Source organism: Haliotis asinina, chromosome 6 (assembly GCF_037392515.1).
Source record: "Haliotis asinina isolate JCU_RB_2024 chromosome 6, JCU_Hal_asi_v2, whole genome shotgun sequence".
Lineage (NCBI taxonomy): Eukaryota > Metazoa > Mollusca > Gastropoda > Lepetellida > Haliotidae > Haliotis > Haliotis asinina.
The window spans coordinates 20,055,188-20,127,276 of NC_090285.1; the positions used below are offsets into that span (position 1 = coordinate 20,055,188).

General features: G+C 39.7%; 5 protein-coding genes across 6 annotated transcripts; all 5 read right to left on the bottom strand.

The window, feature by feature from the left end:
- Window positions 1-5,985: 5,985 nt before the first annotated feature.
- LOC137286124 (uncharacterized) lies at window positions 5,986-15,276 on the bottom strand. Its single transcript, XM_067817787.1, has 12 exons — window positions 14,951-15,276; window positions 13,726-13,885; window positions 12,932-13,102; window positions 12,722-12,813; window positions 12,222-12,448; window positions 11,680-11,933; window positions 10,318-10,540; window positions 9,919-10,008; window positions 9,392-9,603; window positions 7,313-7,513; window positions 6,903-7,077; window positions 5,986-6,210 (listed from the first exon to the last, which is right to left on the bottom strand). Exons 1-12 carry the CDS (start codon window positions 15,259-15,261, stop codon window positions 6,095-6,097), a joined length of 2,232 nt encoding a protein of 743 aa, XP_067673888.1. The 5' UTR covers window positions 15,262-15,276; the 3' UTR covers window positions 5,986-6,094.
- A 1,297-nt stretch (window positions 15,277-16,573) lies between these two features.
- Window positions 16,574-23,565, bottom strand: LOC137286126 (uncharacterized). Its single transcript, XM_067817789.1, has 12 exons — window positions 23,137-23,565; window positions 22,730-22,889; window positions 22,024-22,194; window positions 21,716-21,807; window positions 21,320-21,546; window positions 20,885-21,141; window positions 19,198-19,420; window positions 18,558-18,647; window positions 17,983-18,194; window positions 17,677-17,877; window positions 17,285-17,459; window positions 16,574-16,802 (listed from the first exon to the last, which is right to left on the bottom strand). The coding sequence occupies exons 1-12, from the start codon at window positions 23,445-23,447 to the stop codon at window positions 16,687-16,689; spliced, it is 2,235 nt and encodes a 744-aa protein (XP_067673890.1). The 5' UTR covers window positions 23,448-23,565; the 3' UTR covers window positions 16,574-16,686.
- Window positions 23,566-28,354: 4,789 nt separating this feature from the next.
- LOC137286130 (uncharacterized) lies at window positions 28,355-57,895 on the bottom strand. Of its 2 annotated transcripts, none has more exons than XM_067817793.1 (12): window positions 57,571-57,881; window positions 55,171-55,330; window positions 53,921-54,091; window positions 53,598-53,689; window positions 53,075-53,301; window positions 52,366-52,619; window positions 51,839-52,061; window positions 51,594-51,683; window positions 50,803-51,014; window positions 50,418-50,618; window positions 49,995-50,169; window positions 28,355-28,470 (listed from the first exon to the last, which is right to left on the bottom strand). In XM_067817793.1, exons 1-12 carry the CDS (start codon window positions 57,879-57,881, stop codon window positions 28,355-28,357), a joined length of 2,232 nt encoding a protein of 743 aa, XP_067673894.1. The 2 variants fall into 2 exon arrangements, with proteins under 2 accessions (XP_067673894.1, XP_067673893.1); XM_067817792.1 differs by lacking the exon at window positions 28,355-28,470 and adding an exon at window positions 49,145-49,273 and having other exon boundaries at window positions 57,571-57,895.
- LOC137286623 (uncharacterized) lies at window positions 29,477-37,484 on the bottom strand. Its single transcript, XM_067818572.1, has 11 exons — window positions 35,956-37,484; window positions 35,482-35,641; window positions 34,351-34,521; window positions 33,190-33,281; window positions 32,796-33,022; window positions 32,308-32,561; window positions 31,379-31,601; window positions 30,966-31,055; window positions 30,568-30,779; window positions 30,203-30,403; window positions 29,477-29,638 (listed from the first exon to the last, which is right to left on the bottom strand). Exons 1-11 carry the CDS (start codon window positions 36,264-36,266, stop codon window positions 29,477-29,479), a joined length of 2,103 nt encoding a protein of 700 aa, XP_067674673.1. The 5' UTR covers window positions 36,267-37,484.
- On the bottom strand, window positions 38,198-47,688 carry LOC137286810 (uncharacterized). The gene is made up of 12 exons (XM_067818812.1): window positions 47,267-47,688; window positions 46,682-46,841; window positions 44,309-44,479; window positions 44,023-44,114; window positions 43,627-43,853; window positions 43,037-43,290; window positions 41,327-41,549; window positions 40,910-40,999; window positions 40,029-40,240; window positions 39,645-39,845; window positions 39,367-39,541; window positions 38,198-38,858 (listed from the first exon to the last, which is right to left on the bottom strand). The coding sequence occupies exons 1-12, from the start codon at window positions 47,575-47,577 to the stop codon at window positions 38,743-38,745; spliced, it is 2,232 nt and encodes a 743-aa protein (XP_067674913.1). The 5' UTR covers window positions 47,578-47,688; the 3' UTR covers window positions 38,198-38,742.
- Window positions 57,896-72,089: the final 14,194 nt, after the last annotated feature.

Sequence of the window (72,089 nt, forward strand, 5' to 3'; positions counted from 1 at the left end):
ACTAATGTCTTAAAGAACAGGGCTTCGTTCTCCAAAGCGATCGTAAGCTGTAGGTGATTGTAACTCCATACTCACATAGACCAACGACTGTTGAAGATGTTGAAGTAGGCCCAGGGTGCTGCTGTACAAAACAGCCACTGTGCTTAGAATACCTTAAGTCTATGTTAAAGTATGGGAGTTCCGGTCATCTCAGCCCTAAGGATGCTTTGTACAACGGCATCTTGGTCTTTAACTTGTGATAACCCGATCTGGTTTGTCATAGTCTGAAGAATGTTTACTTCAGGTGTTCGTGTGGGTATAGTTGACGCCGGGATCCCTGACAATGTTGATGACTTTACTGAAGTGTGTGTGTCCTAGAGGTCATTCCCACTGGAGTTTTTGTACTTAGCCCTAATTCCTATCTCGAAATGCCTGTCTACTTGAGATCAACAAACAGGATCTGACAGAGCCACGTAGCATTACGACAGGATGAAAGGACCAATGACACAAGAGTCATCATTTGCGTAAAATGGCAGTTGTCCGACAGCTTATAACAGTAATGTTTCCGAGTGCATGGCGAGATTACTGTCATGTAGCTTCAGCTGATAATGAGAGCAACAATTTAAACATTTCTCTTTGTAAACACCACATACATGCTTACCTACAGTGAAAAGCACACAACATCCAGAGGCAATGATTATAAACACGAAACACTACAAGTCAGTGGACTGTAATACACAATATGAAATGTTGACTGTTCGAGTATGTCATAATTTGCTTGAGTACTCATTGATGCCCAGCTTGACACGAGTGAGTAGAACTCTTGTCCACAGTATTGACAACTCAACGGATGTCCATTATGCAGTTATATAGTTTTAACACGTTGTTCCGAAACCAGTCGTTTCTGTGAACAACGGACTTACAGTTATGCAGAGAAAGGGATCGGAATGGAGGAGAGCCGGTCCTGAAAAAGTCACAGATAAGATTGAATTCCTTACAAGTGAGACAGACGATATTTGGGCAGAAGGTTTCGGTCACACGTTTCAGATCTGATTGCGTGGTTTCACAATATTCTTTTCTTAATCTGTCTAGAGAAACATAAATCCTGTCGGTAAAATCAATACATGATCCAGTTACCAGTACAACAAATTTTATGAGCAATCAGTGCGGGAGATGATACCTGTTGGCCTACAAGTAATAATGCTACCAACAAATGACCCTCATTCCAGGGACACCTGTCACAGAAAGACTCTTTAACGCTGCTCACCGTATCAACCACTAGTTTGTCATATGCAAACTGAATTATTCACAAGATGTCTACATACAGCTGAAGTTGAAAAATGCGTCACCGTTCCGCTCGTGCATCATAGCGAACTGTCGTTCAATTGCCTGTCGCAGTTCAGGTATTCACGTAGATTTACTCTTGGCGTAGTGTCTGTGTCGCTATTATGGGTACATTATCATCATTCATTTCTTATAAAGTCAACAATGTATCATGTATTGTGAGAAACAGGCGTCAACTTTCGTTTAATCTATAACAACAACTTAACTTATTCATATAATTAACGGCAATACATTTGAAATAAAGTGTTTGCTTTATTGAAAGAGATTTCTCGTTTTTCATAATTCTTCCACAGACATGGATACAGAAACATCCGATTCTTTCATGTTACCATACTTCATCTGTTTCTGATTATCACAGCGTTATGAAGTATTTGATTCGCGTTAATTTGCTTGTATTTGCTGGGCACTGTAGAACAGTTTAATATCGTACTAAATATTTCCATCCCACCATCTTGTAAATCTTGAACGCTGGAATTTGTCTGCCTCTTCTCGTTGGGCTGTTGACCTCCAGCAGAAAGCGTCATCTGTCCTGGAAATCAAACTGGGTCAAATTACGACTGGTAAGTATTCACTCTTTTGAAATAGTAACATTCATTTTTCACAGTCTCATTCTCCCACAGTCTCGACGTCAATGAGTCTTTGAAATAGGAACATGTTTCATGATACATTCTAATAATGCAATGTTGGCCTTGATTTGTGACATTTGAGGAAGTGTGACGTGGCACTAGGATGTTACATTAGCTGACAATGCCTCCATTCAAACAGTAGGACGAAAACGTGTAAATACTGATGTCTTGACAAGGCTATCCAGAGGCGACAATGTATGATCAACAATGACCAAGTAACTGAGTAGCACTGGTAGTTATGGACCCATTCCGAATTTTTGACTATGGCGAAAATGCATTCCCTTGAAAAAGACCGGGACAGAACAGAACTCAATAAACCACATACCCTCTTCAAATGGCCAACCTTTGTTGTCAACCCAAACTGCCATGGGCAGGGATCATGACTCGGTAGAAACAGGCGAGGTGTGGAGTTGGTTGGGTGGAATTAATCCGCTGAAAGTATACTTGTATAACCTTCATAGAGTATACCATTCAACAGTAGGTACATACTAATGGTAACAAGAGTTTGTACATACTTTGTTATTTAGATATATAAGGCATTTGCTAAAACATGAGTCCCAACAAAGGAGTATATATATAAACCTCACATGAAATGTCAATATTTTGAACAAATAGTTCACTGGTAAGAAGGTAAAACATTGAAAATGAGTTCGCGGAGTAAACGAACCTCATCTCCATCAATATTCCCGATGTTGCTGACAGTGGCCATACCATGAAGATCTTGTCCTACATCTATTGTTGTCGGGTCCTCTAGAAAGTAGTAACTACATCTAGCAAAATAAAGTAAGAAAAATTTGACTATCACAGAAAGTCAAGCAATACATCATCTTGAAAGCTGAAAACCAGGTATGTATGTCAGCTTTGTAGGCCAATATTAAACAAGTTTTATGGAAAACAACTTCTCATATTTCGTGAGTGCAACATGTCCATACACATTATCATTTGCTCGTGCCTCCGTGTCAAAAGTGCACGAATCTGTATCCATAAAGTTTGTTAAATATTGTACATCCGAACATCGTAAATACCACTCTAAGAACCTTGGCACATCTTTCGATATCACATGTATCGAAAATACAAAACTCACGCGTATCCTAGCTTAATCCTCTTCGGAAGCAGACTATGGAGCCGGCAGTCTATCAGCAACATATGTCATATTTGGGATTTCACTTTCTTAGTAATTCTACAACCTTTTTTGGTTGAGTCCCATCCGGGATTCTAACCCGCACCCTCAGAGTCAGGCACCTAATCGCCCAAATATGACATATGTTGCATACTTCCTAAATGGCATAGTGCAATCATACCTTTCGTCCGTGGGAGCCGTGCCAATTTACACTTATCAGAGGATCCCACAAAGTATGCAGTCTAGGCTACCAGTTGTCCGGCTTCCATTTTTGTGGAAGTCGCGTTGGCTGGGCTGGCTAGGTGGCTGACTTTGTGTGCTGGCGATTAGGTGGCTGACTATGTTACTGAAGAAAATATCTAAATAATTACCAAAACGTAGTGATTTGCCATCAACGTTGACTGATTTGTACAAACGATCTTTGCGCATTTATCTCAGAATACAAAATTATAAAATCGGGTCAGGATATGTTAATATTGGTATCAGTTCATTGAACTTCCTAAATGGCCAAATAATAGTACAGTGTAATGGTCTAATTCTAATTCTTAAGAACATTACAGGCATGTGAGTATTAAAAAAGTTTATACTTTTCCACATCAACCACTTACCTGATTCCTGTCCCACCACGGGTCCCTGACAGTTTTGATGACAAAACTAAAACAGCTCACTCCCATCTCCAAAGATGCCATGCCCACTGTAGTTGTTGAATTTAGCCCTGACCTCTACCGCAGTTGCCTCCGCTATTTGAAAGACCAAAAGAGTACAGAAACAGTCAAGAAACGTTTCATTTAGAGAACATAATCATAACTTGTCCGATTCCAGATATAAATAAATGAAACTTGTTAGATTCATGTGTGTGTGTGGGCGCGCCCGCGCGCGCGTGTGTGTGTGTGTGTGTGTGTGTGTGTGTGTGAGAGAGAGAGAGACAATGTGGGAGTATTTTTACATATCTCTCTCTGTGCACACGCGCGCACACACAATCCAACACCTGAATGTTTTATCTATTTCTGATGGCGAATGAAACCAGGTAAAATTAGTCATCTAAATCTTATTGTCACGTCATTGTTAGCCCACCATTTTGCATAATATAATGTTACACGCTGACTTTGGTCAAACATGTCACAAAAATATTAGTACGGTTGTATTTTCACGCAAATATGTTGGTAGAAATGTCCTGGACAGCACCTGTTCCAATGGCGTCATTAGAGGCAGACGCAGACTCGACCTATATCTTACACCGTCTGATAGTGACATGATATTTATCCCACATTGTCAGAACTCCATTCCGTGTACTTTTGATATTTTTTGAGGCATTATTAAGGGGAGTCCCAATATGTTGCTCTATACTGAGAATGATTGCTTTTTGACACTGAAATAAAAGACTGTGTGAGTCAATGGTTCCACAGTGATGGGTTCAACAGTGCACATATACTGTACCCTGAGAGTTGTTGGTTCCCTCTCAATGTAATGCTATTACCTAAAATCTATCTAGAACCAACTACAGAAACCAGTATTCTGTTAAGGACGGTCATATTGTAACATGGCGTGATTACAGAATGAGAGCAACCCAAATCCAAACGTCACAGATAAGACTGAATTCCTTAACCAACAGATTTTTTTTGTATTTGGACAGAAGGTTTTGATCGTTGGTTTATGTTTGACAACATGGTTTCAAAGTAATCTTCTCTGTTATTTTCCATGGAAACACATGCCATACGATAGTATCGATAAATATTAAAACTTACCAATACAGCACATCTAAGAAGACCGGCACTGTAGGAGAAACTGCTTTTGGCCTCTTTACCACTTTTCATTAACGTCAAAAAGGTCTGCTTTCAAGAGCATATGCCACAGAAAGACTCTTGTAATTCATATGCCCAATTTCCACTCCACAGCATATCACAGCCAATTTGTTTATCCCCGTGTGAAAAGGGACTCCGCCCGCGCGTTCGTGTGTCCGTGCACATTTTTTTCTATTCCGGAGCAAAATCTTCAAACTGTTGACTATATTTCATCAAACATGGCACATAGGTAGTCTACTGGTGGTAGTTTTGGATTTCTAAATAAAGCATTGTTTGTGTTTCCATGGCAACAAGTTTGACTTAGTCAGAAACTGGTGGTAGTACTCTTTTCTGGAGCAGGACTCTAAAACCGCTCATTGTTTCTTCACCAATCATGACATGTCGATAGATCTGGCGGTGTAGTGGTGCCATTTGGCAGTTTTGGAATTCCGAATAAAATAATTTAAAAAAAAAAACCCGTATGTTTCCATGGCAACGAATTTGACAGCCTAAAATTGCTTGAGGTGCTCTAAAAGCGTTCACTGATTCTTCACTAAACTCTATATATCTATAGGTCTGTAGTGCATTGGTGCCTTTTGGTAGTTTTGGAATTCTGAATAAAGTATAGTTTTTTCCATGTTGCCTCAAAGGTTTTGACACAAATTGGTGGAAGTATTCTTTTCCGAGGCAAAACTGTAAAATCGCGCTCTAGTTCTACACCAAACTTGGCACATAAAATCATTATTTGTAGGCATATTCATAAGAGTATATATTTTGGCTTTATGGGGGATATTGATGAGTATGTCTTCTTGTTGACTTTGTGATGCTTCAAATTCAAAATTTCCTTGCCAGTTCTTTCAAGAACGGAGAGGCATTTTCTCTCAAATTCCCGCTGTTTCTACATATCCTGATATTTTTGTGTGGAAATGGTCTTGACCTAAGTGATCCAGATCAGATCCTGATCAGGTCACTAGTTCGCACAAAGTTCATACATCATATATTATCTCAGTTGGTCCTCATACCGTTTGGATTCTGTCTGCAACTTGGGTAGTGATTTATCCTTTCACATATAAATACACTGTTTACTGATACGTATAACTAGCGTCACTGGATTTACGACAAATCATTTCCAATATTGAAGGGGCTTTTTTTTTATTACAAGCCTTGACTTACACATCATACAGAATCAGGTGGTGTCTATCACTTTTGCGTTATATGTAAACACACAAGGCAATGTAAAACATTCAATATCGTCCTAAAAATTTTGACCCCACGATGTTGAAGTTAGTGTGGAGAACGTTGGACCTTGTCTGCTTCTTCTGGTTTGGCTGTTGACCTCCAACATAAAGCGTCATCTGTCCTGCAAATCAAACTTTGTCAAGTTAACACAGATAAGTATACCTTCATTTAAAAGATAACATACATCATTGAAATGGGTACCTAGGATTATCCCTGGTGGGTCTGTGATCCATTTCAATAATACTGTGTAGGATAAACAATTTCACATTTGGAAGGTTGTGCCCTTGAACGTCACTATCATGTCAAGCAATAGGGAATATGCCTGTCTTGATCAGACAATCCAGTGACAGGTTATGAGCAAAAAGACAGTGACTAATTTGGTCCTTTCCATTCAGCAGTCGAGTCATCGAGGAGCATTGGTTGTTATCGATTTATTAAGTTGAACCCATCCATAACCTTCGTACAAATGTGAACATGGCTATGACGCTTTTAAACGTACTATTCATTCAACACGGAGAGAAATTACTTAGTAAACTACTTACCCTCCTGACCCGTGAAGGTCCCGGGGTAGAATAGGCCTTCAGCAACCCACGCTTGCCATAAAAGGTGACTATGCTTGTCGTAAGAGGCGACTAACGGGATCGGGTGGTCAGACTAGCTGACTTGGTTGACACATGTCATCGATGTTCATGTTATTGATCACTGGATTGTCTGGTCCAGACTCGATTATTTACAGACCGTCGCCATATAGCTGGAATATTGCTAAGTGCGACGTAAAACTAAACTCACTCACTCGCTCACTCACTCACTTACCCTCCTCCACTGCCCAGCCTGTGCTATCCACCCATATTGCCATACTTTGAACAGAAACGGTGAAATTAACGTTCATCTCTCTATTGGCAGGGATTGTGACTCGGTCGAACCAGGCCAGTTGTAACTTGGGAGTGGGTTGGGTAGCATTCATCCACTGGATGTAGACTTGTATTACCTGGATGAAATATACTGTTCAGCAGCAGATACATACTAATGGTAACTAATTCTTATATTAATATATACAGCAATTTCTGAAACATGAGTCTATGTGGCCCACCAACCAACTCCAACCAACGAAAAAATGTTGAAATGAACCTCACATGAAAGGAAAATCAGTTGAATAATTAGTTCACTGGTAAGACTCAATGAACCAGGGATGCATCGAAAGTGAGTTCGAGGAGTAAACAAACCTCATCTCCATCAATATTCCCGGTGTTGAAGACGGTGGCCATACCATGAAGATCTTGTCCCGCGGTAATTGTTATTGGGCTCTCCAGAAAGACGTAACTAAACTGAGTGTAGGACAACCCATAGCCGTAAGGGTACAGAGGATCTCCTTTGAAGTAGCGATACGTCTTCCCTTCCATTGAATAGTCGGTGATGTTGAAGATCTAGGAAAACGGTTGAAACACATTCTTACTACTGTTAAGGTCTAGCAAAATAAGGTAAGAAGTAATCTAACAGCCATAAAAAGTAAGTCAAGTCAAGCAATTCGTGTTCTTGAACGTTGAAAACCACCCATACAGATTACTAACGACTGTTTGTCAGATATGATTTATGTTACAACGAATTGTTTCAAAACGTATTTAAGGTGCAAAAGCATTTTTAAACGTGAAAACGGTATCTGATAGACACGAATACAGTAGTCTCTTGCACGCCATAAAATCGCACCAAATCATGGTCGAATAGATTCAAATGTCACATTTTCTCATGGTAGCTGCGCAATAATACAGAACACAACGCTATGAATGAGTGACGTCACTTGGCTTCCTAATCACTAATGACCCTCTACCAAAACGTTTCTAAAACATCCTTGCATCCTGAAGGCAATAGTGATAATGCAACTAGAAAGGATCACAGAAAATTGATTAACACTCATCATTTGCAGGTTGTTGTCATCAGAAAATTGTTTTGAATATCTCTGCACATAAGGAATCTGTACTTGTGTAATAGTTTACCCCAAGTTATCATATGTACCGGAGTGAGTGAGTGAGTTAAGTTTATCCAGCCATATGACGGCGGTCTGTAAATAATCGAGCATGGATCAGACAATCCAGTGACCAACAACATGAGCATCGATCTTCGCCATTGGGAGCCGATGACAGGTGTCAACCAGGTAAGCGTGCCTGACCACCCGATCCCATTAGCCGTTTTTGCCAAGCATGGGTTGCTGAAGGCCTATTCTACCCCAGGACCTTCACGGGTCATCCTATGTACCGGAGCCAGAATTACTGAGTGTGTGTAATTAGGTGTTTGAATGTGACATTGCTGAGATTACTTTCACTATCAAGGGGGGGACATCTTTTCGCTGGGATGCAACCCGGTCATTTTCCCGAGCCAGAAACTACCGTTTGAAATGTTAAGGACTTTACGCAGTTGTCAGTGTGAAATGGGAGTTGATTACATCGTGTATGCTATGTAGACATGGACTTACCATGTGTCGGGAAAATATCTATAGGGGCCGTCCATAATTTATCACCGGAGGGGGGGGAGGTGTTTTTGTACATAGCATGCCTATGAGGAGCAAACCTCATCGCCCCCCCCCTCCCCTAGTGATAAATTATGAACGGTCCCTAAAAGCAATGACTTTTATGTAAATTGTGAATATTCCTTGTACATGTTCGATTAAACAGAAAGGACGTGTGTCGATATCATTTGATAACATTGATAACATAATTGTTTACACAGATATCACTGATTGTTCGAGCCATTTAGAATTCATGACTAGAATCAAACGTTTAAATAAAGGAAATAGCTAGGTTCATGCTATATTTATTCCGTGTGTTTCATTGTTTAAAGACCTGTTTAGACTTTCAGTAGTGAAAATAACACATGTGAAGGGGGTTTGGGGCACGAGGAACATGTTGCTGTTTAGGTGAAGTAACTTATCAATGAATCAGGAAATATGTATGTCATAATTTGACCTTAACTCATCACCATGGAACAGCCAATCATGAGATGAGAAATCTATCTCACACATAGTGTGATACCAGATTTCGGTGTTCTCACCCACGGGTGTGTAAGAAATATAGCGGGTCACTATTAAAGAAACTTAAGAAACAACTGTTTTTATTTCTTGAATGCCACGCTTCAGTACTTATTTTGGTTTTCTCATGCCAACGTGACAACGATGCAAGTATCTGTATCGAATTGTACTCAGTAGCAGAAAGAAGCTATATCCATTACGTTTGTTACATATTGCACATCCCAGCATTTAAAATGCCAGTCAAAGAGACTTTGCACGTCATCCGGTACACCCATATCCTAACCTGATCCTCTGAGGCGGGCCATGTAGCCGGTAGTCTACCAGCAGGATTCGAACCTGGACCTTCGTTAATCATCACACGCCTCAGTGCCTCCCCTGTTGCCTGTGCTGGGAAGAAACATTCCATGATCGCGGCGATGTCGGCGCTTTGATCTGCCCAGGTCATGTTTAGGGCTCCGGCGTTGAACAGTAGGAGAATTACGGGGGTCCCATTTCCTGCAGACACCACAACAATAGCCATGTCAAACATACATAGACGCATAAAAGATATGAAAACTGCTCATATGGTACGACCTGCCTTTCTTTAGTAGGTCAAAGTCGTAATAACAGCATCAGTCGTGGAGGACGCATAGGGCATTCGTGAGAACAAATGCATCACAGAAATAACTTTTACGTTACTTTTTGCATTTGTTCAAGATCAGTATGTTAGGACCTAGAAAATATGTTATGCAGACTGTACTTACAGACAAACTATGTGATGTGAGAAAGTTTTAATCTCAAGGAATATGAAGGATAACATTAGATGCCTACTGTTTGCAGCCACGTCTTGAAGCAGCTGCAGTTGATAGCCGGGGAGACTGATGTTGTAGCGATCTCTGCTCTCGGATTCAATCGTCCGCCCTGAAGTAAGCAAGCGAACCAGTGCACGAGTAAATATTTGCAAACTAACTACCATTACAGTAATCGAGTCAGACTTTGGTGGTAGGTGACGGAAACTTTTCAGGTTTGTCTGTTGTTTAACACCACATTCAGCAATATTCCAGATATATTATCTGTAAATAATCGAGTCTGGAAGACAATTCAGTGATCAGCAGCAAGATCATCGATCTACACAAGTGGGAAACGGTGACATGTATCAGCCAGATCGACATTTCGGGTCAGTGTCTCAGTAACAGTAGCTCTGTTGAACGTCATGATGGTCCGACCTACCTGTTCCAAGACATACAAATATAACTTCTGTCATGGCAACGGCCGTCTTGATGGACACGGCATCATACTGTTTACAGGCAGTGTCGTTGCATCCGGATGCGTAGTTGACAGACTGGGCCAGTTTATGAAGTCCTTGCAGAGGTGTTTGTACAAATTTGGGGACTGTATTAGGCGCATAATTTCCAAACAAAAGATATGAATTATTTGCCATCGGCCCAACAACCTGAAAAAATATGTCACAGCCGGAATCAAACAAAAGACAGGTTGCAAAAGGTGTTTGCAGAAAGTTTAAATATCTTTTTCATAATTTCTTTTCATTCACATCGAGAGCTTTCCTAGCCATTAAATATTAATGTAAAATGTATGTTGTTTACTGTTTACATTTAACACAATGGCTGCTAAATCATCATTTGTACAAAAAACATTCAAATATAACTTCGAGAGAGAGAAATAATACTGAAATGTCAGATGAGCATAGTCCCCACGCAACAGATGGAAATAACTGGCTATGGGTCCAACAATCTGGGAAGACAAAAGTAACAGTCGAAGCTTTTTAGAAGGATTATAAAATGAAGAAAGTTTTTCCCTCTTTTGCCAACCGCATTTTCTTTCAAGGCGGTTGTAAATATAATTAGCCATTGTGATCCATCATGTCAGATCCATCATGTCAGATCCATCATGTCAGATCCATCATGTCATCACGTTGATGATCAGATATGATATACTTCCATAGTACTACAGTCAGTGTCTATTTTACCGTCAGATGATTCATAATTAATGTGCATCATAGGACGTTTCAAATCATATCTCGACTGATATGACTCACAAAACATTACATCTTAAACACATAATTTCGGACCGATTTTAGTTCAAATATTTACTGAGCAATACTTCAGACACATATCAAGGAACTAGTTACCTATAATTTCCCAGCACTAGTTGATAGTAAAATCTCGAGTACACAAGTGTCATGATGTATGCTGTATTAGTGCAACAGTATTGCTTATTTGAAAAGGCCCTACATATTTACACTGTAACACGAAATTCGAATGTCTGTATTAAATGCACACTCATTGGTGTTAGCAAAGACATTGAAAGCACTGTCATTGAGTGGGGGCAGAATAGTTGATTATTTTGTTGTTTTGGCAGCATAAGTAGTAGACAAACTTTGTCCCTAACACATTAAATAGACTCTCGTAGTCGCATTTCTGCCCGAATATAGCAAGTTATAACAGACCAACAATGGTTGTGTGTGGGAATAAGGGGAAAATATGTAATTTGTATCTTATCATTGACAAACGGAATAAAGTATATGTTCATGTGCTTATCAGCAAAATATTATTGTACTTTTGCTATACTCACAGCAATCCTGTCAAACGTGTCTTGCTTCAATGGTAATACCGGGCCTTCGTTCTTCAACAATACGAAGGTCTTCATGGCTGCGTCGATCGCAAGCATCTGGTGAGCCTCGCTTTCGATGACAGAGAGGTCAAGTTTTGAATAGGGGTTCATTTCCGGGGGATCAAACTCGCCTAACCTCATGCGGGTATAGAACAAGGGTTTAACCATGTCTCTGACCTTTCCCTCTGTAAGCTTGCCTTGACTTATTGCATCAACTGGAAGGTAATTAAATGTGTGATGCACAATATGATAGTGAGACAGCTAGGCGAAGTAGTTCTTTCAAGAGCAAAGATAAGAGTTCGCTGCGCATTTGATACTTGTGGAAAGAAAAACAAACGATGCTAATTAGTCCTATTTGTGCTACCAAACAGCGTTAAATAAATACTATATTAGTATGTGTTTTATTATTTGTAATATGTAATGCAATCCTAGTACAATGCCATCTTAGTACGATATACGACACGATATATCATAATATAAACATTTATGTCAAATGCCATTACCAATTGAAAAGTATGCAAGGTTGTCCTCCGGCCCTGCTAATTCTAAGTTGCATCCAGCGTTTACACAGTCAGCAGCGACGTCCACATAGTTATCGGCGTAGTGGTGACCACGCTGAACGTTCTCAATTGCGTTCTCGTCGCTGACGACGTAACCTGTGAAACCCCATTCCTCTCGCAGGATGTCGTTGAGGAGTTGTTTACTGGCACACGTCGGCACGCCATTCATGCTGTATGATTAACTTTGAATATATAATTTACATACGTTTTACATACGTTGAATGAAGCCGGGAGATTATTCTCTTCTTCTGTACTATCATCGGTTTTAATTTCATAATTATGTTCTGGGTGTTTTTTCTTTCATAATACGAATTTAAGCTGGTATTTGCTTTTGTTTCCTTTCTTATCATATCATATTTCATCTTAAGTGGCCACTGTATTGTCCTTAAATAATTTTAGCTTAGCATGATAATGTTTAATCCTTAATTTATTGCGTAATTTACCTGTTGTAGCTACACATGATGCTGTATGTTCCAGCATTGACACAGGCTCTGAACGCCGGAAGGAAGGTCGTTCGAAGGTCACGCTCGCTTACCTGAGTGTGCAATAAACTACAATATATTGGGTGCAAAACGAATTTAGAGCCTGAATTTCATTCTTGAATTTGACATACACTGTCAGTTTGGTCAGATGCTACGTGATGGTGGCTTTACCTTGGCATCAAACTTTAGTCTGCTGATGGGTATATCTTCTGGTCCGTCATAAGCTGTAAAGTGTTTACATCCGGCGTTTGCGCGCACATAGCGCGTGTCGTTGCCCTGTAGTCCTTGGATGAAGCTAGTTGCTAGAATACTGGTCAGGAAAGGATCTTCACCGTATGTTTCCTATAAATGAATGAATAAAAAGGAAGTCCGCTGAAAATATTAAAATCAGGTATCCATTAAGAAAGTATATATATTGATTCATAATAGACATCAGACTCAAACTAAATTCTCGAAAGTGTACAAAATCCTGTCCGCATTCTGTGCATTGATTATTGAACTGGCTAACTGGCGAAGTAATAGTACAGAAGTTGCAAAGATCTAATTGAGGTTAAACGTGTGTATTGCATTTCTCCAGTCTTTGAAAAGATATTTAGGTTTGACTTCAGAAATGATACAGGCACCTTATTCGTTCTATTTGAATACATCGTTAATTACACTGATTTCCAGATATGTACAAGTCAGTGTAATATAGGGCGGTGGGGTAGTCTAGTGGTTCGTCACGTCGGAGACCCGGGTTCGATTCCCCACATGGGTACAATGTGTGAACCCCTTTTTCTGGTGTCTCCCGCCGTGATATTGCTGGAATATTGCTAAGAGTGGCGTAAAACTAAATACAATCTATCACTATCTTTGTAATAAAATTATAAAGCAGTTCTTATAAAAAATATCCACATATGAGCTTTTCGACAAACGTTCACACTTTCTACGTTAACCGTTGATACTTTTCCGTGTCTACTACTCACTTGGATTCTGCCCCACCTGGGGTCCCTGACAATGTTGATAACAGGACTGAAACAGCTTACGCCCTTGTGTGTTCCATACACGCCATCTCCACTGAAGTTATTGAATTTAGCCCTGACTTCTACTCCAGTTGCCTCTGCTATTTGGAAAACCAGAAGAGGGCTGAAACAACGAAGACATTGTGTACATCCCAAAATAAATAAATAAAATAAATAAAAGTGGGTTGTGGGGGATGATGTATGAGTCAATGTGAGTGTATTTGTGCACATGTGTTTGCGTGTGATGTCATATGTTGCACAGCATCCGTTCCGTTGAGTGCACAATAGGACACTTGTCCAATGCCTTTTTGATGGTGATTGAAGTCAGGTAAAAGTAGCCATCAAACTTGTGAGTTAATATCTGTTTTCTGGGTTCGAAATTTCCAGTCCTTCACTATCAATTGTGTTGAAAGACTCACTGGTTATAAGTTGGCACCAAATCGTGTGTGCTTCGTGTAATCATAGCTTTCGGCCGTACACAAAGTACGCAGTCTAGACTACCAGTTGTCCGACTTTCATTTTTGTGGAAGTCGCGGTTAGGCGGCTGACTTTGTGTGCTGGCGATTAGGTGCCAGACTCTGAGGGGCGGGTTCGAATCCCGGATGGGACTCAACCAAAAGAATACTAGAATTTGTACTTTACTGAGAAAGTGAAATCCCAAATATGACATATGTTGCATTTGACCACTTTCTAAATGGCATCGTGTAATCCACACACTGAAGTACATGGAGGTGTATTATTGCATTATAATCCCTTTTGATATAACAGCAGAATATAAGTAACGATTAGCATTGCATGTGCAACTTAGAATGAAAAGACGACTGTCTATACACCTAAAGTATTCCTTTATGGCTACAGTCTCTGCAGCATATGCCATTGGTACCAAGAACATTGTCTCTTCCCTTCGTCCCCCCCTCCCCCCCCCACACACACACCCTTAGCCACCCACATGCACACGCACATACACACATACTATCAGTCAACTGCCTTGAGGACAATTTGTCATTACTGACGGAACGACACCACATGGAAAGTATTTGTAGAGGTGTTTAAAGCTCTTTGCACACATTGCCTTGAAAATATTCATTTTACTGCAAAGACAAGTGTAAGATATTTGTTAGTAAGTGCAGCTACCAAGTATTTCTGATCACTTGCTTTACACACATTGCCTTAAAAACATTAGACATACCTAAACGAAGCAGCAAGACCTAGAGCTTGGGGAAATCCTGTAGCATTGCCTGCCTCCGCGTCACCTCTCAGACATTCTGTGTTCCAAGAGTATGGCTTGATACCCAGTCGGGGGATAGCAGGTGTCCCATCTTTAGCCGCTCCACCCCTCGCCATCTGATACTGGATCTCTTCTAGGGAGAGACGACCGACCAGATCATCCACTCGGTCACTCCAAGAGAGTGAGGTGTTTCTGAAGGGGAAGTCTGTTAGCCCCTGGGATAGCGCAATGCACAAGGTACAAAGGAGGACATTCACCGCACCTGCTGCCATGGCGTCAGTAGCGACTGATTTAAGGTATGTAAACGCAGACTCGTCCTATATCTTCAACTGTCTGATAGTGATCGGGGAATTTGCTTGTGCAACATAATACTTATCATAGATCGTCTGACACTGACATGGAGTTCAGTGTACATGCAAATTTAAATCTTAATGTCACAGACAGGACACAGGTTCATTCCGTGTACTGTGCGGTGGGGTAGAATTGTGGCTTACGGGTTCGCTCGTCACGCTAAAGGCATGGGTTTAGTTCCCTACATTAGCACAATGTGTGCGAAACCCATGTCTGTTGACCCCTGCCATGATATTGCTGGAATGTTGCTAAAAGCGGTTAAAAACCAAATTCACTCACTATCATCCATTCCGTGTACTCTAAAGATCGGAAATATGACATTGTAATGAAAGGTTGTTTGAGTGCAATGTTCCACAATGATGAGCTATCCATCAGTAGATATTATTGTATCCAGGCTCTGGTTGGTTCACTGTTAATGTAATTAACAGTTAAAACTATCTAGTATTCAGTACTAGTATTAAGGACGGGCATATTGTCCGGTAACGATGAAAAAGGATCAAAATAGGGCAACCCCAAATCAAAAGTCTCAGGTAAGATTAACTGCTTTAGGGTTTTTACGACAGCTTGCTTTCAAAGTAATCTCTGAAGTTATTCACGGAAGCATATGTTATATGCCACGCTCTAAAAATCGATAAACGTTCCAATTCTGAACACATGTACATATAGGGAAACTGACTGTGTGAGAGACATGGCTTTTGGCCTCTTTACCACTTATCAATTCCGACAAAAAGACCTAATTCCAGGGGTATTTGCCACAGAGAGACTCTGGTAATGTAACCCTATCTATTACACACTCCACCGCATATCGGAATAACTTTGTAACATTTGGATGCTTCAAATTCCAAAGGCAAAAATCCCGTGTCAATTCTGGATTAGAATAAGGACCACCAACGGTGAACTTGACGAATGAGGTTATAAAATGGGTTGAAAACGTGAATCTTCACCGTGAAGACTTATCATCCACAAAATACTTTCACTGGAATTGAATGACGCGGCTTTGACCAAAAACCAACTCGTGGATCCTACATTACCATAATTCCCGCTGATATTCTTGTATGGAATTGGCCTTGATCAGTTCATTTGTTCCCACAAATAAATATGTTATTTATATTTGGTGACGGTTGATCCTCATGTTAAGAATCTATCTACAGATTTGTTAATCATCGTTCCGTTCGTACGTAAATAATCTTTACGGTTTCATATCATTACAGTTATTGGATATAAAACAAATCGTTTTCCATATTTAAGGGTCTATTTTCACATGTTTCGACATGCTTATCCTACAAAAAAGGTCATCCTTATCTTCGTTGAGTTATATGTAACTGCGCATAGCAATATACAGTATTTTAATATCGTCCCAAAAATTTCGATCCCACGATCTTGTAGCTAGTACGAAGCACGTTGGAATTTGTCTGCCTCTTCTGGTTTGGCTGTTGTCCTCCAACATAAAGCACCATCTGTCCTGCAAATCAAATTGTGTCAAAGTAACGCAGATAAGTATACGTTCGTTTAAAAAATAACATCCAACAGTGAAATGGGTACCAAAGATTATCTCAACTGAGTCTCTAATCCATTTCAAGAATACATGTAGCATAAAGGCTGCGACATTTGGAAGGTCGACACGCGTCACTGGAATAGTCATTACACCTGAAAGGATTTGATACATATGTTGATTTAAACTGGTTGATTGGTTGAGAGAGGCCTGGAACGCCACTTTCATGTAAAGCATAGGGCATAAGACCAGACAATCCGGTGACAGGTTATCAGCAACAAGGACAGTGACTTATTTGCCCCTTTCCATCCAGTCATCGAGTCATCGAGGAGCATTGATATCGACCTATTCCAACCTATCCATAACCTTCGTAAAAATGTGAACATGGATTTGACGCTTTTAAACGTATTATTCAGTCACCACAGTGACAAAGTACTTAGTAAACTACTTACCCTCCTCAATTTTCCAGCCTTTGTTGTCCACCCACACAGCCATACTTTCAGCAGAAACAGTGAAATTAACGTTCATGTCTCCATTGGCAGGGATTGTGACTCGGTCGAACCAGGCCAGTTGTAACTTGGGAGTGGGTTGTGTGGCATTCATCCACTGTAGGTAGACTTGTATAACCTGGATAAAATATACTATTCTGCAGCAGATACATACTAATGGTAACTGATTCTTATTTTCATACATACAGCGTTGGCTCAAACATGAGTCTATGTGGCCCTCCAACCAACTCCAACCAACGAAAGAATGCTCATATGAACCTCACATGAAGGGACCACCAGTTTAATAACTAGTTCACTGGTAATACACTGAAAGTGAGTTCGAGGAGTAAACAAACCTCATCTCCATCAATATTCCCGATGTTGCTGACGGTGGTCATGCCATGAAGATCTTGTCCTGCCGTGATTGTTATTGGGCTCTCCAGAAAGACATAACTAAACTGAGTGTAGGACAACCCGTAGCCGTAAGGATACAGAGGATCTCCTTTGAAGTAGCGATACGTCTTCCCTTCCATTGAATAGTCGGTGATGTTGAAAATCTAGGAAAACAAATTAAACGCATTCTTACTACCGTTAAATAAGACTTGCAAAGCTGACATGTTTAGCCAGAGAGGTCTATACTCCATGGGCCACTTTACAATTACCTGATCTTCTGAGGCGGGCCATGTCACCGGAAGTCTGCCAGCAGGATTCGATCCTGGACCGTCGTTAATCATCACACGTCTCAATGCATCCCCAACTGCCTGAGCTGGGAAGAAACATTCCAAAATGGCGGCGATGTCGGAGCTTTGATCAGCCCATGTTATGTTTAGGGCTCCAGCGTTAAAGAGCAGGAGAACCACTGGGGTCCCATTTCCTGTGGACAGAAAAAACAGTGCTCATCTTGAATTGACGGTTTATGTGAAATACTTGTTACGAGATACTTGCAAGAGATGAAGTCAGCTGATCAGGCAATATTAACTGCGTGTTTGTAGGTTGTAATTGTACCATAAAACATCAAACATCAAACACCAACCCTTTGCTCCTTAAGGTCATAAAAACAAGAATTAAATTACTCTGGTAGTAGTCTATCAACATTACCATGTAAGGCTACACCTTCAAACATTATATCCTTCATGAAACTAGAACCTGGGTCTTCTTCGAATTTAGCAGGATTTAGTGAATATAGACGTAGCGCTTATCACTACCAAGACAAGTAACATTTACGGTGTCTACTGACTGTTGGCAGCAACGTCTTGAAGCAGCTGTAGTTGATACCCGGGGAGGTTGATGTCGTAGCGATCGTTACCTTCGGATTCAATCGTTCGTCCTGAAGTATGCGCCAATGTGAGATACACAATGAGGAGTAGAAATGATGGATTCATTGTGGAATGTACACGAGGAAATTATCTGTTCGCCTCTTGTCTAAGACAATGCCACGGTAACCTAAACCTTGATCTAATTAATGTTAAACATATGAGAGATCGAGTCATTGAAGACAGATAAGATTTAGGGATAGATTACATGATGTTTTGAAGATGGAGGCACATAGATTCTGGTTGGTTGGTTGGTTGTTTCCACCTATTCCACCTATATGACGGCGGTCTGTAAATAATCGAGTCTGGACCAGACAATCTAGTGGTCAACAGCATGAACATCGATCTACGCAACTGGAATATGATGACGTGTGTCAACCAAGTCAGTTAGGCAGTTAGTCGCCTCTTACGATAAGCGTGTCAGTGGGTTACTCAAGACCAATTCTAACCCGGATCTTCACTGGTGGATCCTATTCTGGGAGGAATAAATCTTCAGTAACAATGCTTGGTATGTATAACCTCAATATTCCCTGACGTGTGTGATCTCATAATAGTTCTACTTACCTGTTCCAAGACATACAAATATAACTTCTGTCATGGCAACTGCCTTCTTGATGGATTCGGCATCATAATGCTTACAGAAAGATTCATCACAGCCGGCTGCATAGTTGACAGACTGCGCCAGTTTAGCCAGTCCTTGCAGAGGTGTTTGTACAAAAGTGTGGAATGTTTCAGGTGGATAATCCCCAAACATGAGAAATGAATTATTGGCCATTGGTCCAACAACCTGGAAAGAAACATGCACAGCCTGAATCATACAAAATATGCAAACGTTTTGCAGACATTTTAAATTAGTTTCTTTTGATTTCTCTTGACTGCGGGTCAATGCATACAACTATTAATGTAATCTGTTGTGTAACGTTTCCATTGAACACAGTACCTGCTAAAGCAACATTTTCAAAATCATACAAATATATCCTCTGTTCAAAAATGTTACACGAAATATATTTAGGAGTAAATACATATGTCATGTCCATTATTCATATTTAGATAATATATGACACATCGAATATTCATTTCCCTAGAACAAATTATGACCATAATATTCCTCAGTCTAGAAGCTTTCTCTACATATATATAGAAAGGTTGTTCTCTTTTCATCATATGCGGTGTGTGGAGAGCATCTTTCACTGTGGGTCCTTAGCTATGTTTTGTTTTAGAAACTTGCCATTGTCGCGTCGAATGAGTGAGTTTTCATTTAACTATACATCAGCAATATTTCAGACAAATCGTGACGAGAAATATCTAGTGTATATCAATATGAAAATCGGTAAAGTTAGAACGTAAAAAACTGTCATCGAAGGACAGTAAAAATACTAGAGTATCACTTGTTGCATTGAGATCAGTGTTATCAACGCTTTCTTAATTTGTTTACTTACAGATATTTTATAACATTACTGTCATTGCTGATTAGTTTGTACTGTCAATAAGAACATTCTTTTTCGACCATCGTTATTCTTTGTGGTGGTTTGAAAATTATTGTATTTTTCAATGCAATTGTTAGCTGTACAATATTTCTTAATTGTAAGTTTAATTGTTTTACTGGTTTCTGTTTCCTACATATTCCAGGTTTTGTTTTAACACATACATTCAATCATTTGGCAAGTAACAGCAATGATCCCGGATATTCAGTGGAATGGGATGCGACTGGTGCGGTGATCTCACATGAATAGAGTGGAAGCTGTCTAAACCGGCACCAATTGGGACTGAAGGAACAATCCGGTGCTGGATTGTAGAGATGATGATAAGTGTCCAGTCTGTGGATTGTTTGCCGGTATGGGCAACTTGCCGGGTTGGACAGATGCCGGTTTGGACATTTTATATAAAACATTATATATAAAGCTTTAAACGAAGTCTAAGAGTTTTACGTTGTTATTTCTCAACAACATATCTAACATGACATTGGAGTGTGTAGAGCATCGTCATGGTAGGTCAGCATAAAGTTGGCAAATACAGTACATGTGAAACTTTTTCATGTTTTAGGACTGCAGTCACGTTATCACGCCACACTGTTTACTTTGGCTTCAAAGATGCGGCCAAACGGTCGGAAAGAAATACTTTTAAACGTTCTGATGTTCCAAACAGTCGGTTTTCCTTATATGCCTGCCTAAATGTATTGTCTTAAATGTGATGCTACTGTAAACGCATAGAGAGAAGTACTTCCCTGTGTATGCCGTTTTGTTATACTCACAGCAATCTTGTCGAAATGTGTCGATTTCTTCAGTGGTAATGTGTTCCCGTCGTTCTTCAACAATACAAAGCTCTTCATGGCAGCCTCGATTGCAAGCACCTGGTGAGCCTCACTTTCAATCACAGAGAGATCGAGTTTGGAATAGGGATTCATTTCCGGGGGATCAAACTCGCCCAGTCTCATTCGTGTGTAGAACAAGGGTTTGGCCATTTCCCTGATCTTTTCCTCAGTGAGCTTGCCTTGATTTATTGCATCGACTAAAAGAAAGGACAGTTTGAACTGATATTTTTTCAAATAGTATTACGAATTACACATTATGACTACATACTTAGTTCGTGTATAAATTCAATTGTCAAACGCGTGTCATCATTTCCAATATACTCCTGTCCAATGTACAATATCAATGTATTGAGATGATATATCATAGGGAATTACCTATTGACAGGTATGCAAGATTTTGATCTTCTTCATTTAATTCCAAGTTGCATCCAGCGTTTACACAGTCAGAGACGACGTCCACATAGTTGTCGGCGTAGTGGTGACCGCGTTGAACGTTCTCGACGGCGGTGTCGTCGCTGACGACGTAACCTGTGAAACCCCACTCCTCTCGCAGGATGTCGTTGAGGAGTTGTTTACTGGCACACGTCGGCACGCCATTCAAGCTTTATACGCCACCAAAAGATAACCAGAGAATAAATATAACCTCTGAGCTATTGTAGATTGATTTGGAACCGGTATACCCCTCTTTGGTTAACGTGAAACGTGAAACTGTATGTTCCCCTTTGACTCAACTATTGCATCTACACAAGATTACTGATGTCTCTGACTTACCTATTGCAGCTACACATGAAACTATATGTTCCAGCTTTGACACAGGCTCTGAAGGCAGGAAGGAAGGTCGTTCGAAGGTCACGCTCGCTTACCTAGAATAGCAATTATATTACGCTTAAGACATTTTTCTGCGCACCTATTCTAAACTAGGCTTGTAAAGACGGTTGAAATATTGTGAAGATAATTTAAAATTTAATCGTTGAAAACTGAAAACTTGAAATCGTTAAAGTTAAACATGTGTTTGCTACACTGATTAATCTCCGACGGAATTTCATGTAAACGCTTATGTAACCTGATGGCGTGTTTACCTTGGCATCAAACACGATCCGGTTGATGGGTATATTCTCCGGGCCCGCATACGCTGCAAAATGTTTGCATCCGGCGTTTGCGCGCACATAGCGCGTGTCGTTGCCCTGTAGTCCCTTGATGAAGCTGGTAGCGAGAACACCGCTCTGGAAAGGGTCTTCCCCGTATGTTTCCTGTTGATCCAGTGTGCACGAGGTGAACAAGGTTTGTTCCAAACATTCAAAATCACATGTCCACCAAGGACATTCATCTCGCTTCATCACTGACTCGCGAATTCCTGTTTCCTTCGAGTGAGTATACATTTTATTCTCTAATTAGCTTATATAGAGTGGTAAGTTCACAAGAACATATCGTTCATAACGTTTCATTACATTGACCACTCCAGAACTGGAATGTCATGGTAGGAATAGAAAACATACAAACTGAAAAATTACAATTATTTTTCATAACAAACATGCCAACGATTTTTCATTTGAAACTGTACACACATTAAATAATAATCGGGAAACCTTGAAACATTTAACATACAATTAAACACTTTGGATAGTCGTCCGGAATATCAATATTCTCTTGTATGTCACTATTTTACGTGCTCATGTTACATATGACATGACAACTTGTGGTTGAAATCTAGCTTACTCTGATTAAGACTGACGTGAAATTATTACGCTAATAACATTTTGAAAGAATTCCTCGCTTACTACTCACTTGAATTCTGCCCCATCTGGGATCCCTGACAATGTTGACGACAGGGCTGAAGCAGCTTACGCCCATGTGTCTTGCTTGGAGGCCATGTTGGCTGTAGTTGTTGAATTTAGCCCTGACTTCTACACCAGTTGCCTCCGCTATTTGAAATATTAACCTGGGACTGCAATAGGAAAATAGCATTTACTTTTAGGACCACATTTGGCACTCTCATTTAGAGGAAGGTAAAATAGGTAATTTTGGTTGCAGATGCAGTGCACATTACAGGTTGCGACTCTGTCACTTAATGTATTGTTTTAGAATTAGTATACCACCCCTCACAAATTGGTAGACATTGTTTGAGGGTAAATTCCCAATATTGACGAAATGTATTCCATCGGGGAAAAGATCTTAATAACCATCAAGCGTACCTAAACGAAGCAGCAAGACCCAGAGCCTGGGGAAATCCTGTTGCATTGCCTGCCCCAACGTCACCTCTCAGACATTCTGTGTTCCATGAGTATGGCTTGATACCCAGTCGAGGGATAGGAGGAGTACCATCATTAACTGCTCCGCCTCTCGCCATCTGATATTGGATCTCCTCAATGGAGAGACGACCTACCAGATCATCCACACGAGCACTCCAGGATAGTGAAGTGTTTCTGAAAGGGAAGTCAGCCAGCCCATGGCAAAGGGCAACACATAAGATCCAAGAAAGGGTGGTCCAAGCAATTGTTGCCATGGTATAAGCGACGATTGATGCAAGCTGTATGTACAGGCATACGCATACACGACCTTCTCCTTCAACCGTGCTAGATTTACTATATTATCATTTATCTTTCTGACACTGATAGAGAGATGTGGGGCTTGATTTTCCATAATCATATATGTCAAGGGCAAGACAGGTGATCACACTCCGAAGATATGAGTAATCTTAGATTACATGGATGATGAATAATGACCGATTTCAGCTGTTTCTCAACATGAGGTACTCTGGACACTGGTTTATTCATTCACTGCTGAGGAAAAATTCAAATCCAAGTTGATCAATAAGTTGATCAGAAATATATACGTAAAATAATCGGTTTAAAACCAACATACAACAAGGATATGTAACTAACAATTAGGAAGGTTTACCTAACATTTGAATTTCAACAGAATAATTATAACCATTGTACAAAACCAGAGTGACAGATCGTTTTCATCTTTCAAGGCAGATTAGACTTTCCTTTCTCTAAGGTGATGTTAACAGGATTTCAAAACACATTCTTCATCTGTTTTAAACGGCATAAGAATAATTACACCATGCCTTTGCAAAACATTTTTTAAAGCAGCCGGAAGTCTTTTCTGCCTTACTTTCTTATCAATTAATTCCTGAAACTTTAGATGTTTAGCTGTGTTAAGACAACGGATGATTTTACTTTTGTTGAGTTTCTTTGGGAGAAGTGATGCTCTTCGAAGGAGGTGAAAGGAAATAATCATAGTTTGAGGACGCTGGTTTCCTTTGAAGTTAAAGGTAGGTGTACTTGTGTAATGTGTGAGATGTGCAAGACATATACAGTCTTAAGTCCCATACATTGACTGTGTACTTCTGTAAGATGTGAGATCTGCACAAACTTGGGACACATACATTGACTGTGTACTTCTGTAAGATGTGAGATCTACACAAACTTGGGACACACATTGACTGTGTACTTCTGTAAGATGTGAGATCTGCACAAACTTGGGACACACACATTGACTGTGTACTTCTGTAAGATGTGAGATCTACACAAACTTGGGACACACATTGACTGTGTACTTCTGTAAGATGTGAGATCTGCACAAACTTGGGACACACACATTGACTGTGTACTTCTGTAAGATGCGAGATCTACACAAACTTGGGACACATACATTGACTGTGTACTTCTGTAAGATGTGAGATCTACACAAACTTGTGACACATACATTGACTGTGTACTTCTGTAAGATGTGAGATCTACACAAACTTGGGACACATACATTGACTGTGTACTTCTGTAAGATGTGAGATCTACACAAACTTGGGACACATACATTGACCGTGTCCTTCTCCAAGGTGTCCGATTGCAAGATACACGCATATTTTGTCGTATACATAGATTATGTACTTCTGTAAGTTGTCTGATATACAGACCCGGGAAAGTCCCGGGGTAGAATAGGCCTTCAGCAACCCATGCTTATCGCAAGAGGCGACTAACGGGATCGGGTGGTCACATGTCATCATTTCCCAATTGCGCAAATCGATGATCATGTTGTTGATCACTGTATTGTCTGGTCCAGACTCGATTATTTACAGACCGCCGCCATATAGGTGGAATATTGCTGAGTGTGGCGTAAAACTAAACTCACTCACCCACTCATTGTCTGATATACAAGTCACATAAAACCTTTGAAACATATGTATTTCTGTTCTATGTAAGATGAAGAAAATACACAGACTGGGGAATTATAACTTTACTCTGTACTTCTGTAAGGTGTAACATGTGCACGACAGACAGATTTGTGTGAATATGAATGTGAATGTGAATGATTTTAAACAGTGTGCTATGTTAATGAGAGACGCTGTACCTTGGAGAACATGTTCACATAATAAATCCGAGATTACAGTCTTCCAAAGACATCCATGGGGGTTTTCGGCAGTTCATTTCGACACATTTTGGCAGCAATCGTAATGTACTGACAATTCCTGTGTTAGAATTCCGTTAATTCCGTTAATCCTGGAGGTTAGAGCGCAAACGCAAACCTAAATGTGTTAGTAAACGTTTATCTTTCAACATAAAAACAGAAGCTGTCTAAACCGGTACTCATCGGGAGTGAAGAAATAATCCAGTTTAGACAACGTGTCGGATTGTAGAGCTGTACTGAAGTGAACTGAAGAGGTAATCCAGCATATATGAATTACCGGTTCCAAGGCACATGAATATAATTTCTGTCTTGGCGACTGCGTTTTGGATGGACAGAATTAATGTTTACAGAAAGTGTCATCACAGCCGAATGCGTAGTTGACAGATTGCGTCAGTTTACCCAGTCCTTTCAGGGGAGTTTGTATAAAGGTGTGGATCGTACCAGGTGCATAGCCCCTTAACAACAGACGCTGTCGGAATCGTAGAAGAGACACAGCTTGCAGCAGAGAATTCGAAAGATCACTGCGTTGCGAGTTATAGCAATGGCTAATGGTATGCGTCTGTAATGTGACATAACTACAAGGCTAATACAGAGTTACAGTGTACGATTTAATTGGTGAATAACATCATAAACAGTTGGACGGTATCGGGTTGTATACTGGGGGGATTTGATGATTCCCTGACAATGTTGATGACGGGACTGAAACAGCTTACTCCTATCACAGTCGCCACTGTCAGAAAGCTTACCATGAGATCACAATATGACCTTCCGGGCTATTGCATTGTATGAACAGTCATGCAGAATTAGTTTTCAGAACCCAATCGTTCTGAGGATTAATTGCTAATGCTATTTAGTTGTAAACCTTCTGCTTTGATATGTTTGACGCTGTCTCTGGTCAGATATATTGACTCAGTAATAATATGAAAGACGATATATAAGACGATATATTAAGACGGCTGTGTTCGTGCTCAGTGTTAATACCATAGAATTTCCACTTGAAATTGATTTGCATGGGGATAAATGATACATTACCCATACCTAAACGAAGCAGCAAGACCCAGAGTTTCAGGAAATGATTTGCCACGTCACCTCTCAGACATTCTGTGTTCCATGAATATGGCTTGATACCCAGTCGGGGTATAGGAGGAGTACCATCATGAACTGCTCCACCCCTCGCCATCTGATATTGGACCTCCTCTAAGGTGAGACGACTGAACAGATCATCCACACGTTTCAGGGCAGACAGTCTGCCAATCCAAGTGTTAGGACAACATAGACAATACCAGGAAGGACGGTCCACGCACCTGCCATGGTGTCACTGGTGATTGAGTACAAGCAGACGATCACACGGCCTCTACCTTCAGCCATACGCATTATCATAGATCGTCCGACATTTGAGGGATTCCCGACCTTCATTATTTGTTATTTTGTATGTCATGACCCAGACAAGTGGTCATACTGTGTGTTTATAAGAGACAGAAAGATCTGCTGTCTGACAGCTTTATACCGATGTCAGCAGGTTCAGAACTATATTCTGTTCTGTCAATATTCAACCCAACATTGCCGTATTTCAAATAAATTCACTTATCCAAGGACACAGCTTTCACGGACTTCAATGCAGGCGTCACGGACACCCGATAAAGTTGAATATCCTATCGCTTCCAAGACTTTTTCATATAGCGACGAGATTGTAAATCTGTACGTGACTGCATGCACTAGAGTTGTCACACCTTAGCAAGGATATCGGGGTTAAACACTGTATACTGAATCCGGCTGATCGTGATGCATGTCAATACCCTAGTGATACAGGCCTGAGTAACAACAAGCAACCTCTGTGTACTTGTTTTCGTATAATGCGGACAGGGGATATGCGTACCCTCCTGAGACTCTACTATGGGTGGTAATAAAAACCGGTAGAGATTATTCCCGCGTGTGGTCCCTTATAGTGCCCGCGTATGCAGAAGTACCTGTAGTTAACACTGAAGCTGATGAACTTTCCAGGATTAAACATCTGCTGGAAATGACTTATGATTAAGACTCCTTTTGTATTACCAACAAAGAGGACGCATTCAAGATGCATCTGACATATATTCAATCAGTAATCAATATTACTGTGCATTGCCGTCTTGCCGTCGTATTCCCATGGTATTTTAGCCATTCTGTAGAATGTCCATAACTCAATACTTCAAATTCCCCAGCCACTTGCAGGAGGTCGTCAAGAATGTGTGATATCAAATAGGTGGGTCAGAATGTCAGGCACTAGTTTACATATTTACAAACATATTATTGTACTGAACACACAACTGATATCTGGTTGATTTGATTTCAATGGATTTTATTAACAAATGACAAAATATAATTGGGGACATGTTTTTTCATTTTAAAATACCCGACTGTTTATATTTTATATCCATGAATTTTCAGTGTTACACATCCTTGGAAGGAAAAGAGACAAAGAGAGAAGACACAACTTATGTGATCACTCAAAACGTTTTGAGTGATGTGATAAGCAAAGTTTGTAAACCTTTGTAAACATATTCATGCGTTACAATAATTTCAGATCGTTACAACAATTTCGCTCGTGGGTCCTCCAGTAAATTGTTGTTCCACTGCATGATGTACGTCCATCTTCATGTATTTCTACACTCTTTGTATTTCTTTATCGCATATAAGTACTTTTTGGCGGTCAATCTAAAACTTTGATGGTCTTTCTGACAACATTCATCATTACATTTTAACAACATGTAATCTTCGAAGGCAGCATGAAAACATTATTATAAAAGCATATATTTTCTTTTGAAGCAAGTGGTTTTCTTTTTCTTCCCTTTCTTAAATAAATATGCTACACACAAAAAGTAAAGAACAATCCGATCATTTCATATCATTTCCGATCATTTCATAACTTTTAACCTCTCAGGTTAAGCTCTGGGTGTGTACTAAACAACTGTTTTGCACAGTAGCTTTACAAGGTACGCCACAGAGAAAGTTTTAAACTGTATTTTAATATCGGCCTAAATATTTCGACCCCGCTATCTTGTAAGTTTTGCTCATGATGTTGGAACTTATTTTCTTCTTCTGGGACGGCTGTTGACCTCCAGCGTGAAGTATCATCTCCCCTGGAAATCAGAAATGAGAAAATTACACATGCAGAGAGGTATTTTCGCCATTAAACCTGTGCATATAATGATAACCTTCAGCAGAAACAAAGTATTTATCTGATTTTCAGTGGACTGCTGCCGATTTAAAGTACACGAATAAAAGAACAAAAACAGTTACGTAGTGACATTTGAAAAACTGACACATTGTTCATGTCACCATGGTGATTAAGAAGACAGATGACATTTTGCAATAGATATAGTCCCCAGCCCAGTCCCACATTTAATGTAAACAATGACTAATTTCTGAGGAGAGAAAAGTTAATAATATTGATTACACCTATAATTAACTACGAAGGAAAGAATTTACAAACATTCTGAAGCTTAAATATATGTTACTATTGTTGCGAAGATGTAGCAGTTAATTCGCGTCTAAATTAAAATAATAAAATAATACGAATTTGTGAAAGCTGGAGCACTTCGAAACTGAAAGCAGGACCGAGTAACATAAGAACTGCGTATTATCTTCAGTACACTCACACATGACTGCATGTTCGTGTCAGGCTAGCGCTACCCATCAATGTTCAACTGCTATTGTTACGAGTGTGTATTTCCTGTATATTTTGTTATTAATTCAGTATTAATTATTATTGGGTCACAATGTTTAGTGTTTTGAATAGTAAATATTATGGGTCACATTTCGTTTTAATATCTGGTCAACACTTTTAGCATTCTGGCATTCCGGAATTTACCTGCTCCTAGTTTTCGATGTTTCACTTCCGAGATACTGTTTCGAGACCATTCTACAGTGTTGACGATGTTAGTTTGTGCCCGAACTTTCGGGAAGTGACTTAGTTTATATATAAATAGGCTGGTTGCCGTCTTGAGGGCGACACTCACACTGACATTCATTCATATCTGCTGGATTTACATCTCAGCCGCGCTTGGATATACACACTCGAAATCCTGTCTACATTATCTGCTGTCGCACCGCGCTTGGATATACACGCTCGAAATCCTGTCTACATTATCTGCTGTCGCACCGATCGCTTTGTTTACATTTTGCCATAGCTGTTCCCTCTGACATCAAGACTTTGGTGAGTTTGATATATTGTATTTTTGTGACACACTGATTTAGATTTTGTCTCTCTTGGGTGGCATTCATCCACTTGATGTAGACTTGTATAACCTGGATGAAATAACCATCATGACACAATTTAATTCGTGAAATCCTAAATCCAGAAACTCTACCCACCGTTTCTGACAAAGGGTTCACCAAAATTCAACATGCAGTTATCATGAATGTATGCTAAAGACAAAAAAAAATGAAAGTACTCTTTTCGAAAACATAAAATTTAAGTCACATTGCCCGTGACTTTCGCTCATAATGCACGTTCTAGAGATTGTGTATGCATGAATGAAGGTTCAAAAGTAATATGACACAAAATTCAGCTCGGTTTAACTTAACTACCTTTAACTCACAGCTTTATTAAGAATACCTTCATGTCGCAATATACAGTTAGAAATAAATACAAATGTATTAGGACACATGATTCAACTTGTTTTAACCTCAGCAGCAGGTATAGAAGCTTCTGAGACAAAAGGCCAAGTGTTTGGATACGGTTGCTACAGAAATAACTTGGGAATGTCCAAAATAGTCTTCAACATCTTGCACATAGTCTATGCAGATTACACCAACTGAAATTCTCACAAAACATCCATATAAATGGTTTGGTCGAGAAATAAAACCAACCTCATCTCCATCAACATTTCCCTTGTTGCTTACACCGACCACGCCGTGAAGATCTTGTCCCGCCTGAATCAATGTGGGATTGTCCAGGAGGAAATAATTAAACTGAGTGTAGGACAACCCATAACCGAAAGGGTACAGAGGATCTCCCTTGAAGTAGCGATACGTCTTCCCTTCCATTGAATAGTTCGTGATGTTAAAAACCTAGGGAAATCAATATACAAAAGTCGAACTAAAGTTCATGATATTCGAGTTGTTCATAACCTGCAAAGTCAACAACTTTACACGTGGTTGTGTTAAAATATTTCCTTAACATGCCACTCAATAAAATAAAAATTGTTAGTGGACAAAGCAGTAAACCCGCTCACCTGATCTTCAGATGCGGGCCACGTAACAGGCATTCTTGCCGCAGGATTCGAACCTGGTCCTTCGTTAATCATCACACGCCTCAGTGCCTCTCCTGTTGCCTGTGCTGGGTAGAAACATTCCAAGATCGCGGCTATGTCGGAGCTTTGATCCGCCCACGTCATATTCAGTGCACCGGCATTAAACAGTAGGAGAACTACATGTGTCTCATTTCCTGAGGACAGGGAACATAGATCATCAAAATGCACACGTCATGTTAAACACCATTTTAAAGAAATGAGTGCAGTTGGTGAAATACGATAATATGACAGGAGATTGAGACTGGTAAAACTGGAGGTTTGTCACAGCTTATCCTCAGCAGAACTTTGGTCGTCGCTGTGGTATATAACTCTATACTTACTGTTAGCAGCAACATCTTGTAGCAGTTGCAGTTGATATCCGGGGAGATTGATGTCATGGCGATCGTTGCCCTCGGACTCAATCGCCTGTCCTGAAGTAAGCATGACAATGAGTGGAGATGAGACAGGACTAGATGCGCACAAACCAGATGATCGTAAACATGTGGGTTGTTAAGAAATGATTTGAGTCATGTCAGTAACTTGGTATGCGCAGTTAATCGTTTGCCTGAGGGTCGATGGGGTAGTCTAGCGGTTAAAGCAGTCGCTAATCACGCCGAAGACCCAGGTTCGATTCCCCACATAGATACATTATGTGAAGCTCATTTCGGGTGTTTTCAAATAGTGCCTAATATGACTTAAAGCTAAATTTACTCACTTTGCCCAGAGTGCTGGATTTCCAAGAAATGCGACTTACCGTTTCCAAGGCATACAAATATAACTTCTGTCATGGCGACTGCCTTTTTGATGGACACCGCGTCGTAATGTTTACAGAAAGTGTCATCACAGCCGGATGCGTAGTTGACAGATTCCGCCAGTTTACCCAGTCCTTTCAGGGGGGTTTGTATAAAGGTACGGAACGTATCAGGTGCATAGCCCCCTAACAACATACGCGGGTTATTAGCCATGGGCCCAACAATCTGGAAAGGAATGAGTTACAGCCGGAATAGTAGAAGAGACATTAAATAACTGATATATATATAGCATGAACTTTTATGAAGGAATGACAAAACCTGAACTGTGACAAAACATGATCTGTTTCATGTAGGGAGGCATTACGAGAAGCCCAAACACTGATATTTAGAAAAAAATGGTTTGTAACATGTTCCGCTTGTACAGTCCATTTTGAATGGTTCGATACGTTGCCGCCATTTTTAATAAAACCAGTTTAAGTTTGTCTATTTTGGCTGTCAATTGTGTATTGTTGTTTTTCAAACTAGCCCTAGTGTGGTGAAGTGAGAAGCATTAGAGTAAATATTAATGAGGACAGCCTTTCAAGATTTGGCTGTCCTTCGTTTTGTCTCAAAAGATGTAACATGGCAACAGTCCAAAAGAGAATTAGCATTTTTGTCGACCATGAATACATTTTCAAAGTCAATTTCTATCAGCGTTTCAGCCAAACATGTATTGTAACAAATACATCTGAATTAATAGTACCTGCAACTTTAATGTTGTAGAAGACCCACAGTGACTCGTGGGTCTTTATATATGATTTGCTTTAATCAGAGGTGTTAAATGTTATTTATAACCATTCAGTGACTGATCAGAATCAGGCATTTCCCACCTCTGTGGAACTATTTCATGAACATATCAACCTAATGTAACGGGAAATTGTATTATACTCACAGCAATCCTGTTGAAAGTGTCTTTCTTTAGTGGTAATACTTTCCCTTCGTTCTTCAACAATACAAACGTCTTCACAGCTGTATCGATTGCAAGCAGTTGGTGAGCCTCGCTTTCAATCACAGAGAGGTCAAGCTTGGAATATGGGTTCATTTCAGGGGGATCAAACTCGCCTAACCTCTTTCGGGTATAAAATAAGGGTTTCACCATTTCTCTGACCTTCTCTTCTGTGAGCTTGCCTTGATTTATTGCTTCGACTGAAATAATTGAATATGTCATGCAACAATACAATAATAGACAATTATTTGAAACACCAAACGCTATTCAGAAAAAAACCGCACAGTTTATAGAATATTTTTTTTGACTTGATCACAACAAAGTACTCTTCAAGAACGTTAAGAAATCTGTAGTCCTTGGTATGTCCGTTTGATATTCTGTTTTAACATGAAGAGAGACATCACTGCTTAATGACTGAAGTGACGTGGTGTTACCCATTGAGAAGTATGTAAGGTTTTCGTCTTTTCCGGACAATTCTAAGTTGCATCCAGCCTTCACACAGTCGGCGACGATGTCTATGTAGCTATCAGAGTAGTTGTGGCCTGAATAAATATTTTCTATGGCGCCCTGGTCGCTGACGACGTAGCCCGTGAAACCCCATTCCTCTCGCAGAATGTCGTTAAGGAGCTGTTTACTGACACATGTGGGCACGCCATTCACGCTGTGTGATTAAAAATAACATCTAACCACAGTATGATGCGACACAGATGTGTAACAGTCGTCATACAAATCGTAAAATAATAATTCCAGAAAAAGGTTTAGATATTCATACAGTCTTGAACTACCTGTTGAAACTACACACGAAACTTGTGTTTTGGCTTGACTTACCTGTTATAGCTACACATCACACTGTATGTTCCAGCCTTGACACAGGCTCTGAATGCAGGGATGAAGGTTGTACGAAGATCACGCTCGCTTACCTGAATGGGAAATGGAAATAGACTGTATGTGAGCGGCTGCAGGGCTGGAAATCTGTTTTATACTTTATTTAATATATAGGCCACGGGCAGCAGATACACCCATTTGTCATTCAATAAAATATGTAATAAATGACTGATTGAATATTAAATGACACATTTCAAGACGTTTCAGGACGATACAGTCATATCTATGGTGTTATCAATGTAAACAAAAGTTTGTTTGTTTTCAATACCAATAAACAATGAAACTATGCTGGTCGTAAGAGGCGACTAACGGGATGGGAGGGTCAGACTCACTGACTTGGTTGGCACATGTCATCGGTTACCAGTTACGCAGGTCTATGCTCATGCTCTTGATCACTGTATCGTCTGGTCCAGACTCGATTATTTACATATTGAATACTGCTGAGTGTAACGTAAAAGTAAACTCACTCACTTCAATTGATATACCAGTACACCTTCCTTCCAGTTTCCGTAACTAATCCAAAGTTACTATATCCTAAACTGGCTAACATGGATGTAAAGTATGGTGAGGTAGAAAATTTAGGTTTCTACATGTATCAATGTTTATAGGTAAAGGAATCGGAGACACACTATACGTTTGCTATGAGTGCTAAGATAAGAGTGCAAATCATAAAATTCTTGCATAAGTATCTTACTAATACCAATGTCCTATGGAAGCCATACAAAACCAAATCCAAATTTAAATACAGTATCTTCTATATAGGTAGCTCAGGGTTTTTTTTCCATGAGAGACATCGAGAACAGGAAGCCACTCTAGACAATAATGGAAGTCTGCCACTTTCACCTAGAACTAAAATGCTACTAACGCTTCAGAGCCGCCTCTAAATCTTACCCTGGAGACCTTCAATAACACTACAGTAAGATGATCCCCACTCTTCGGAGTCATAAAACAGAATAGGTGAAATAGCTGGATCAAACGATGTAAACGTAAACGATGTCATATGGTCTAAAAAACTTGAAACGTGAATTTAATTCTAGAAAACCGAATGACTTTTACCCATACAGCCCAATGTATCTAGAGTGGAAACGTATACAACGGTTTCACCTTTGCATCGAACTTCAACCTTGAAATGGGTATATTCTCTGGTCCGTCGTAGGCTGCAAAGTGTTTACATCCGGCGTTTGCGCGTACATAACGGGTGTGATTGCCCTGTAGTCCTTTGATGAAGCTGGCTGCTAGAATACTTGTCAGGAATGGGTCTTCGCCGTATGTTTCCTACAGGGTTAATGAATGAATGAATGAATACGTTTTGTTCCCAAAGTATCAACTTCACAATTTCATCAATGCCATGACTTAATATACACACCCAAATCCTTGTTATGGACTCTTGCCGGTCAAGGTACTGTATAATATATACATGTGGCTCTGAATAAAAGCGTCACATTATGAATATGCTATCCCATCGACTGCAGACCACATATCAATGATACATATCTTTTGTAAAGCATGCTACTTTACCAAAACAAATAAATTATATAATTTTAATATAATGGCACTTTTTCGTTGAAGTAATCATGTGTATATGATGACTCTCTGTACAAACCCAAACGGTTGAAGTGATAACGACTATATATATCTATTTACGAGTGTGACCCGTGAAGGTCCCGGGGTAGAATAGGCCTTCAGCAACCCATGTTTGCCATAAAAGGCGACGATGCTTGTCGTAAGAGGCGACTAACGGGATCGGGTGGTCAAGCTCGCTGACTTGGTTGACACATGTCATCGGCTCCCAATTGCCCAATCGATGCCCATGCTGTTGATCACTGGATTGTCTGGTCCAGACTCGATTATTTACAGACCGCTGCCATATAGCTGAAATATTGCTGAGTGCGGCGTAAAACTAAACTCACTCACTCACTATTTCCGAGTGTAACGAAAATAACATCCGGATGTTCACACTTTCTGTTCACATCCAGGCAGCTAAATGAGTTGATCAATAAATCCACACTGTTTACTAGTATTTAAAATGATACAGATTGAAATCATATATCTGCCTGAATTTAATAGTTGTCAGAATATGGATATGGCGTCACATCCAAATTCTATTAAATACGATCAATTATACCGTTTCGAATATTAAAGTATCAGTGTCGTAATCCATAGGAATATTTGTCATACTTGACTGGAAAACATTTTCTTGGGAAACGATAACACTCTTCCACGTCTACGACTCACCTGATTTCGACCCCACCTGGGGTCCCTGACAATGTTGATGACGGGACTGAAACAGCTTACACCCATGTGTCTTGCTTGGAGGCCATGCTGGCTGTAGTTGTTGTACTTTGCTCTGACTTCTACCGCAGTCGCCTCCGCTATTTCGAACACCACCAAAGGACTACAACAGTGAAGACACGCTTTGTTAAGGATGAATTCTAAAAACTGCACTGCATCATTCGATTCCAAAACTATTTGTTATAGGAGGGTTTTGGGTGTCTGTGTGAGTGAGCAAGTGTAACCTTCATTTCTTTGTCATGCAGTTGTCAGAAACCTTACTCTCTTGAGCACGATATGACCTAACTCTTCGACTATTACATTGTTGTAGTATTAATGTAGAAGTTTTTCTTAAACCCAAAATTGTATTGTAGGTGGATTGATAGACTTAAAGAATGAAATTGATTTGCATTGAGTTAAACAATACATTGCCCGTACCTAAATGAAGCAGCAAGACCCAGAGCTTCGGGAAATGATGTAGCGTTTCCTGCCGCCACGTCACCTCTGAGACATTCTGTGTTCCATGAGTATGGTTTGATACCCAGTCGTGGAATAGGAGGAGTACCGTTATTAACTGCTCCACCCCTCGCCATCTGATACTGGATCTCGTCTAGGGAGAGACGACTGACCAAATCATTCACTCGGTCACTCCAGGATAGTGAGGTGTTTCTGAAGGGAAAGTCTGCCAGCCCCAGTGTTAGGGCAACACATAGAATCAAAGGGAAGACAGTGCAGGCAACTACCGCCATGATGTCAGTGGTAAATGAATGCCGGTAGACGGGAACACGGTTTCTATCTGCAACCTTACCCAATCAGTCACGTTATCATACAATGTTCTACATTTCAAAGATTCCGACCTTGATTGTATGTAATTATGTATGTCATGGACAAGACAAGTGGTCAGGTTGTGTACTTTTAAAAACATGATAAATCTGCAGTTCCACTGAGTTTTAAAGATTCATACCGATTTCAGCCGTTAAAGAACTATCTTGGAAAGAGACTGTCAGATTCGGTCTATGTTCAACCAAGCAGAGGCGAATTTCAAACAAAATCATTTGTTCAAGGACGCAGTAAGCACAGATTTGAGTGCATGTAGGACAGAGGCCCGATAAACTGAAAACTTCCATCGCTTTCAACATTATTTCACTTCTGTACATGGCTGTATGTACATGAACTACAGTTCTTGCCCAATGAGGTACGATATCACAGCTTAACAAGGAGATCCCTTTTCACACTGAACCCGACCAATAGACCAGTCTTTTAGCCCGTGGTGATGGGTACAGGGAAGGTAACAACAAGGATGATCTTTGTACGTCTTTTGGTATAATGCTGACGGGGGAAATACTGACCCTCCGGCCTCCATGTCGAGACTCTACAGTGACTGGTAATAAAACAATGGTGTATATTATGTGGTTCATGGACCTACTGTAAAGTGACCAAATATGTTACAAGGTGATTTTAAGGCCACGTAATCATTTCATTTACCATGACTCCTGGTACGTAAGCCCCAAAACATTCAAGTTACCTTAAACCTACCAGTTTACCATTATCTCCATCACAAGGGATAAATATTTCAATGTCAAAACTGTTAAGGATCTTTTTACCACGGTTCGTTCTCATTTAATCATTGGTTTTAAAGAAATTAATCTCACGGATGAATTTTGAATAATAATTTATTATGTTCTGTAGATAGATGTATTTTCATTATTGGTAGTGTAAATTAGGAACTTGAATTGTTAGTGGCTGTACCCTCAAAGGGAGTTGAAGTAAACGTACCGGGATTTTAAAACGTAGTATTCTTGTTGTTTTAATGTTGGCAAACAGTTCCTACAATCGCCAGCAGCTGAAGGAATGGTGTAAGTCCAACTAGGGTCCATGCAGGTAGCAGAGGTGCTGTAAGTCCCCATGGACCGTGGTATGGTGGTCTAACTTCTGTTGTTAGCGATCTGTTGCCTGTTATTTATATTGTATTGTCTAAACAGTGATATTAGTTTTAACTTTCCAAGCTAGTTTAAATGCTAATTGTGATATTCTAGTAGTTTTACTGCCCTCCGTTGACAGATTTTTGTAACATGCATGCATTCCATGTAAAACTTAAATGTAACGATATGGCCATGAATCCTGTTTCGTTTTTGATGCCGTTTCCATAACTATATTTGTAAGATTCTATCGTTTGTGAACCAACATGGCGGCACTGTACCTGTCGCCCCAAAATACAAAAGTTAATGGTACTTAACATTGAATCTTTGAATCACTGACGCTGTTCAAAATGCTACCGTGCAAACCTGTACAGTGTTTTCAAAGTATGCAGAGGTACCTGTAGTTAGTCAAACTGAAGCACTTTCCAGTACAAAAACTATGAGGGAAAAGACTAATGGTTAAGATTCCTTATATACTCGTATTACCACCAAATTCGATGCATTCAATATGCATCTGACAAATACTCAATCAAGATATTAATATTGCCATGCATTGCCGCCTTACATTCAAATTTCCATGGTATGTTAGCTATTCTGCCGAAATATCCAAAGCTGAATACATCTTACTGCAGAGACCATTTGGAAGAGGTCACCAAGAATCTGTGCTTATCAAATGGATGGGTCAGAATGCCAAGCATAAGTTTGTCTGTCCATGCATGTATTACACACATACTATTGTGTGCAACATTGAATATGTCTGGTTGATTTGATTCAAACAGATTTTATTCTCAAATGTGAAAAGGATTGCGGAAAATTACTCATCTTCACTACCTATCCCTCTGATATTTACATCAATGAATTTTCAATATTACACGTCCTTGAATGGAAAACAGAAAACTAGGAAGGATATTAGGTGATCATTCAAAGCGTTTTGAGTGTTAAACAAAGTTTGTACACATTTGACAACATATCCATTCTCTTCAATGATTTACTAGTGGAACCTCCAGTGAATTGTTGTATGATATACGTGCATCTACATGTATATCTACAGTCTTTATAATTGTTCATCACATATGAATGATTTATTAACAGTCAGTCTACAACTTACCATACGCCATACTGTTTCTGTCAACAACATCCGACAGATTTACCTACAAACAAATCTATTGAACGACTGTTATCCCTTTTATTTATAATAGTAAAGGACAATCCGATCATTTCATAATACAACTATTAATCTCTCAAGATTAAGCTTTGAGTGTGTGAGAGTATATAACAACTTTTTGTACTACAAAGAGAAATTAGATTAATATCGCCCTAAATATTTCGATCCAACGATCTTGTATTTGTTGCTCATGACGTTGGAACTTATATGCTTCTTCTGGAAGGGCTGTTGGCCTCCAACGTAAAGCATCATCTCCCCTGGAAATCAGACAGTACAACATTACTAATGCAGGAAGCGTATAATGGTATTGCGCAGCAGAACCTCAGTACATTCAATGAACTGTTGGCCATTTAAAGTTTATGAAGTATCATCAGAATTTGTAATTAGTGACATTTTCAACAACAAAGGCATTATCCATATGTCTCTCTGGTAAGTAAGTAATCATGTATGTCATCCCAAGCCTACTCTTCTAAATTATGGAAACAATGATCAATTTCTGACGAGAGGAAAGGTAAATCAATATTATTGATTACACCAATATAATTAACGTCAAAAGAAAGACGTTCTAAAATTCCTACAACTTAAAATATGTATATTATTGTTACGAAGACATAACAGTTGATTTGCATCTTGGAGCTTTCAACCTGTCCATAAAGTGCATGAATCTGCGATTACTTTTATTCTGTAATCGGTGATCAAAGAAAGCAATATTCACAGAGGACAGAAACGGCCCTACAGTGATTTAGTGTTCAAGCAATCACTTACCCTCCTCCACTGCCCAGCCTTTGTTGTCCACCCACACCGCCATACTTTCAGCAGAAACGGTGAAATTAACCTTAATGTTCCCATTGCTTGGGATGGTAACTCGGTCGAACCAGGCCAGCTGTAATTGTGGAGTCGGTTGGGTGGCATTTATCCACTGAATGTAGACTTGTATAACCTGGACGAAAAATATCACTCTGCAGCATGTATATACTATTCCAATACATAGGTTACATGCGGAAGGTAAATGAGAGAAGGGTAAGTCAAGGGGTGAAACCAACCTCATCTCCATCAGTATTCCCCTTGTTGCCTAAACCGACCATGCCGTGAAGATCTTGTCCCGCCTGAATCACTGTGGGATTGTCCATGAGGAAATAATCAAACTGAGTGTACGACAACCCATAACCGAAGGGGTACAGAGGATCTCCTTTGAAGTAGCGATACGTCTTCCCTTCCATTGAATAGTCGGTGATGTTAAAAACCTAGGAAAAGGAAAATACAGAAAGTCAAACCACGGCTAAATCTCACAATATTCGAGCTGTTCATAGCCTGGAAAGTTGACAATTTTACTCGTGGTTGTGGCAATAAAGTTCCTTCACAGGTCCATCAGTGAAATAAATAATGTCATTGGGCAATTTATTAGACAAGGAAGTAAAAATATTCACCTGATCGTCAGAGGCGGGCCACGTAGCAGGTAGTCTACCAGCGGGATTCGAACCTGGGCCTTCATTAATTATCACACGCCTAAGTGCCTCCCCCGTTGCCTGTGCTGGGTAGAAGCATTCTAAAATCGCAGCGATGTCGGCGCTTTGATCCGCCCATGTCACATTCAGTGCACCAGCGTTAAACAGTAGGAGAACTACAGGTGTCTCATTTCCTATGGATCGACGAAGATAGTTCATCATGAATGGTCATGCAGTGAAAGCCCTCAAAACCGACATCCCTCCAATCCGACACGCTCTCCGTATCGGCTGTAGAATTTGGCCCCGTCAGAAGCTAGTTAATTTATGATCATTTGCACGCCCTGTAATCAGATGTCAGTCTACACAGTACTTCGGCACAATAAAGACCGCCCAGTTGACTTTTCGTACAGTAGTTACCGCTCTGATTACACAATGCCATTTAGAAAGTGGTCAGATGTAACATATGCTATATTTGGAATGACAGTTTCTTAGTAAAGTACAAATTCTAGTTCTTTTTTTTTTTGAGCCGAGTCGCATCCTTTTGGGGATTCAGTGCTGATGTACAGGTGATATCAGATCATTCACCTCACTTAATGCAGCAACAATATGAGCTACAAATACGATAGGAAACCAGTTTAACGCTAATTCGAGAATATTCGTTTCTCAAAACGTACGTCAGCAAAACTCAAACCTTGGTAATGAAAATGCACATTTCATGTGAAATACCAGTTACGAAATATCTGCAGTTGATGAAATACAATGATATGGCAAGACACTGAGACCGTTAGAGTTTGAAGTTTCTCACATCTTATCCTTATCAAAACATAAACTGGCAGATGATGTGATCCAAAATGTCTACTGACTTTTTGCAGCAACGTCTTGAAGCAGCTGCAGTTGATATCCGGGGAGGTTGATGTCATGGCGATCGTTGCCCTCGGACTCAATAGTTCGTCCTGAAGTAAGCATGAGAATGAGTGGACATGAGACACATAGGAGCAGATGAGAACAAACCAGATAATGGATAGGTGCAATTGTTAGGAAAAGATTTGGTTCTCAGAACGACGAAATGTCCAGGTCTCTATGCGCAGATATTCTTTTGGTAGAGGGGACGTAGGGGTAGCCGAAGACCCGGGTTCGAGTCCCCACATGGGAACACTGTGTGAATGAAGCCCATTTGTCGTACCCCGCAGTGTCATTACTGGAATACTGCTAAAAGTGGCGTAAAACTGAACTCACTCACTTTCGCCTGAGATAATGGATTTTGAGGTAATCCCACCTACCTGTTCCAAGGCATACAAATATAACTTCTGTCATGGCGACTGCCTTTTTGATGGATACCGCGTCGTAATGTTTACAGAAAGTGTCGTCACAGCCGGATGCGTAGTTGACAGATTCCGCCAGTTTACCCAGTCCTTTCAGGGGAGTTTGTATGAAGGTGTGGAATGTATCAGGTGCATAGTCCCCAAACAACAGACGTTGATTATTAGCCATGGGCCCAACAATCTGGAAAGGATAAGTTACAGTCGGAATCGTAGAGCAGACACAGCTTGTAGCACATACTGCAAAAGATCAAGGTCAACTGCATTAGGATCCATAGCAATGGTGAATTTAATACATCTGTCGTGTGACATGTAAATATTACGTTAATGTAGATGGAAATCATTTGGTGAGGTGGGGTTAGTCGTTACTCTATTTAAGCTATAGTGATTATACATGTCTAGGACTGAGACACTATTGTTCTGATAATTTCGTGACAGAGCAACATCTACTTCATTGACGTATGATCTCAGCAATATCCCTGACTGGTGTGCTGGGAATTCAAAGGTACTGAAATGGCGTGCTGTACAATTAGGCAATATTTGGTGTGAAAATGTTAAAAAATAACATATCTATATTGCATTAAGTAGATTTATGAAAACCTGAAGGAATGTTTAAGACTGCATTCCTTTTACGAGGAGTTCTAGGTACAGAGATACACGTTCAATTTGTACATAATTCAGTACCATTTTTAAATACATCAATTTCAAAACTACACCGTTATCACTTACATAATGGTTTTTACTACATGGAAACATAGCTTTCATTGCAATAAAGAAGCTGACTGTACGTAGAACTTGGATTTCCTTCGGAATACATTAGCATTGTGTATGTTCACTAATGTCTGTTTAAAGATAATCTACCATGAACAGATACGATATACAGTATCTTGTTCGTCGTTCTTTAACAAAAGTAACTATTCCTTGGTGTGAATAGAAAATATTTGGTGTGTCGACTTCATTAATAATATTGTTCATTGTTATCTCTTGCTTGGACAACCGGAGTTAGGGTTACACAGACAATAGGCCTATAACAAACCATGTAGCTGTTTAAATCACAACAAGTTTTCATTATTACACATTAACGGAAAATCCTAAGATGCTTTGCATGGGTTCAAATATCCCATTGCCCGATGCCCGGGACAAATCAGTTTTCATTTCGGACAATCAAATATTGGTATCTTACTTGTCCATGGACTACTAGATGATTTTCAATCGTGGTTGTAAACTGCAAATAAACTTGGATTTCATTACATACCTGCTCATAATGTAGCTATTGCATTTCGCAATAACAATGATAATGTAGAGCTACCATTCTTTGAAATTTCTCATTCTTGGATAAATAGTCCCTCAAACATTAACATCAAACATTGTGTCATAAAATCAGGACGAGTGGAAACTTACTCAAGTTACCTTCCTGAAGTCACTCGCCATGTGGCATTCCATTTCATGGTTTGCTGTTGCTTCACTCAGCTAACATCATTGGTGGAAACATTATGTTAGCAGTATAAATAATAGCGGATCTAAACTCCTACTAGGTTTATGTTTTCCCGATGGAAAAAGTGTCTCAGTTCAACTCACAATTTTACAGCGATACGGTAACGTTCGCAATGTTTGCATTCACTCTTTCGTGAACGTATCAAAATAATGTTACAGTACAAATGTTACACTCACAGCAATCCTTTTGAAAGGGTCTTTCTTCATTGGTAATACATTCCCTTCGTTCTTCAACAATACAAACGTCTTCATAGCTGCATTGACTGCAAGCATTTGATGAGCCTCACTTTCGATCACAGAGGGATCAAGTTTGGAATATGGGTTCATTTCCGGGGGATCAAACTCGCCTAACCTCATTCGTGTGTAGAACAAGGGTTTGACCATTTCTCTGACCTTGTCCTCTGTGAGCTTTCCTTGATTTATTGCTTCAACTGAAAATATTGTCAAGCACCAGAACAACTATAGAATTTTATTTTGAAGCATTACTCTCTATGAAAAAACAGACATATTAGTCACTGAATCTGTTTCTACCAAATTTAATATAAAACATTTAATATGAATACATAACTTGAACAAAGACATTTGGAAGAATGTTGTGCAAGATATCATAATACCACAAACCATGGAATTAGTATTGCTTAGCTAAGGTGACTAAAATGGAATAATTGATCTTAGAATATTTAATTTGACTGGATCATAACCAAATACTACTTAAGAAGACTAATGATTCTTTGGTCCTATATAATGGCATTATAACATGGCATTACCCATTGAAAAATATGCAAGGTTAAAGTCTTTCCCAGACAATTCCAAGTTGCACCCAGCTTTTACACAGTCGGCGACGATGTCTGTGTAGCTATCGGAGTAGTTGTGGCCTGAATAAATATTTTCTATGGCGCCCGAGTCACTGACGACGTAACCTGTGAAACCCCATTCCTCTCGCAGAATGTCGTTCAGGAGTTGTTTACTGACACATGTGGGCACGCCATTCACGCTGTGATTAATAGTGACATGTAACTATTATATAATGCAATACAGATGTGTAACTTTCACCACACCACAAATTGAAAAATAATTCTATAATTCCAGAATTAAAGGTATAACTATAACTCCCTTTTAAACTACCTTACTACCTTTGATATTTGTGTTCCAGCTTAACTTACCTGTTATAGCTACACATCACACTGTATGTTCCAGCTTTGACACAGGCTCTGAATGCAGGAAAGAAAGTCGTTCGAAGGTCTCGCTCGCTTACCTGAGTGTGAAATAGAAATGAACTGTAGATAAGATGCTACAGAATTACATGTCCATTTTAAAGTAAGGAGGACAGAAGTGGAAACTTGAAATTCGATTTTAATTATGTACAATTATGGCTTTTAACGTAACAATCCAAATTGATAAGCAGGGGAAACTTGTACAATCCCTCGTGTAACCTGCTGGAGTCTTTACCTTGGCATCGAACTTCATCCTTGAAATGGGTATATTCTCAGGCCCGTCATACGCTGCAAAGTGTTTACATCCGGCGTTAGCGCGCACATAGCGGGTGTGGTTGCCCTGTAGTCCTTTGATGAAACTAGTTGCTAAAATGCTTGTCAGGAATGGGTCTTCTCCGTATGATTCCTATAGGGTCAATGTGTGAGTGAATGAATACGTTTTGTTCCCAAACTATCAACTTCACAATTCAATGAATAAATTATATCATGACTTAGATAAATATAGACATGCAGCTTCTAGTTATGGACTCCGGACTGTTAAAGTACTGCACATGCACAGGAAGAATACAAGAGCTGGATGCTGTTTTGAGTAACTGCGTTGCTTAGTGAACGTGCAATCTCACTATGTCATTGAGTACTCACGTAATGTAAAACATGTCAGTTGTCCAAAACAGATATAAATTTAGCACCTCTTAGATGACATAATTACGTATATGATGATTGCCTGTGAAACCCCGAAATATTGAAGCGGTATCGGCCCTCTCGTTAACATCCAGTCAGCTACATAAATTCATTGATTAGCCCATGCGGTTTGACATGATAGTATCTTGAAGCTGGATGAATTTCATCGTTATCTGCATGGCTTAACTTCTCGCCTCATTGATCAGATATTTAAGTTTAACTGAACCTGCTGCTTAATACAGAAATTACCATACCGGAACTCTTCGTGTCTGTTCAAATCCTTAAGAATCATATTCACATCCAGTCCGGATGATTGCTTGACTGTATTGATTTTGCCATCACAAAGGATAAATATTTCAGTGTCAAAACAATTAAGGATCTTTTTAATAAAGTAAATTATCGTTTAATATTTGTTTGTTTTCTTTAAAGAAATAGAATTTTTGAATAAATTTTGAACAATATGTTTTGTATATAGAAAAAAATGTTACTTTATTAATGGTAGTATAAATTAACAACTGCGATTGCTAGTGGCTGTGCCTTAAAAGGAGGTTAAAGTATCACAAAATTATTGTCCCCCTAAGAAGGTATGTAAGTCCCGGAACTTTCAAAGTAAAATTTTCACGTACAACGTTTTTAAACGTAGTATATTTGTTATTTCAAATTTTGGCTAAATTGTCTTACTATCGCCAGCGGCTGAGGGGATGGTGTAAATCCAGCTAGGCTCCATGTAGGTAGCAAAAGTAATGTAAGTCCCCATGATCCTTACTATGGTGAAATACCTTCAGTTGTTGGTTATCTATAGCCCGTATTTTATATTGTATTGTCTTCTCTGATTACTGTGTTTTAGTTTTACATGCTAGTTTTATGTTCATATCTGTGACATTTTTACTGTCCGTTGTCGACAGGTTTTACTCTTCCAGATGTTTTCATTTTATTACGTGGATTGTTCTCTTCACGATATGGCTGCAATATTGCCGATGTGACGATAAATATGAACTCACGCACTCTCCCAGTCCGGATGAGCTCAATGACCAGCCAAAAAGGACACTTGACTTAGTGACAGTTTAATATTGTAGGTCTTGTCATTGTTATTTCATCATGCATGCTCTTAACACCTCTTTTCTTCCACCTATTTGGTTTGTATAGAACTGACAAAAGGCAGAATGAAGGTATAGTACTGTAACAGTGTTTTAAATCCCCCAAAACAGTGTAATGAATCTTTCTCTGTGACAGAAAATAACTCCACCACTTTGATGTGATCGTCAATAGTTTTTGAGGAATGACTGAATTACTTTTCTAGTTTACATCCATTCGAGTCAAACGAAATGGACCTATAGATAGAATGGGTCGTCAGCAACCTATGATTGTCAGAACAACATTTATGCTTGTCGTAAGAGGGTGACCAGGTTCGCTGACACATGTCATCGGTCCCACGCAGTTGATCAGTGGATTGTCTGGTCCAGACACGATAACTTACACACCGCCGACATATTCCTGGAATCTTGCTGATTGCGGCATAAACATAAAGTCATTCACTCACTCAAACTAAATGAGGTCAATGATCAATCAAAAGAGGACAGTTGACTTTGACTGGAATATTATAGAAAATGTCATTGTTTTGTGGACGAGTTAAGGTTTTAAGTCACATCGACAATATTTCAGCCTGCCGTAACTAAAACAAGTTATCGGCATCTATCTGAATGGAAGGGACGAGAATACTTTGTTGGACGGTGCAACGTTGGGACGACTTTGTCAACACCTGCACATATCTAATTGGTGGGCTCTCAAATCAATATTCTGTTTGAAGACGTTCAGTTAAGCGTTTTCGATTATTATATGTCCATATACTTAGAGGCATCCCTTTCTGCGGGAACATTAACCATATTTCACTCAAGATATCTGATACTCTTCCACGGTTACACCTCACCTGATTTCGACCCCACCTGGGGTCCCTGACAATGTTGATGACGGGACTGAAACAGCTCACTCCCATGTGACTTGCTTGGAGACCATGTTGGCTGTAGTTATTGTACTTTGCCCTGACCTCTACTGCAGTCGCCTCCGCTATTTGGAACACCAACAAAGGGCTACAACAGTAAAGACACTTGTCGTTCACGATGAATTTAATTTCTGAAAATGTGCACCAGAACAAGCATCATTCTTACTCTTAAACTGATTAAACTGAGTTTTCAACTATGTGTTATATGGTTCTGTGTGTGAGTGAGTGCGAGTGTGCCTACAGCCAATTTTTTCGAAATGTAGTTTTCAGAAAGCTTACTGTAAGAGCATAGTTTGAAGATTCATGTAAAATTCACCTTCAGAACCCTAATCGCAAAGTAGCTTCATTGATAATGCTGCTTTGAGATACACCTTCTGTCTTAAAGACACACTATTTCTGTCAGATATCATAACTATGTGAATTCCAAGTACATGAAGGTAAAACATTCAGATGGCTGTGTTCTTGTTCACTCACATATTGATTTGCGTTATGTTAAAAATACATTGACCGTACCTAAATGAAGCAGCAAGACCCAGAGCTTGGGGAAATCCTGTAGCGTTGCCTGTTCCCACATCACCTCTCAAACATTCTGTGTTCCAAGAATATGGCTTGATACCTAGTCGGGGAATAGGAGGAGTACCGTCATAAACTGCTCCACCCCTCGCCATCTGAAACTGGATCTCCTCTATGGTGAGAAGACTGACCAGATCATCCACTCGGTCACTCCACGGCAGTGAGGTGTTCCTGAAGGGGAAGTCTGTCAGCCCCAGTGTTAGGGCAACACATAGGATACAAGGAAGGAAGGCCCACGCACCTGCTGCCATGGTTTTAGCTGTGACTAAAGGAATGTGCAAGTAGACGGCCTATATCTCCACCTGTTGCCATTGTATCAGTGGCGACGTATTTAAGCTATGTTCAAGCAGTCGACCTACATCTCCAATCTTACACTATCAGTTATTTTATCTTGTACCTTATAAATCTCCAGTGACGTCACTTTGTTGTGGATACGTCTTTCGTACTTTCCCTCAAACCTGATACAATCTCGCTTCCTCGTGCAATTATCTACACAAAGTTCCCCGTGCAAGAGGAGTCGGCTGGGATTCTCATCCCAGTTGATTTCATAGGTGAATACTGAATATTGAACTTATATCTGAAGTATACATATTTGGTCTTGGGACATTCGAAATCCCTTGTCCATTGACACACTATTGGTGCTGTGTCGCTGGTGACCGATGGATGCGTGCGCGTCCTTCAACCTTAAACCTTACACAGTCAGTTATGTTATCAATGACATACATCTTCTGACAAGAGATTTCGACCTTGATATTTTTATGTATGTAGTTCAGGGCCAAGATATACCGTGGAGTTTGAAAATAGATATCTAGACTCAGTGATTGTACCGATTTCAGCAGATTAAGTGAGTGAATTTAGTTTTACACCGCACTCAGCAATATTCCAGCCAAATGACGGCGGGCTTTGAATTATCAAGTCTGGACCAGTGATTAACATCATGAGCATCGATCTGCGTATTTGGGAGTCGATGACATGTGTCAGTGAGTCTGACCATCAGATCTCGCTAGTCGCGTCTTACGACTTTTATATTAAGCATGGGTTCCTGAAAACGTATTCTATCCCGAATCATCACGGGTATCAGTAGATTTAGAACAAGAGTTACTTTTCATAAAACACCTCTGTCACCATACAACCCAATACACCAGTGCGATATTCCCTAGTGATGAGTACAAGTATCATTTTTGTACCTCTTTTGGCTTCACGCTTACAGGGGTATCATTAATCCTCCATTCGTCATGCTAAGGCTCAGTAAAGAAACCAGCTTAGAGTGTCCCTTATGAAAGATTGGTTATAGAAACTGCGATAAGTTATTGCTGGTATAGATCTTGAACCCAACATTCCTATCAAAGAATGTCATGTCAGCAACATATCTCTATAAATATTTGTTTCAAGATCAACATGCTCTGGTTAATCCAAAAGGGGCCTGTCCCATTTAGATGTACCACTGTATGTCACAGTTCGTGTTTTTTAAAGACCTCTTTCTTCGATGTATACATCTAAAAATTTGTGGAAAGAAATAATGGGAGCGAAACACGTTTGGGGTACACCAAGTCTGTGAACTATACTGTCAGTCTGACTTCCCTAGCGGTGGCTATGTGGGTTAGATAGATGATTCACTTTGCGTGCTGGTAAATATCCAAAACTCATTTGTAGTTCATTTGAACGACCGTTAACCCTTTTACTTATGCTCCTCGCAGGAAGTAAATATTTCTACATGACGTTCATATCAAAATAATTAGTCTTCCATGACAGATGAAGCTCTTGGTGTTTGAGTGTATATACCAACTGTTTAACGCAGTAACCTTACAACACATTTCGCACGGACATTATTTTAATATCGCCCTAAATATTTCGATCCAACAATCATGAATGTTTGGCTTATGACGTTGGAACTTATTTTCTTCTTCTGGAACGGCTGTTGACCTCCAGCGTGAACTATCATCTGCCCTGGAAATGAGACAGTGTCCGATTACTAATACAGAAAAGTGTTTTTGTCACGCGTGCATATAATGGTAAATTCAGCAGTTTTAAAGTACTATATCTCATTTTCAGTGTACTGTTGCACATTTAAAGTATACGACGTTGACTAAGAAATTGTAATTAGTAATTGGTTAACTGACGTTATCCATGTGTCATTAAGGTGATCATGAAGACAGATGACATTAAGTAATGTATATTATTCCCACTGCCAGTCTCTCATTTAGTGAAAACAATGTTTAAAACATATTAATTCTGATTACCCCAATAATTAATTACCAAATAAACAAACACCCTATGACTTATTTATTACTATAATTACAAAGACGTAAGAATTGATTCGCGTCTAACTGAAGATAATACGAATTGAAATACATTGAAACCAAAAGTGGGACATATAAAGCGCATGTCACCTTCTGAACACACATATATATAGCAAGACGTTACAAGACAAATGCTTCGGACTAGTGGTTGCTATTGTGACAATAACTCAGAATCAAAGCATTCATGAAGCACTACTTCAGTCAGTCCCCTTGTACGACAAACGCACATGGAGGTTGGCAGTATGTCTAACCGGATCAAGTCAATGAACCTGCGAAGAGTTTTTCCTTTAACAGATGATGTACGAAATCATTATTCACCGAGGACAGACGTCTGATACTGACTAAGTGCTCAAAGAATCATTACGTACCCTGATCCACTTCCCAGCCTTTGTTGTCCACCCACACCGCCATACTTTCGGCGGAGACGGTGAAATTAACCGTAACATTTCTGTTGGCTGGGATTGTAACTCGATCGAACCAGGCCAGCTGTAACTGGGGTGTCGGCTGCGTGGCATTTATCCACTGTATGTAGACTTGTATAACCTGGATGAAATATATTATTCTGTAGCATGCATCCATCCATCCATCCATCCATCCATCCATCCATCCATCCATACACACACACACACACACACACACACACACACACATACATACATACATATATACATACATACATACATACATACATACATACATACATACATACATACATACATACATACACACATGTTAAATAGCCACATTCGCATGGTATGGGAGAGAAACTTCGGTTAAGGAGTAAAACCAACCTCTTCTCCATCAATATTCCCCAAATTGCCTAAAACGACCATGCCGTGAAGATCTTGTCCCGCGTTGATTGTTGTTGGGCTCTCCAGAAAGACATAACTAAACTGAGTGTAGGACAACCCGTAGCCGTAAGGGTACAGAGGATCTCCTTTGAAGTAGCGATACGTCTTCCCTTCCATTGAATAGTCGGTGATATTAGATATCTAGGAAAAGCAAAAAATAAAAAAAATAACACTATTGTATAAATTTCATGAGTGTTCAAGCGGTTTATCACCTGCAAAGTGAACAATTTTAGTCTTGATTACGGCAAAATATCGCTTTCACAGATCCCTCAGTGAAATAAAGATGTTGCTGGACGAGGAAACTAAACCACCACTTTATACTTACCTGACCCTCTGAGCCGGGCCATGTGTCAGGCATTCTACCAGCAGGGTTAGAACCTTGACCTTCGTTAATCATCACACGCCTCAGTGCTTCCCCCGTTGCTTGTGCCGGGAAGAAACATTCCATGATCGCGGCTATGTCGGAGCTTTGGTCAGCCCACGTCAGGTTTAGAGCGCCAGCATTGAACAGTAGGAGGACTACAGGCGTCCCATTTCCTGTAGACACAAGAACAATGGCCATCTTGAAAGAACGTTGAAGACTTGTTACGAAATACCTGCAGGAGATGAAATATGCCAATATTGTATATCTTACTCTCTGATAGGTGTTCGAGGGTTCAGACGGTATTTATTGGTGTTGTCATTCATCTCACTAGATGTAGCAATAATTAGCGCCACAAGCGTTTCACAAACCACACGACCCGTAAAGGTCCGTCCTTACGTCTTCAGCAACCCATGCCTTCCTTAAAATGTGACTATGCTTGTTGATGGCGACTAATGGGATCGGGTGGTCAGGCTCGTTGACTTGGTTGGCACATGTTATCGATTCCCAGATGCACAGATCGATTCTCACGCCGGTAACTACTGGCTTGTCTGGTCCAGACTTACAGGCCGTTGTATAGCTGGAATATTGCTGAGTGCGACGTAAAACTAAACTGTCTCACTCATAAACCACATGTTTTACGTTGAAATTTACTGCAGAAGATTGAGGCTTCTCGTGTTTTATCCTAAGCGAACCTCAAACCAGTTTGTGATTCCCTAAAGCTGTAAGCACTAGAAAGAACAAATGTTACTGACTGTTAGCAGCTACGTCTTGAAGCAGCTGCAGTTGATACCCAGGGAGGTTGATGTCGTAGCGATCGTTGTCCTCTGATTCAACTTTCGATCCTGAAGTAAGGATGAGATTGAGTGAACTGGAGACACAGAGAGAGGCGTAGACGCGCACAGATCAAATGTGGATTGTTGGGACATGATTTGCTTCTTAGCGGAACCGTTGGTCTTTTTTTGTGTAAGTGGTTGAATATCAAGGTTATCCGACTTACCTGTTCCAAGACACACAAATATAACTTCTGTCATGGCGACTGCCTTTTTGATGGACACCGCGTCGTAATGCTTACAGAATGTGTCATCGCAGCCGGATGCATAGTTGACAGACTGTGACATTTTACCCAGTCCTTGCACAGGAGTTTGAATAAAGGTGTGAAATGTTTCGGGTGCATAGTCCCCAAACAAAAGATGTGAATTATTGGCCATGGGTCCAACAATCTGGAATGAAAAATGTGACCCATCGCCATTGAAGAGAAGAGACAACTTTTATCAGACATTTGCTAGTGATTATGAATAACTGCATAACTTCTGTTCATATGATTAACTGTATTGCGTGACATAGCATGGTATGTGCATATGTTGTTGTCATTCTCCAATTTTCAAAATATGGAGACAGTCATATATTGACCAATGGGTTGGCCGGTTCCTGTATTTAAAACGTTTCAGTGACTAATGAGAATCCAGTACTGCTTCGTGGAAACGTTTCATTAAATTATCAACATAATGTAACACTTATACTCACAGCAATCCGGTTGAAAGTGTCTTTCTTTAGTGGTAATAAATTTTCTTCGTTCTTCAGCAATACAAAGGTCTTCATAGCTGCATCGATTGCAAGCACCTGGTGAGCCTCACTTTCAATCACAGAGAGGTCAAGTTTGGAATATGGGTTCATTTCCGGAGGATCGAACTCGCCCAATCTCATACGGGTATAGAACAAAGGTTTCACCATTTCTCTAACCTTCTCCTCTGTAAGTTTGCCTTGGTGTATCGCATCAACTGAAAACAATTTCAATGTCATATACAATAATGCAAAGGTATTTCCGGTTAGTGGTAGAAACGACTTGAAAAAAACGGACGTTCTTCGTAACAGCTGGCAAACGGATCAGTCAATTTATGACTCACAACTTTATAATTTAATAGTAACTAAAAGATTAACATGCAATAACACAGGATAATAATGCAAAAACGCTAATCCAGAGATCTGTAACAACGTTGAGTGAGCCCTCCATACCACAGATGTGTAATTTGTACCATCAAGAACAAATGAAATTGAACAGATTATCTTGATTCATATTTTATCTGGATCATAACAAAGTATGTATGACCACAAGCTTAGAAATTCTTTATAATTATGTCCTCTGTGTCACTAGTTTAGGTTTATTTAACGTTTTTCCATGTACAAGAAGTATTGCTCTGTATAAGTATTGATAAATGCAGTTGCATGGTGTTACCCATTGAGAAGTATGTAAGGTTTTTCTCTTTTCCGGACAATTCCAAGTTGCATCCAGCATTTACACAGTCGGCGACGACGTCTACGTAGTTATCGGCGTAATGGTGGTCCCTGTAAATGTTTTCTATGGCGCCCCCGTCGCTGACAACGTAACCCTTGAAACCCCACTCCTCTCGCAGAATGTCGTTCAGGAGCAGTTTATTGGCACATGATGGCACGCCATTTACGCTGTAACCACCCAGCAAATAAAAGAAAAACATACTTTGTTTTCAGAATGAAAGCATATATGTAAGTTTTGTTTTTAACTATCTGTTGAATGTAGCTATGAGTGTTCCTGACTGTGTTCTTGTCTGACTTACCTGTTATAGCTACAAATGAGATTACAATGACATGTAACTATAAATGCAATACACATGTGTAACTGACACCACACAAATCGAAAAATAATCTTAAAACTCCAGAATTAAAGGTATATATATAACTGCCTCTTGAACTACCTTTGATGCTTGTGTTTCCTGATTTACCTGTTGTAGCTACACATGACACTGTATGTTCCAGCCTTTACACAAGCCCTGAATGCTGGGATGAAAGTTGTTCGAAGGTCACGCTGGCTTACCTGGGTGTATAATGGAAATAAAGTGTACATTAGAGGTTTCAGAATTGGTGAGAACAGTTACTTCAAACTTGAATTTGACGTTTTTCTCTTTTTTTTGTACAGTATACACAAAATCCGTCTCCATTTGTGTGTTTACCTTCGCATCTGTAACTGCATCTGCGACCATAAGCTTGGAGCTTGAATCTCCATTGAAAGTTTACAATCTCTAGCGTAACCCGCTGGTGTCTTTACCTTGGCATCGAACTTCATCCTAGAAACAGGTATATTTTCTGGTCCGTCATAGGCTGCAAAGTGTTTACACCCGGCGTTTGCGCGTACATAGCGCGTGTCATTGCCCTGAAGTCCCTGGATGAAGCTGGCTGCTAGAATACTGGTCAGGAATGGGTCTTCGCCGTATGTTTCCTGTAGGGTCAATGAATGAATGAATGAATGAATGTGTTTTGTTCCAAAAGTATCAACTTAAAAATTCCATCAATGAACTGTATCATGAAATATAAAATAAATGAAAACGTCGAGGAGTCACATTTTGACTCATTACAGGTATCCATCGTATCAACTCCTGACGTATATTTTCGGCTTGTTCATTTTCTGTTACATTCAGGGAGATTACTACGATCGGAAACCGTTTGGACTGGTATGTTATCTGTAAGCCTACCCACAGATGTACCCAGTTGTGCTCACAGATGTATCAAGGTAGAAGATGATGTAACATACCTTTTATTAAGCATGCTATTTTCAGAAGCAGGCAAATTCTATTAATATAGCTATATTTTCCATGTAAACTGATCACGTATACTCAGATTCACAATGACACTTTTCCCGATGATGAAGCATTGATTCATCACGATGGGGTGATTCTCAAAACTGGTGTGTATATACATCGATTTAATATGTTGGTTACATGTGGGTTTATTTGCGGATGTGAACTGATGCCGTCTCCAGCATACGAACATGATGTTACTAAACAAATTGTCTGGACAATGCATAATCTTGAACAATCTTTAGGTCCCTGATGATGATCTATGTTCTTTCTTACGAAGGAAGCGAAATGAAGAAATAGTACAATATTTGCAATGATCGAACTTTGCTCTAGCTAATGTAATGTCTTTCAGCGCAATGCTGTGAACTTGTTGACTTTGTCTCAGAAATGACATCATGATCATCTTGGCTCTGTTGGGAATGCAAATTTGTACAGTTAGAGAAAATCAACCCTGTGTCGAAGTGCTCAGTGTCAATACTCTGGGACGATGCAATGTTGTGATCTGTGTATGAACAGATGCCCTAAGATGATCAGTCCAATATTCTGTTTTCTTCATATACATTCAATCATATCATCTTAATATACGTTCTAGTTACTGAGGTGTTAGATAAGTAAACTGACAAAGCTATCATTTTACAGAAACCTAAGCCAAACGTGATTGAGGTCTAAATGACAATTGTTTATGGACAAACGTTGACACGTTTCCATGTTTACTACTCACCTGAATTCTGCCCCACCTGGGATCCCTGACAATGTTGATAACAGGACTGAAGCAGCTTACTCCCATGTGCTTTCCATAGACGCCATGTCCACTGTAGTTGTTGAATTTAGCTCTAACTTCTATCCCAGTTGCCTCCGCTATTTGGAACAGCAGCAAAGGACTAAAATAGCGAACACACGTTTCGTTTAGGTTGAATTCTAAAATCGCGCGCGCGCGCGCGTGTGTGTGTACTTACATTGGTCAAGCACGCAGTTGTGAGAAAGCTTTCCATGACGGCCCATTGCCACATACTATTGAACTGTTATTATCTTAACTGTTATTGGAACATCACTGATAATGAGCGAGTTAAAATTTATCGTCGCATCGGCAATATTTCATCCATTTTGTAAACGATTAATTACAAAAACACATGTTAATTAATGACACACTGTAAAAGCCTGTGAAGGAAGGACAGTAAATCTAACAAGGGTATCACAGAGAAACTGCTGCTTGACACGTATTAGATGATCCTGCGCAGTAAACGCGTTTGTGACATGTAGGCGGGGCAGGGAATGTACACGAATACAGTTGGTTGCTACAGGTACATGGGGTGTGAAGGCATTGGACATTGAGGTTTTAAGCACTTTAAGCACGTGTAATACACACTGACACTGAACTCAGTGCCGCTTCCGTTTAACACGTGTCTCGCAAACACGATTTGCACGAAAAAATTGAATTTGTCAAGTTGTAGGCGAAAACTCTATCACTAATTTTTCAAATGGAATGGTCTCGACGGCATTCCCAGATGTGCAAGGTGGGGTCATTTCTCAGGGCTTGGCTCACTTAGTACTGGTTCATTAGTAGTCATTGCATCTAAAACAGTTTAACTATAGAGGACAATGCAATATAAAACTGACCTATAGATTGCTAACAACTGAAGGTAGATTACCACACTAGGGACCATATGGACTCACGGTACAGCTGCCCTACACGGTACATAGACCCTAGGTGGATTTACACCATCCCCTCAGCCATGAGCTGTTTAGACACATCTACTCATACATTGAAACGGTACATTTACTACTCTTAAAAACAGTGGAGAGTTTCAATTTACTTCAAATGTTTTGCGACTTACGTATCCCCTCGGGAGGACAATATTTTTACAGTACTTTAACCCCACTCGAATATACAGCCACTAACAATCTTAGTTACTACTTCAAACTTCCAATCATAAAATATTTATCTATTTACAATTCATTTCATAAATCTAATTCTTGTAAAAATGCAGTTGTTAAGAGAGAATTGCTAAATTTGAAAAGATCATTTATAGTTCTTGATTCAAAATCATTGATAATGCAACTTAAAGGTACAAGGCTCCAAGAGTTGTATACTCCCCAGGGAGTTGAGACTGAAAAACCTATGCGCCGTTGTGATGGACATCCAGTGATCGGGGGAAAGACAAAGCGCCCTTCAGCAGTTGAACTGGCTGACTGGATATCGGCGCTATACAAATTTCTAGTGTGTGTGTGTGTGTGTGTGTGTGTGTGTGTGTGTGTGTGTGTGTGTGTGTGTGTGTGTGTGTGTGTGTGTGTGTGTGTGTGTGTGTGTGTGTGTGTGTGTGTGTGTGTGTGTGTGTGTGTGTGTGTGTGTGTGTGTGTGTGTGTGTGTGTGTGTGTGTGTGTGTGTGTGTGTGTGTGTGTGTGTGTGTGTGTGTGTGTGTGTGTGTGTGTGTGTGTGTGTGTGTGTGTGTGTGTGTGTGTGTGTGTGTGTGTGTGTGTGTGTGTGTGTGTGTGTGTGTGTGTGTGTGTGTGTGTGTGTGTGTGTGTGTGTTCCGGCTGAGAGATATATTGCAAACAGGTAATGCTCGGAAGTGTTAACCATGTCCATGTTGATCCAAACGTTTAGCTATCTGTTACTATGGTTATGTTCTTGCTCAGTGAGAATGAAATCTTACTTGTACATAAATGACAAATTTCATTATATGTATCGTAAATTTGGATGAAAAGAGAAAATAATCTACTGCTCTATTCTTTGTTCTTTCCTGAGGAAACATCACCGAGACGTCCTTTATTACCCATAGATATTGTCTCAACTGACCCCTTACTTCAGTGTCCAATAAAGTGGTTGCCTGTCTTGGATTCAGTCTTGCTGAATACATATTGCCACTTTTGGCAACGATTGGTGAACGAAAATACGCTAAAGGTACTGGTGACATTATACACGTTTGTTCGCTATCATGCGCAAAGAAGTTCTGTGTGATAGTCTAGCATCTGTTGTTGCATGGTGTCTCACTTACCAACATTATTGTAGATATGTATTACCATCTCATGGCAATGGTATTAGCATTTACAACTCTGCATTAAGCATTCTAGCAAATGGAAATATTTACTCTCCGATCAGAACTTGTGTAAAAAGCCGTACCTAAATGAAGCAGCAAGACCAAGGGCCTGGGGAAATCCTGTAGCGTTGCCTGCATACACATCGCCTCTCAGACATTCCGTGTTCCAAGAGTACGGCTTGATTCCCAGTCGAGGGATAGGAGGAGTACCGTCATTAACTGCTCCACCCCTCGCCATCTGAAACTGGATCTCCTCAATGGAGAGACGACTGACCAGATCATCCACCCTTTGGTTCCAGGGCAGTGAGGTGTTTCTGAAGGGGAAGTCTGTCAGCCCCAGTGTTAGGGCAACACATAGAATACAAGAAAGGAAGGCCCACACACCTGCTGCCATGGTGTTAGCAGTGGTTGACTAAAGGAATGTGCAAGTAGACGGCCTATATCTCCAACTTTACGTAATCAGTTATGTTATCTCATATCTTCTACACTAATACAGAGATTTTGACCTTACTTTTTTGTGTAATTATGTGCATCAAGGACAAGACATGTTGTCATATTGTGTATTGTGTACAGATATGAAACATCTAAATGCTTCATACCTATATCAGCTGATACTCAATATGTCCGATATGTGATCAACATCAACATGTGACCAGCGAGTGTAAAGTAACTCTAGATGCGTTACTATCCACATACAAATTCCTCAATATATAACTCTCATTCAGTTTTAAACCTGTCAGTAATCACTATTATGTTCAAACTTGCCTGTCTCAATAAATGGCAAAGTAGTGAGAGTATATACTACTAGTGAGTAGCTATAAACCAGAACTTGTTTCCAGCTTTCCTTTATTGATCCACAGATTTAAGAATGCAATCCATCGTTTAAAGAACCATACCGCAATACAAGAATGATGAGTGAGTGAGTTTAGTTTTACGCCGCTTTTTAGCAATATTCCAGCAATATCACGGCGGGGGACACCAGAAAATGGGCTTCACACATTGTACTCATATGGGGAATCGAACCCGGGTCTTCGGCGTCACGAGCGAACGCTTTAACCATTAGGCTACACCACCGCCCCCAAGAATGATGACGTTACTTTGACCATTGATACCAAGACTCGGTTAGCATGGAAGGAATAGGAAAATGTATATGTTACATGCCATTTCTATATCATTATCGTTAAGTTGTCAGACACGTGCAAATAATTCCACATCGCCGTGTTAACTGATGGGATGCAGACTCACACAGTGCATGAATTCACTGCGAAATGTTTTCGCAATTGAAGCGGCATATAAATCGCTAAAATCCCTTCTACCGTTGAATGAAGTCCATCTTTTCCAGTCACCTGAATCCTGTATCACCTTATCGACTCTATTATACCAACTGAGGACCGATACTACGAATACCACCCTCTTGGGGCATGTACTTGTAGTACGTTTATGCCTCTGTTCAATATAATATCCTGACGTGTCTTACATTTTCATTCTTTACATCGTCTTCGGTATGAAACATGTATAGATTTGTTCCTTAACGTTCTGTTAATACAATACACTATGACATACAGGTGTATCAGTTGGTTGCGATGAACCTAACTGAAAGACACCGAGACACTGTATTGCATGGTATAAAATACCTCCTAGGTTATTAAACGCATATAACAAACCAAAGCGTCGCAGTTTTCAAGGACATGTATGCATGTGGTTCCGAGTCATATGAGTAATATAGCATTATATTGTATACATAATCAAAACATTCACACTTTCAGAATTTATCAAACATACACGACGACATCTAGCATCCATCTATCAGAGACCAGAATAAATCTCAGAATTCATCAAGACTTGGGTAATGTTATCAAAAGTGGGTGAGTGAGTGAGTTTAGTTTTACGCCGCACTTAGCAATATTCCAGCTATATGGCGACGGTCTGTAAATAATCGAGTCTGGACCAGACAATCCAGTGATCAACAACATGAGCATCGATCTGCGCATTGAGAACCGATGACATGTGTCAACCAGGTCAGCTAGTCTGACCACCCGATCTCGTTAGTCGCCTCTTACGACAAGCATAGTCACCTTTTATGGCAAGAATGGGTTGCTGAAGGCCTATTCTACCCCGGGACCTTCACGGGTCTCTTAAAAGTAAATATACTAATAGTTATGTTGAGATATCAAATTAGCATGTCATATGATGCAATGACCAAAGAATATAAGGGGATGTATGGAGAATGTATCACTGAGTTGGAATAAGCATACCTAGCTGCTATGTGTGTCCCCCGTGTGTGTCATTCACTATATCACACACATCAGCCTGAGCAGCACACGCCCGTCACTGGATTACTTTCGGCAAATGAAGCGCCATATAAATGAACGTAATCTTTCCTGACATTCGGAACAACTTATTCTGTGCTGTTCGTCCTGAGCACATACCATATGTTCTTTGAGACAACTGGTCGGCATTCTGTTTTTCGGCATTTAAGTTTTCTAATTATTATGGTCATGTAAAGAATACTATATACCGATTTCAAACAAACTGAAAAAAGCATTTCAGGATGCAAATCCAACCAGTGGTGATATTCAAGGCGCTCTGGTGACATACGTGAACGACATCAGGTTTCTGTAAAAAGTATTTATTGAGTGACATGGTCCTTGAAAAAGAAACGGAAATTAGTTTCTTTTCTTGGAAGATAACGTGAGTAGAAAGCGTATGGTGCAGAATTATGCCTTTTTGCATTTGTTGAGATACTGCACTGGACGTAGATTGTGAAAACAGTTTCCAGTTTGAAGTTTGTTAAAAGGGATTGAGATCTAGGATGGTACAATAGTATCACAGTAGTTCGTTGAACAGTGGTAGGTCCTTTCGCAGAAGCAGGATCCAGTAATAGTGAGCTCTGATCCTCCCTTCGGACTGTTATCCTGCTGAAATAGAAGCGGAATGAAAACGTCAATCATAGTCCTAGTACTATAAAGGAGGCACACCTTTGTCAGCCCTCATTTCTCGATGAGCCGATACAATCTGATGTCCTTGAAAGAGTGAGTGAGTGAGTTAACGTTTTACATTACCACGGCACTATAACAGCCACATCCATTTATCTATCTATCTATCTATCTATCTATCTATCTATCTATCTATCTATCTATCTATCTATCTATCTATCTATCTATCTATCTGTGATAGTCTAGTTAATATATATATACACACAAACAAGGGTTGAAAATAATTAAAAATACTTCAAGTATGGATGACCATACACTATAGAACAGGCTGTAGACAATACGATATAAGACACAACTGAAGGTAAAGCACCATACAAGGGACCATGGGGACTTACAGTACTTTTGCTACCTATATGGACTGAATTTACACCATCCCTTCAGCCGCCGGTAATGGTAGGCCACATAAAGCCAAACATTAAAAAGAATCCATTGCGTTTTAAATACCAGGGTAACTTTAGATCTAGCTTGATAGTTCGGTGCTATCCTCTCAGGAGAACAATAATTTTTACGACAGTAGATCCTTGGACGAAGCCAAGTTGTGATGAAATATGCTTATTGTACACATTGCCGAGTTACATGGAAGCAACTGCTATTTAATGCACTTCAAGGGTCATATGTTTGTGATATAAGGGCAACAAATTATTGGTTACATTAATAGAGTATTTATCCGACTGATGTGTCGCATGGAAACATCTGTAATTTTTATGCCTGATAGGAATAAAATTACAGAAGCAGCCTTGAATCGTTACTGTGCCATATGCGTGCATGTGTAACAAAACGATTAACTACTTATGTTCTAATAATTGTTATCAAAATGTTGCAGCTATTTTAGCAAAATACTTGCCTATGATCAAGTAACGTAAAAAGGGTTATTAGACATGGCAATCCAGAGATCGTCTCCGTTTGAAATTGACCAAATCTCTGGTTAGTTTATTTGTACTCCCCTGTGGTCCTATAAGTTCCAGAAAACTTTCATTTTATGTGTCAATGTGATTGTTAAGAAGTCAAATACCTTCCCAGTTCCAGACAATAGACTCAGTGGACGAAGCTTCTGTCTTAAAGAGTGTATAATTTGAACACAAAATAAGGAGTGTCAAAATAAAAGCAGATGCTGCCCAATGTCTCGTTGTTTACCCTTGTGTATCATGTATCGTTTCTGGTATGATATTGTTTTCTGAAATAACAGAAATATTCGTATTGGAATCTATGTATAACACGACAAAGGTACATAAAGCACAGCATATATTTGAATTTTGTTATTATAATACCACAGATATTGTATCAAACCTGCATTGAAAATCTCGTAACGTTCCCTATAATTTATGTTGATGAGATTTATTTTAGATATTGACTAGATACAATCCTCTTCGTCTCGAAACGTCTGGACTTGACAGAATATTTTGTTTAGAAAGACTTTCAGGAATCTCTTTTTTTCACCAAGACATAAAAGTTAAATCTATAAAGGTTCCAATACAAACTCTGTACAAAAATAACTACTGCCAACTTTCACTTAACGTTTTCTATGTATAGTAGGAAATTACGCACCAAACAAACATTGCCATTTGACTTTGCGGGCATTTGATGAATATACTCGACTTTTATTCACAAATGCCAGACAGACTGTAACATTATACCGTTATGTAGGCGTCAGTGTTTTCTTTATAGTACCGTGATAAATATCTACATGTATCTACACATACAGCCTAACTGCGCAGTAGGCATCTCACACGGGGACGTATATGTACAAGAATATTATTCAAATAATGATAATAATAATAATAATAAGTTCGTTTGACACTGAAACCTGAGCCTGAGATCTATGTAGGAATCCAATCTGTTCCACCTACACATTCACGGCACATTCGTGTGTCAAGTCCACGAGTTCTGTCAAAGAGATGTATAGGGAGGACACGACACCGTGATCTGCATGATGAATACATGTAGTATGTTACATGACACCACAACATGTAATGAAGTAGTTTCTTGGATTACATCCAGGGGCATTGTGATGTTACTGATGGGGCGTTTTATTTTGTGTGTGTGTGTGTGTGTGTGTGTGTGTGTGTGTGTGCGTGCGCGCGCGCGTGTGTGTGTTGTGTTGTGTTGTGGATTTCGAATTTCTTGCACCAGGGTGATGGTAAATATTAACTCACTCACTTACTCTTGGATAAGGCCTTTATTATGAGTTTGTTGATCATGATTACACGATGCCATTTAGAAAGTGGTCAAATGCAACATATGTCATATTTGGGATTTCACTTTCTCAGTAAAGTACAAATTCTAGTGCTGTTTTGGTTGAGTCCCATCCGGGATTCGAACCCGCACTCCCAGAGTCAGGCACCTAATCGCCAGCACACAAAGTCAGCTGTGGAAGTCGCGGTGGCTGAGCGGGCTAGGCGGCTGACTTTGTGTGCTGGCGATTAGGTGCCTGACTCTGAGGGTGCGGGTTCGAATCCCGGATGGGACTCAACCAGAAAAGTACTAGAATTTGTACTTTACTGAGAAAGTGAAATCTCAAATATGACATATGTTGTTGATCATTGGAGTTTGCAGCATTGCAACATTAAGAAAACAATGTAGTGCAAAGCGTATTTTCCCCCAGCCATCATACATGGGGACAAATACTAGTATCTTTGTTTATGCATTGGGAACACTAGAACCCGCGAAGGATCTTTGAAGAGTCAAGTTATTAAATGAATAATATCGATTTGCATGTTCATGTCACTTACACACTATGTTGGTCGTAAACAAAACTCAACATGAACGTTTAATCATTTTGTTTTCGTTGAATACTGACTTAAACCCAATTAATCAAGTTTGACGTCAACGAAGATAAACAAATTTAAATGTTTCTCCTCATACTGTGACCTAAACATCACCGTTTGTGAGAAATACGTAAATACCATACCCGGAGTTGGCTGCATCTTATTGCCAGTTAAACGAAAATGATAATACCAAATTGTCGCCACGATTCCAATGAAGTCTTTTGATTTTACATTACGGCCACAAACCGTCTCGCCCAATCAGATGAACCGATTTACTGCATAATAAACACTCGGTATATATCTCGTTTGAGGCACGTTTACAGCTTTAAGATCATTATATGGCTTGTGTTTGTCTTGTGTGGTATTTAGTCGTAAGGATTTGGCCAATGGTAACCAATTGAGAACGACACTAGTAAAGGTATGTTATGTGTGGGGGAGCGCGAGCGTAGAGGACAATTCCCAGACTTGTCTTTTATTTACCGGACTTTCACTTACCGTCAGGTTCACGGGTTATACAGGCAGTTAGTTGAAGCGGTACCTTCGCCTATAAAATACCTCATTTGTTTGGGCAATCTGTGTAGTAAAACTTCCAGAATTAATGCCTTTAAGGGCATAATATATTCAGGTTGTGTGTGTGGAGGGGTAGGGGTGTGGATGTTAAGAGTGGGGATGGTGGCTGGCAAGTCTGGGATGTCATGTTAAGTTGCTCTAATACGGTTCTGTGTTGTGGTTTCAAAATGAAAAAGATATATATAATTATCTAATAACGAAAACATACATCATAATCTTAAACATTTATTTAAAATTAAAACGAAGAAGAAGAAGAAGAAGAAAGCAAATAAACGTACAAGTTTAATGCTATATTATATATGACTGACTGATGCAAGTCTCCATCCAGTTTTAAACTAACCCGTGTCGCCCCAGCATTATAACATGTACATGTAGTTAAAACATGACACCTGCATTTTGTAAAACCTATCCAGTGATCATCAGGTGGAATCCCATATTCCTCTTGACGTTCATTGCCACAATGTGATGCTAGTTGGTGTCACAAAAGGACAATATAAAACTTTTTTTGGAGATTCCTCTCAGACGCACCATATTTTTTACGTAGCTGGAATATAGATCCCGTAAGTATGTGACGGCACTTTGCAAGACTTAAGTATTTCCAGTGACAAACAATAACGTTTTACGGCAATGGCCATATCTCATTTATTAGGGACACCTCCTAGCTAATCATTCTCGACATACGCTGGCTAGGGCAGATACGAATACTATGTTGCATGGATAGCACTTGTTTATGTGTCAACAGCTGCCCTTTGTCCACTCTAGTGAAGTGATATTTAGCGGCTGCGTAATTTGAAACCAGAACTGGTTCTTGAACTTGTTCTTCCTGCATTTGACCGGAGGAAATATCTTACCGGAAGTAGCTCCTCGCTGTTCAGAGTTGATTTTAGGCAGTAACACAGTTGCAAATGTATTAGTAACACAACATACTTGAAATGTCTCCGAAAGTCGTGACTTGTTATTTGGAAGTGTATTTGCTCATAATAAGGTTCGAATCTCGTCAATAATACCATGTGGTATACAGGTATGTGGAAGGTAAAATGAAACAGATTCTATGTCAACTCCATTAAAAAAAATAACTACGAAGTATCCAGATCCCAAATCTATATCGTGTATGCAACATTACCTTTTACGAAACCTCGCTTCTCCATGACATTGAAATCGATAGGTTCCCTTCAGGATATGTGTAACATGGAACTGACTCAATTCCACAATGACAAATGACTTAAAGATTTTTTCGACTGTGACACTTTCAATAAGAATTCAGCAGCTAAAAACAGTGAAAGTCGCCCTACAAGCAGTAAAAACACAAAACATGTCACATACTGTATACTGTATCTGCTGATGGCAGTGTACCTCGACGCCAGTTCCGATGTAGTGTTGACAATAACGGAAGATCATACACATACTCCTAGCCTCGACGTTGAATTGTAAGCAATGTAGAAACAGATGCTTCTTATTTCAAGACCCTCCGAGGGTATTGATGGGATAGCTTGCGTGTTGTTTCCGTTTTTCTCTTGTTCGTGCAGGATTGTATATTCCCACACGGATACATCAAATGAAGCAACATATTTGAGTTGATAATTTTCATATCAAATGCATATTACTAAACTGGGGTTCAAATCAGTCATTTAAGAGTTACGTTTGTTTACGAAAGATCCCAGGCCTGTCCATATGACTGCCGCCAATCAAAGCATTACAAGGTTATGTACAATTTCAGATGTTTCCACATAAGCTTGCCTTCACTGGGAGCAGGTTGAAGAGCATTGTGACCCTTGTATGAAATATAAGGTCATTATTTTTGAACGAAGATCGTAACAGGTAACCCAGTGGGATAATCCAGTAAATCCCTGATTCTTTGGGATAAGAGAAACATATGAAAATACGTAATAAGTATTTAACAACATACCACTACAATATCTCTAGATCATAGTGTGGGTTTATGCTTTGTCCTCATATACATCAGTTGTATTCCGATTTCCTAAGTCTTTTGGTTGCTGAGCAGTATATTCACTGATAATGTAATTTCCGAGTTTTTTTAAATTGATTGTGTTCGGATGAAAATGACTTTCAGGATAAAGTGAAATCTCTTGGGAAGCGTTTGGAACAGGACCGTTTTCAACACTTTAACCATACTGCATAACGTAGTACTCAGAACAGTTTAGCAGTGAAATTATATCCTCATATTGAGGAGATATACATGTACCCTGTTATGACACAATGCCCATTTAGTTAATAGATTTACTTTGCGAACTAGATATTGCATTTGTTTACATACAGATATAATAACAACTAAACATCCTGTTGCAAGTATGATATGTGAGTACATGAAGAGTAAATGAGGTTAAGTTTTTAGCAATCTTTATTGCTTCACATAATATACAAGATCGGATGGTGACTGGCACATAATTCCACCGGCCTTATTCGATGGCCAGTTTGACCAAATCAAAAAGCAAAGTGTACTACCATGTAAGAAACATGGAAAATATGCAAACGATGTCGAAAGAAATGCTAAATACAGCACAGAATGACGACACATTTATACAATCTCTATTGTTTGTTCGTCTCAAACTACAGAGAATAACGTATCGTCATGAAACGATACAACTACTAAATATATTTGGTTATCTTATACATTTTTTACATGCGTTTTTCATGCATTGAATTCCTATAAAGTATAATTAACTTAATCATCAGATGTGTCAGTCCACAGTAAGCAAAACCACCTTACTCTTTATATTCTAACAAATATTCCAAAAAATGTTTTTCTGTTATTTCCAATTTATGTCAGTCGATCTGTGAGAAAAAAGTGTTTTACAGCAGGACGAATAGTCTTTAGTTTTAGGTGCCAGTGCCATCTCTTGAAGACTCCTCTATGAGATGCACCCATGCGACGATCCGTCAGCGCCGTTTTACATGGAATGTTTCTCCAACCGAGAACTAATAAAGATAACTGATGTGTGCTTCGCATTCGTTGAAAAATCCATAATGCCGACAGTCAAGAGTACACGTGTCAATTTGCTTAAAACCAAAAAGAAATACGTTCACGTTTGCACATCCTCTGGTAGCACTTTGATTTGTTTTTTCGTGAACTACCAAACAGCGTTGGCCAGAGGACATGAATAAAATATGACCTACTGGAATTGAAAAAAAAGTGTTTCAGTGAGAAAGGATACAGTGGTGATGCTTTTGAAATCTAAGCTATAATTGGACATTCAACTTTCCTCTTGGGGCACTGCAATCATCGAAGCTGAGAAAAGTGGACTGTTGAACAGTATGTGAGTTTTATCAAAGCGTTATAACATGATGTATGATAAAGACTAACACATTCCCAGCTATATTAAAGTTTCGTGACCGCGGTCTCTTAATAATTCAGTCCGGATCAGTCGTTCATCATATGAGCCAACATTCAATCTGTCGAAATACAATAAATCCCAGTCAACGAAGTCACCGACCATCCTGATCCAAAGCATCGCCCACGTGTTTTGTTTGATTTAAGCTGATCGTATCACAACGAAGTTACCACATTTTTCAAAATAAATGTGAATATATCTTTTGTTACATCTGCTTTTTCATATTCCCTAGCATGTTACAGAGTAAGTACTTTAGAAGGTATAGTATCTTTGTGTGCATGCACATATCACTTTCCCCGTTTGGGTGACGACAGCATTGCTGAGACCCTGTCTGTCTGCCTGTGGAAACCAACTGGAAGGGTATTTCAACATGGAAAGGACATTTGTTGATGATTTTCCAAGTAACTGTCCATGCATGTTTACGACACAATGACTTTAGTTTTAACAACAGTGAATTCGTGTGTTCACATGTTACCAACATAGTCTCTTTTCAGCAAGCATTCATGACGTCAAATTCTAGTAGATGATTTGTTATACTTACTGTTGGTTAACCTATTTTCAAAATGGAGTTAAATTGTTGCTATGAAACACATAGCAGATGAAATTCCATCTCGTAATATTCACTAATATTAACACTAATAGCCGTATAAGTCAAATGCGCTTTGTTAACATTAACACATTTTTGAAAAACATTCTTCAGATAGAATACTTTCTTTTCACCTTTTCGCAACATTTGAGGTACAATCGAACGTGCACTTTTCATCAAGATTTCAAAGAGCGTCATGCCGCTCCTGCTCTGTTTCATCAAGGGTACAACATTCAAGGCCTCAGTAAAGGTTTCAAGAAATTTTATGGTAGACGTTGAGGAAATGTTCAAATTTGATGCATCAATCATAAAAATTATGCCCAATGCAAATCCTTATTTTGACTTACATCATACCTTCCCAAAGTATACAACAAACACAAAGAACTGGAACACCCTAAAATCTGATAGTCATATATAAGCTTAAACGCGGTGAGGTCATTTATGCCCTTAGGTAAATGCGGCATTTTGTGTGATTAAACGGGATTAGACAACACGCAGAGAAGATTGATTTTGTGTGAAATGAAACGTTGTCAAAAACAAGGGTGTTGAAACACACCAGCACTATGTTTGATTCAAACACCGAAACACAACAGCCTCGTGCATGTGTAAGACAGCCTGGATTGTTCTCTGGTAGAACATCTGAACTCTTTTCATGGACATACCTTTCTCCTTGCTCTGTCCAATTTCACTTTCCTTGCGGGGCGGTTAGCACAAGTTGTTAAAACAATACGAGCAGCGTGGCCAACAACGGTTCTCCAAACAAGCTCCAAACAATAGTCATCAAAGTGTTAATGTAGTAATCTGCTGGACTTGCCTGGGACATAACGGTGAGATGATAGTATGATGTCATCTGCCTGTACTAGATCATTGAAAGGAACTTGGGACACACAGGAAATGGTTTCGTTTTGCAGTTATTGAACGAAGATGACAAAACCCGGTCCTTCTGGTCAGAGGTGTATAATAAATGGGATCGTCTTGTCAGTGATAATTAAATAGTAAAGTTGAAAAGTTTTTGAATTAATTACCCTTTGTCATGAAACGAACATGTATCATGTCTAGGTACAGAATATATACAGGATTTATTTTTCTCTCGGTTTGCTTTTCCTTTAGTGTTTAGATGTATGAACTGTTGTAGTTTGTTTGCTATAACCGAATATTACCATAGCTCATTTGTAACATCCGTCATGTATTCATGTATTTCCTGCCGAATATCAAACATGGTGTATTGGCGTATATGATTGTTCTACATGGTAAATGGCCACTGATAATTCATCCTGTTTCAGAATATAAGACATCTGGTGACCATAACCACTTAATATGTAAAGAAATATTGTTTAAGTATCAATACATATTTTTTAATCTTGTCGTAGTAATGGAGATATAGTTGACCATGGTTATCCATGCCACATAACCTGTCAATATAGTCTTAATGCAAGCCTTGAACTTGTAGACTGAGACGTCAACTTACTTTCACGTGGATGCCATAAAGATTTACAAGGTCTTGGACTTGGCGTAATAATTTCTAGATTTATGCTAGATGAAATTTTGTCAGTAATAATGAAAGTGTAAGTTTGAAAGGATGTGTGTGAACGACCCTTTGTCACAAAACACGCTTATGCAATGTCTGTACTAGGGAATTATGTTGTTATTGTTTAGCTTTTCCTTTGGAACTTCAGTACACCAATAGATATGACTTGTTGTCATAAGCCAACCTTACCATAGGTCACATTTGCATTTATGACGTTTTCCGTCTGAATATTGCACATTATTTCCTGCAGTAGTTAGGACAGTAGTAGTCATAGATAGATAGGAGTGAGTGAGTGAGTGAGTTTAGGTTTACGCCGAACTCAGCAGTATCCCAGCTATATGGCGGTGGTCTGTAAATAATCAAGTCTGGACCAGACAATCCAGTGATTAACAACATGAGCATCGATCTGCGCAATTGAAAACCAACGACATGTGTCAACCAAGTCAGCGAACTGACGACCCGATCCCGTTAGTAGCCTCCTACGACCATGATTAAGCATAGAGTGCATCCGTCTTAATGCAAGCCATGCGCTTGTCGATGGAGGAACTTCGACTTACGATGAATAGATGCAGTGACAGACAGCTTCGTGGCAAGGTCAAATGTTGGACATTGCAAATATATCATTGCTGTAACCCGATTGATTTCCCCCGCCTACCAGGATATATCGGAAGTGAGTTACGAGTGATTTATACCGGCTTCACATCTGCTGGATCTGTTCTCTCTTGAGTTCCGCAAGGTGTCAGCGTGACACTAGATGTCATGCCATGTCAGTTAATTAGCCAACGTTTCTTACTCCTACCATGAAGCTAGAAAGGTTGCATGTGATAAGTGCTATCTCTTCACGATGTACGGCGATATGTAAGTTTTTAAAGGTCACGATGGATTGACCACAAATGGACTTGACGGCATGGCGCCGGTAAGTACAACAGTAATGCAGTGGTGTTGATTAGTACATCGCTGTTTAGGTTAGAGGACTGCAAATTGTTAACATTCATTCTTTCAGAGGATCAACATCAAGTACAGGCGAACCAAAGAGAGTAGGTATCCCGTCTCTAGGTAACATTCCAGCAATACCGTGTCGAGAACTAAACTATGAATATACTAGTATGTAGATATTTTGTACCAATGTTGATGGTTCTCGCGTGTTGAGAGGATGCTTTAAACACTGCTTAGAATTCTGCTTCCAGAATTTGTCGGAAACACAATCCTGAGTGATCCATTTATGCCCCCGATGGTTAAATATAACTATGTTTGTCTTCAGGTACAGTCAACAGTGCATTTGGCAAAAAAGATGTTAAGGAATATAGCCGCTGTCCTATACAGTATACTGTATGTTACGTTGTGCATGCATCTGTAACTACCATATCACTGAAAATGGCTGACATTAAACTCTTTTTCTAATGATGAACTCTCATACATCTCCACCGTACTCGTTAATATCAATCAGACACACGCCCAACTTGCCAACAACCCTGTCCCCTCAACAGCTTCTTCAATGTCATCAGTGAGTGTGGGAATTCTGTTAATATGTTATGTCAAATACAATCGTATTAAGTTCTAAAATACTTTGTGTATACTACCACTCTGAAGGGGCTTGAATAACCGTATGCCAGTCATAACTGTTTGAAGAGGAATGCCAAACGCCGTATACATGCACAATTGAAATCCACCTGCATCTGTCTCGCAAGGGTAATCAGATTTGGGACTCGAACTAAGTGACAGCAGATGCTCGTCCATCTAAGCTAAACACTGTGTTTGTGAGCCAATGCACACATTTCCATAATAGACCCGTGAAGGTCCCGGGGTAGAATAGGCCTTCAGAAACCCATGTTTGCCATGAAAAGCGACTCAGCTTGTCGTAAGAGGCGACTAACGGGATCGGGTGGTCAGGCTCGCTGACTTGGATGTCATCGGTTCCCAATGGCGCAGATCTATGCTCATGTTGTTGATCACTGGATTGTCTGGTCCAGATTCAATTATTTACAGACCGCCGCCATACAGCTGGAATATTGCTAAGTGCGACGTAAAACTAAACTCACTCACTCATTTCCATAATAGATAAATGTATTCAATATACTGGAATGTAGAATGGATTCGTATAGAATATCAATAAAACATTTCTGTAGTAATGACATATTTCCACTCAGACTTTGGATGTTGTCATTTCACGTTTCTTTGATAGAAAGAAAGCTGAATTATTTCTTACCTTGAAAGAATTCGGATTTGTGGAACCAGAGACTGATATCCACAGCTTTTCTCATATATATAGCTATCAGCAAATATAAGCTGGACAGGGGACTGCGAAGTATTGCTTGCAGTTTGATTTACATGGTAATTCTCAATTTTATAGTTATTTTTCAGTGAGTGTGTTCGCTATCTGTAAGACTGGTTGAATCTGAAGATGACAGAGCTTTTTGCATCTGAAATACTTATAAAGAGCCCAATACGACCAAGGTCTGGGCCTAGAGTTTCGAAGCTCTCATAGTGGTAAGATAGTCGTAAGTGCCATAGTGCCATACATTAACATTAACGTACTATTATCTTAGCGCTGAGAGACCTGAGAAAAATCTAGACCGTGATTATTTGTTTTTAAGATGATTTTCCCATTGGTACATGCCTGGTTCAATACATGCTTTTGTAGATAGTCTGGATTCCAAGCTACCGTGTGATGGTATGGTTTGACTGTCTGTACAAGCATTTCGTTGCTGTGATAGGACCACCGAAGTATATTCTATAGCAAGTCGTGTGAATATGGGTATGGACATGTCAGGAGGTTTGATAATGCAACGAAGGTTAAAATACATCAC

Excerpts from the sequence above, each read along its gene's own strand:
- LOC137286124 (XM_067817787.1), bottom strand. The coding sequence starts at position 15,261 with ATGGCAGCAGGTGCGGTGAATGTCCTCCTTTGTACCTTGTGCATTGCG. Across the intron at positions 12,814-12,931 it reads GACTAAAGTTTGATGCCAAG|GTAAGCGAGCGTGACCTTCG; the intron begins GTAAAGCCACCA and ends TTGCACACTCAG. Across the intron at positions 9,604-9,918 it reads TCAAGACGTGGCTGCAAACA|GAAATGGGACCCCCGTAATT; the intron begins GTAGGCATCTAA and ends TGGTGTCTGCAG.
- LOC137286126 (XM_067817789.1), bottom strand. The coding sequence starts at position 23,447 with ATGGCAACAATTGCTTGGACCACCCTTTCTTGGATCTTATGTGTTGCC. Across the intron at positions 21,547-21,715 it reads TTCATGTGTAGCTGCAATAG|CTTGAATGGCGTGCCGACGT; the intron begins GTAAGTCAGAGA and ends TGGCGTATAAAG. Across the intron at positions 16,803-17,284 it reads AGGCTGGAAAATTGAGGAGG|GACAGATGGTGCTTTATGTT; the intron begins GTAAGTAGTTTA and ends TTTGATTTGCAG.
- LOC137286623 (XM_067818572.1), bottom strand. The coding sequence starts at position 36,266 with ATGGCGGTAGTTGCCTGCACTGTCTTCCCTTTGATTCTATGTGTTGCC. Across the intron at positions 33,023-33,189 it reads GTGATGTGTAGCTATAACAG|CGTGAATGGCGTGCCCACAT; the intron begins GTAAGTCAAGCC and ends TTAATCACACAG. Across the intron at positions 29,639-30,202 it reads GAAATGTTGATGGAGATGAG|GTTATACAAGTCTACATCAA; the intron begins GTTGGTTTTATT and ends TATTTCATCCAG.
- LOC137286810 (XM_067818812.1), bottom strand. The coding sequence starts at position 47,577 with ATGGCAGCAGGTGCGTGGGCCTTCCTTCCTTGTATCCTATGTGTTGCC. Across the intron at positions 43,291-43,626 it reads CCTTGCATATTTTTCAATGG|TTGAAGCAATAAATCAAGGA; the intron begins GTAATGCCATGT and ends CAATATTTTCAG. Across the intron at positions 41,550-43,036 it reads ACCCTTTCAAAAGGATTGCT|ATTGTTGGGCCCATGGCTAA; the intron begins GTGAGTGTAACA and ends TATCCTTTCCAG.
- LOC137286130 (XM_067817793.1), bottom strand. The coding sequence starts at position 57,881 with ATGGCAGCAGGTGTGTGGGCCTTCCTTTCTTGTATTCTATGTGTTGCC. Across the intron at positions 53,690-53,920 it reads GGATGAAGTTCGATGCCAAG|GTAAGCCAGCGTGACCTTCG; the intron begins GTAAAGACACCA and ends TTATACACCCAG. Across the intron at positions 51,015-51,593 it reads TCAAGACGTAGCTGCTAACA|GAAATGGGACGCCTGTAGTC; the intron begins GTCAGTAACATT and ends TTGTGTCTACAG.